The sequence below is a fragment of the Triticum urartu genome, chromosome 2A, assembly GCF_056163025.1.
Source record: "Triticum urartu cultivar PI428250 chromosome 2A, HENAU_Tu73, whole genome shotgun sequence".
NCBI lineage: Eukaryota > Viridiplantae > Streptophyta > Magnoliopsida > Poales > Poaceae > Triticum > Triticum urartu.
In genome coordinates, this window is record NC_141874.1 from 68,277,332 (window position 1) to 68,349,420 (window position 72,089).

A 72,089-nucleotide genomic window follows, 5' to 3' on the forward strand; every position below is an offset into this window, starting at 1 on the left:
GCCACGCTCCTCCATCACCACCACGCCGTTGTGCTGCTGCTGGATGGAGTCTTCCTCAACCTCTCCCTCTCTCCTTGCTGGATCAAGGCGTGGGAGACGTCACCGGGCTGCACGTGTGTTGAACGCGGAGGTGCCGTGCGTTCGGCACTTGGTCATCGGTGATTTGAATCACGACGAGTACGACTCCATCAACCCCGTTCACTTGAACACTTCCGCTTAGCGATCTACAAGGGTATGTAGATGCACTCTCCTTCCCCTCGTTGCTGGTCTCTCCATAGATAGATCTTGGTGACACGTAGGAAAATTTTGAATTTCTGCTACGTTCCCCAACAGTGGCATCATGAGCTTGGTCTATGCGTAGTTTCTATGCACGAGTAGAACACAAAGTAGTTGTGGGCGTTGATTTTGTTCAATATGCTTGCCGTTACTAGTCTTATCTTGATTCGGCGGCATCATGGGATGAAGCGGCCCGGACCGACCTTACACGTACTCTTACGTGAGACAGGTTCCACCGACTGACATGCACTAGTTGCATAAGGTGGCTAGCGGGTGTCTGTCTCTCCTACTTTAGTCGGATCGGATTCGATGAAAAGGGTCCTTATGAAGGGTAAATAGCAATTGGCATATCACGTTGTGGTCTTTGCGTAGGTAAGAAATGTTCTTGCTAGAAACCCATAGCAGCCACGTAAAACATGCAAACAACAATTACAGGACGTCTAACTTGTTTTTGCAGGGTATGCTATGTGATGTGATATGGCCAAAGGATGTGATGAATGATATATGTGATGTATGAGATTGATCATGTTCTTGTAATAGGAATCACGACTTGCATGTCGATGAATATGACAACCGGCAGGAGCCATAGGAGTTGTCTTAATTTATTTATGACCTGCGTGTCAACATAAACGTCATGTAATTACTTTACTTTATTGCTAACCGTTAGCTGTAGTAGTAGAAGTAATAGTTGACGTGACAACTTCAAGAAGACACGATGATGGAGATCATGATGATGGAGATCATGGTGTCATGCCGGTGACGATGATGATCATGGAGCCCTGAAGATGGAGATCAAAAGGAGCAGTATGATATTGGCCATATCATGTCACTATTTGATTGCATGTGATGTTTATCATGTTTATACATATTATTTGCTTAGAACGACGGTAGTAAATAAGATGATCCCTCATTAAAATTTCAAGAAAGTGTTCCCCCTAACTGTGCACCGTTGCGACAGTTCGTGTTTCGAAGCACCACGTGATGATCGGGTGTTAGATTCATACGTTCATATACAACGGGTGTTGACGAGCCTAGCATGTACAGACATGGCCTCGGAACACATGCAAAACACTTAGGTTAACTTGACGAGCCTAGCATGTACAGACATGGCCTCGGAACACAGAAGACCGAAAGGTCGAGCATGAGTCGTATGGCAGATACGATCAACATGAAGATGTTCACCGATGTTGACTAGTCCGTCTCACGTGATGATCGGACACGGCCTAGTTGACTCGGATCATGTAATCACTTAGATGACTAGAGGGATGTCTATCTGAGTGGGAGTTCATAAGATGAACTTAATTATCCTGAACATAGTCAAAAGGATTTTGCAAATTATGTCGTAGCTCGCGCTTTAGTTCTACTGTTTAGATATGTTCCTAGAGAAAAATTAGTTGAAAGTTGATAGTAGCAATTGTGCGGACTAGGTTCGTAAACTGAGGATTGTCCTCATTGCTTCATAGAAGGCTTATGTCCTTAATGCACCGCTTAGTGTGCTGAACCTCGAACGTCGTCTATGGATGTTGCGAACATCTGACATACACATTTTGATAACTACGTGATAGTTCAGTTAAACGGTTTAGAATTGAGGCACCGAAGACGTTTTTGAAACGTCGCGAAACATATGAGATGTTTTGAGGGCTGAAATTGGGATTTCAGGCTCGTGCCCACGTCAAGAGGTATAAGACCTCCGACGATTTTCTTAGCCTGCAAACTAAGGGAGAAAAGCTCAATTGTTGAGCTTGTGCTCAGATTGTCTGAGTACAACAATCATTTGAATCAAGTGGGAGTTGATCTTCCAGATAAGATAGTGATGTTTCTCCGAAGTCATTACCACCAAGCTGCTAGAGCTTCGTGATGAACTATAATGTATCAGGGACATATATGATGATCCTTGAGATATTCGCGATGTTTGACACCGCGAAAGTAGAAATCAAGAAGGAGCATCAATTGTTGATGGTTAGTGAAACCACTAGTTTCAAGAAGGGCAAGGGCGAGAAGGGATACTTCATGACACGGCAATTCAGCTGCTGCTCTAGTGAAGAAACCCAAGGTTGAACCCAAACCCGAGACTAAGTGCTTCTGTAATAAGGGGAACAACCACTGGAGCAGAATTACCCTAGATACTTGGTAGATTAGAAGGCTGGCAAGGTCGATAGAAGTATATTGGATATACATTGTGTTGATGTGTACTTTACTAGTACTCCTAGTAGCACCAGGGTATTAGATACCGGTTCGGTTGCCAAGTGTTAGTAACTCGAAATAAAAGCTACGGAATAAACGGAGACTAGCTAAAGGTGAGCTGATGATATGTGTTGGAAGTGTTTCCAATGTTGATATAATCAAATATCGTATGCTCCTTCTACCATCGAGATTGGTGTTTGTGTTGAGCATAGACATGATTGGATTATGTCTATCGCAATACGGTTATTCATTTAAGGAGAATAATGGTTACTCTGTTTATTTGAATAATACCTTCAATGGTCTTACACGTAAAATGAATGGTTTATTGAATCTCGATCGTAGTGATACACATGTTCATGCCAAAAGATAGTAATGATAGTACCACCTACTTGTGGCACAGCCACGTAAGTCATATCGGTATAAAACGCATGAAGAAGCTCCATGTTGATGGATCTTTGGACTCACTCATTTTTGAAAAGTTTGAGACATGCGAACCATGTCTGTTGGTGTGTATGCATGAAGAAACTCCATGCAAATGGACCATTTGGACTCACTTGATTTTGAATCACTTGAGGCATGCAAATCATACCACATGGGCAAGATGACTGAAAGCCTCGGTTTCAGTAAAATGGAACTAGAAAGCAAATTGTTGGAAGTAATACATTTTGATGTGTGCAGTCCAATGAGTGCTGAGGCATGTAGTGGATATCGTTATGTTCTTTCTTCACAGATGATTTGAGTAGATGTTGAGTACATTTACTTGATGAATCACGAGTCTGAATTATTGAAAGGTTCAAGTAATTTCAGCGTGAAGTTGAAAGATCGTCGTGACAAGAGGATAAAAGATCTATGATATGATCATAGAGATGAATATCTGAATTACGAGTTTGGCACAAAATTAAGACATTGTGGAAATCGTTTCACAACTAATACAGCCTGGAACACCATAGTGTGATGGTGTGTCCGAACATCATAACTGCACCCTATTGGATATGATGCATACCATGATGTCTCTTATCGAATTACCACAATAGTTTATGGGTTAAGCATTAGAGACAACCACATTCACTTTAAATAGGGCACCACATAATTCTGATGAGATGACACCGTATGAACTATGGTTTAGAGAAACCTAAGCTGTCATTTCTTAAAAGTTTGGGGCTGCGATGCTTATGTGGAAAAGTTTCAGGCCGATAAGCTCGAACCCAAAGCGGATAAATACATCTTCATAGGACAACCCAAAAACAATTGGGTATACCTCCTATCTCAGATCCGAAAGCAATAAAGGATTGTTTCTAGAATCGGGTCCTTTCTCGAGGAAAAGTTTCTCTCGAAAGAATTGAGTGAGAGGATGGTGGAGACTTGATGAGGTTATTGAACCATCACTTCAACTAGTGTATAGCAGGGCACAAAGAGTTGTTCCTGTGGCACCTACACCAATTGAAGTGGAAGCTTATGATATTGATCATGAGACTTCGGATCAAGTCACTCCCAAACCTCGTGGGATGACAAGGATGTGTACTACTTCAGAGTGGTACGTAATCCTGTCTTGGAAGTCATGTTGCTAGACAACAATGAACCTACGAGCTATGGAGAAGCGATGGTGGGCCTGGATTCCGATAAATGGCTTGAGGCCATATAATCCGAGAAAGGATCCATGTATGAAAACAAAGTGTAGACTTTGGAAGAACTACTTGATGGTCGTAAGGCTGTTGAGTGTAGATGGATTTTAAAAGGAAGACGGACAATGATGGTAAATGTCACCATTAAAAAGCTCGACTTGTCGTTAAGATGTTTCCCGACAAGTTCAAGGAGTTGACTACGGTGAGACTTTCTCACTCGTAGCGATGCTAAGGGTCTGTTGGAATTATATTAGCAATTACTGCATTATTTATGAAATCTTGCAGATAGGATGTCAAAACATTGTTTCCTCGATGATTTTTGAGGAAAGGTTGTATGTGATACAACCGGATGGTTTTGTCAATCCTGAAAAGATGCTAATAAGGATGCAAAGCTCCAGCAATCCTTCTGAGGACTGGAGTGAGCATCTCGGAGTTGGAATGTACACTTTGATGAGATGATCAAAGATTTTGGGTTTATACAAAGTTTATGAGAAACTTGTATTTCCAAAGAAGTGAGTGGGAGCACTATAGAATTTCTGATGAGTATATGTTTTAACATATTGTTGATCGGAAATGACGTAGAATTTCTGGAAAGCATATAGGGTTATTTGGAAAGTGTTTTCAATGGAAAACCTGGATTAAGCTACTTGAGCATTGAGCATCAAGATCTATAAGGATAGATCAAAACGCTTAATGGTACTTTCAAATGAGCACATACCTTGACATGATCTTGAAGTTGTTCAAGATGGATCAGTCAAAGAAGGAGTTCTTGCCTGAGTTGTAAGGTATGAAGTTAAGACTTAAAGCTCGACCATGGCAGAATAGAGAGAAAGGACGAAGGTCGTCCCCTATGCTTAAGACATAGGCTCTACAGTATGCTATGCTGTGTGCCGCACCTGAAGTGTGCCTTGCCATGAGTCAGTCAAGGGGTACAAGAGTGATCCAAGAACGGATCATAGGACAGTGGTCAAAGTTATCCTTAGTAACTAGTGGACTAAGGAATTTTCTCGATTATGGAGGTGGTAAAAGAGTTCGTCGTAAAGGGTTACGCCGATGCAAACTTTGACACTAATCCAGATTATTCTGAGTAGTAAACTGGATTCGTATAGTAGAACAGTTATTTGGAATAGCTCCAAATAGAACGTGGTAGCTGCATCTAGGAGAAGACATAGAGATTTGTGAAGCACACGCGGATCTGAAAGGTTCAGACCCGTTGACTAAAACCTCTCTCACAAGCAACATGATCAAACCCAGAACTCTTTGGGTGTTAGTCACATGGCGATGTGACCTGTGAGTGTTAATCACATGGCGATGTGAACTAGATTATTGACTCTAGTGCAAGTGGGAGACTGTTGGAAATATTCCCTAGAGGCAATAATAAATTGATTATTATTATATTTCCTTGTTCATGATAATCGTTTATTATCCATGCTATAATTGTATTGATAGGAAACTCAGATACATGTGTGGATACATAGACAACACCATGTCCCTAGTGAGCCTCTAGTTGACTAGCTCGTTGATCAATAGATGGTTATGGTTTCCTAACCATGGACATTGGATGTCGTTGATAACGGGATCACATCATTAGGAGAATGATGTGATGGACAAGACCCAATCCTAAGCATAGCACTAGATCATGTAGTTCGTATGCTAAAGCTTTTCTAATGTCAAGTATCATTTCCTTAGACCATGAGATTGTGCAACTCCCGGATACCGTAGGAGTGCTTTGGGTGTATCAAACGTCACAACGTAACTGGGTGACTATAAAGGTGCACTACAGGTATCTCCGAAAGTGTCTGTTGGGTTGGCACGAATCGAGACTGGGATTTGTCACTCCGTGTAAACGGAGAGGTATCTCTGGGCCCACTCGGTAGGACATCATCATAATGTGCACAATGTGATCAAGGAGTTGATCACGGGATGATGTGTTACGGAACGAGTAAAGAGACTTGCCGGTAACGAGATTGAACAAGGTATCAGGATACCGACGATCGAATCTCGGGCAAGTATCGTACCGCTAGACAAAGGGAATTGAATACGGGATTGATTAAGTCCTTGACATCGTGGTTCATCCATTGAGATCATCGTGGAACATGTGGGAGCCAACGTGGGTATCCAGATCCCGCTGTTGGTTATTGACCGGAGAACGTCTCGGTCATGTATGCATGTCTCCCGAACCCGTAGGGTCTACACACTTAAGGTTCGATGACGCTAGGGTTGTAAAGGAAGTTTGTATGTGGTTACCGAATGTTGTTCGGAGTCCCGGATGAGATCCCGGACGTCACGAGGAGTTCCGGAATGGTCCGGAGGTAAAGATTTATATATGGGAAGTCCTGTTTTGGTCACCGGAAGAGTTTCGGGGTTTATCGGTAACGTACCGGGACCACCGGGAGGGTCCCGGGGGTCCACCAAGTGGGGCCACCAGCCCCGGGGGGGCCACATGGGCTGTAGGGAGTGTTCCTTGGCCTACATGGTCCAAGGGCACCAGCCCCACTAAGGCCCATGCGCCTAAGAGATGGAGAGGGGGCAAACCCTAATGGGATATGGGCCTTAGGGCCCATATTGGTGCGCCTCCCTCTCCCATCCCCTCTTGGCCGCCCCTTGCTCCCCATCTAGGGCTGCCGCCCCCTAGGGGTGGGGACCCTAGAGGGGGCGCACCCTCCTCCCTCTCCCCTATATATAGTGAGGCATAGGGGCTGCTCATAACACGCGATTCGATCTCTCGTTGGTGCAGCCCTGCATCTCTCTCTCCCTCCTCTTCTGTGGTGCTTGGCGAAGCCCTGCAGGATTGCCACGCTCCTCCATCACCACCACGCCGTTGTGCTGCTGCTGGATGGAGTCTTCCTCAACCTCTCCCTCTCTCCTTGCTGGATCAAGGCGTGGGAGACGTCACCGGGCTGCACGTGTGTTGAACGCGGAGGTGCCGTGCGTTCGGCACTTGGTCATCGGTGATTTGAATCACGACGAGTACGACTCCATCAACCCCGTTCACTTGAACGCTTCCGCTTAGCGATCTACAAGGGTATGTAGATGCACTCTCCTTCCCCTCGTTGCTGGTCTCTCATAGATAGATCTTGGTGACACGTAGGAAAATTTTGAATTTCTGCTACGTTCCCCAACAAGGAGCGCTCAAGAATGATGGGGGAATTGATGAAGGAGGAGGCCACATCTTGGAAGACACAACAGCTTCAGCGGAAGGGGCCCTGGAGCAGAGACATCGGGATGAGAAGACCACACGCAAGAAGCCACGGCAATAAGATACTTACGTGGCAATGGCGATGTACTTCCGTCGCTTCAACGGCCCGAAGATATTGCTGCCGCTGGGGGATCCCTTCCTCTTGCGGAGCTCCTTGAAGTCCACGCAAAGACGACCAAAGCGCTGGACATGACGGCCGGTGCGCGGCGGAACCGAAGAAGAACCAAGAGGGATGGCTTCAGGGGAGCCCGATCGTGGCGCATAGCCCAGCGCCCTCTCACTGCAACCTCCCGAGGCTCCTGGAGCCTCAGCCTCGGGAGCCGCATGCCGTGTCTCCTTAGCAACCAACGCCTCAGGAGGAGGGTCGCAGGCCCCCGAGGACGACGCCCCTGGATCACCGCTCATCATGTGCTCCTCGACACTTGAGCCGCCGGCCCCCGTCGGAGCTCACCCCCCCCCCCCCCCCCCGCGCACCATCACCTGGGGCGAGCTCGGCACCAACGGCAAGGAGGGGGACCACGATGTCGAGGTTCTCGCGGGGCCTCGTCAAGCCGATTGGGCGCAGCCCCCACTCATCAAAGGAAGGCATGCTCGCGGCAAATGTGACTTTGTTCTCGCAGCGGTACAACAGGTAGTTGTTCTTGGGCATCTCATTCGGCAGAGGGACACCTGATAGGACCGTGAGCACTGTTTGCCCCGCCGCAAGAGGAAGCCCCTCCTCCTGAAACCTCATGTTGTCCTGGCTGCGGAGCAAGTCCTACATCGGGTGGGAGTGGCGCTGAAGTGGAGCGACTCGACGCCTGACGAACTCCCTCACCACCATGGGTGCAGTCACGCCGAGGTCCTTCAACCACCTCAGCCTGGCCCAGACGGGGACAGGGCAGGGGCTTGTGAGCTTCTGATGATCCCAGCCAGAGTTTGGAATAGCAGGCCCCACCGGAGCTTGGAGCATAGGGTTGAGCACGCCGGCGTCAACAAATACCCATCGTGTACGGAACTCGCTCGTGGATGAAGGAAGCTTGAAGTCGATCCCCGCGCCTGCCGTCGCAGCCATGGTTTGGAAGCCCACGCACCCCGAGCTCTGCCGGGGACCAGTGAGATGCAACGAGAAGAAGTGGCGGAGGAGTGCCACGGAAGGAGCGATGCCCACCATGGCCTCGCACAAGAAGGCGAAGACGGCAAGAAGGGTCACAGATTGAGGGTCGAGCTGGAGCATGTGAATCTGATAGTGCTCGAGCACCGCGTTGAAAAGGCGGAGAAGGAAGGAATCAGGCCAGCCCAGAGGGCCTCAATGAAGATCGGAACCTCGGTGACTTCCCGAGCCATGCGAGTGCAAGACGCGGGCCAAGCTGTCGTCGCTCCCCACTCATTGAAACTAGAGGCAAGCATGGGGTGCACCTTGTCCATGGCCTCGTCATTGAGCACCCGGGGCCGGCCGAGCGCCAGCTCGAAGGATGGAGGCGCAGTTGGCGAGGACAGAGGTTTCTTCCCCTTCTCAGCTTGTTTCAGCGTCATGGTGGTGAAGCAGGCGGAACGCAAGTTAGATTGGGAGGACGGAGCAGGGCTCGAGGAAGCAGGGAGATTGGAAGAGCCAGGCGCGGCAAAGGAAGAATAACTGAGTAAGAGGCGGGGGGGCGCATAGCCAGGCGGATTCAAGGGCGGCGTGGGGAAGCGGAGACGCCCACGTCGAATCAACCGCCACGCGTCAACCGAGGCCGCAGGCTTTTGGGGCCCGCGGTGCTCCGTACTTGGCCCTTGGCTTCGCCGCGAAGCCAAGCCCGAGCGCACCTTAGGCCTGGGCGCTACTGTCGGCGTCCTGGGAATGGGGGTCCCCAGGCTTGCCTGCCTGCGGCCCACGGCGTGGCTAAGCCAGCAGGCCGTACGGCCCATCTTCATCAACAAGGCAACCAAGACCCTCGCGAGGGGCCAAGCCTCGCGAGGCGAACGACACAAGACCTCCTCTGGAGTGGCCAAGTCGGGAAGGCTCACGAGGAGCGGAGATGTCAAGGCGAGGCAAACCTCACGAGGCTCTCGTGACGTGAGCCATGACGATCGACACCAGGCGGGCACCAGGCGGGCGCCAGCGCGCGCAGCGTCCTTATTTCCTCTTTGGTGATAAGGAAACCAGCCAGGCGAGGAGTACTGAGGCATCAGGCATAGGTTGCCATTTTGGTGCAACAAGATCAAGACCAGAAGGGCGGCAAGATGGAGGTCATCTTGGAGCCCAAGACGGCGTCACCACCATAGCCTTTCGCAGGCGAAGACCACCTTTTGTTAGGATGGCTTGTACTAGCTGGCCCCCTTCAAATTTTCCCGCCATTGTTCGCTCCCTTCCCACTCAGTATTTGGGAAGATGACCAGGGCCTCTATAAGTAGGACTAGCCACCACCATAGGCAGGGACGAACCATTTTTAGATCACCCCCAGCCACAAAAGTTAGCCAAGCACAAGAACACCTCAACCTCAGGAGGCTGTTCTTCCCCTTGTATTGTTCATCATCAGCCCAAGAGGCAATCCACCACCACCACACTGGAGTAGGGTATTGCACCACAACGGTGGCCCGAACCAGTATAAATCTTGTGTTTTTCTGTGTTACGAGTTCGTCGAGTTCGTCCGCGAGATCTTAGCAAGCTAGGGCGTAGATCGGTGGGAGGAAAAGACTTCACGCGCACCCCAGTGTTTGAACCTCAAGGGTTTGCCGGAACCCCACATCTGACAGTGGCTTTAGCCATGAGGCACTTGGCGGTGATGTTCTCATTGGTTGAGTCAAAGAGAGACACTCGCGGAGTTGTTGCAATGGCAACGAAGGCCATGGCAACCGACTCACCATCATCATCATCATCATCATCATCATCCTCATGGTACTCTTCTTGAACCACCAACGCCTTGTGAGGGGTCTTCTTGGTAAAGTTAAACTTGTTTAGGAAAGACTTGGCTTTGTCCTTTCGGATGAGCTTGCCACCATTGTCTTCCCTCTTCTCATACGGGCACTCCGCAACAAAATGGCTCACATTGCCACAATTATAGCAAGTCCTTGCACGTTGCTTGCTCTTCGTGCCAGTTGAGTTGTTCTTGTTGAAGTTTTGCCTTGAGTTTTGCTTGCTCCAAAATTGCCTTGAAGCAAGTGACATGTGTTCATGATAGGCATACTTTGTATCTTCGGGGTAGCTTTCCTCTTCTTCCTCTTCTTCTTCTTCTTCAACACAAACCTTGGCCTTCAATGAAAGCTTGGGTTTCTTTGCCCTTTGAGAGCGAAGCACCGCATTGTTGGTGGTCTTTTCCAAGATGCTCATACCCACAAACTCATCCAACACTTCACTTGAGGACAAGGTGTGGAAGTCCGGCCTTTGATGAATGATGGAGGACATGCCCTTGTGGTAAGGCATCATTGCCTTGAGGAATTTGCGCTTGATCCAATTGTCATCCGTGTCCTTGCTCCCATGATCTCGGAGTGAAACCGCGAGTTTGGTTACTCTTCGATAAAGCTCATGAGGTTCTTCATCTTCCTTCATAACAAACTCATCGGCTTCATCTTGCACCACTTCATAGTTGGAGCGTTGAATGCTTGCGCTTCCCCGGTAGAGAGAAACAACTTGGTGCCATGCATCTTTGGCTATGGCGTAGGGCCGGAGGTGAGGAAGATCTTCGGGTGGAATTGCATCTTGGATGATGAAGAGAGCATTCTCATTGAATTGATTATCCGCGGCTTTTCTTGGAGTGAAGTTGCTTCGGTCATGTGGGTAGAAACCTTCTTCAATGATTCTCCAAAGATTAGTATTCACACGATTTAAATGACGCTTAAACCGATAGACCCAAGAATCAAAGTCCTCATTTTTCACAATCTTAGGGGGAGGACCGGCATGATTCAAATGAGTGGAAGGAATCGGCCCACCATAAACAAGTGGAGGTTCCACAAGGGCAAAGATGCCGGTACCATTTTTACCACTAGAAGAAGGAGCCTTTTCACTAGTAGCTTCCCCCTTGTCGGAGTTAGCATCTGTCACCTTGTTAGTGGGATCACCCACTTTCAACGGTGCGGTGAATAGTTTAAGCCCTTCAATGAATTTGGTAAACATGCTTTCAACCTCGGTCGTCATGGAGGTTTTCAATGTCTCCAAGGCCACATTGAATTCCTCACGAGAGACCGAGGTTTCCCCATTGCCCATAGACAAGATCAGATTCACACCGGAGTGCTCCTCCACACCGTCTATGGTGTCAACCATACTCTTCGGACGGCAAAGTCCTTAGTAAAGAGATGAGGCTCTGAAACCAATTGAAAGGATCGATATGGTTGACTAGAGGGGGTGAATAGGAAACTAATAATTTTTAGCTTTTCTTTACCAAATTAAACTTTGCACAAAGTAGGTTGTCTAGATGTGCAACTAGGTGAGCAACCTATATGAAGCAACAACAACAAGCACACAAGCAAGCAAGGGAAGTAACACAAATAAGCTTGCACAAATAAAGGTACGAGATAACCAAGAGTGGAGCCGGTGAAGACGAGGATGTGTTACCGAAGTTCCTTCCTTTTGAGGGGAAGTACGTCTCCGTTGGAGCGGTGTGGAGGCACAATGCTCCCCAAGAAGCCACTAGGGCCACCGTATTCTCCTCACGCCCTCACACAATGCGAAATGTCGTGATTCCACTATTGGTGCCCTTGGAGGCGGCGACCGGACCTTTACAAACAAGGTTGGGGCAATATCCACAACTTAATCGGAGGCTCCCAACAACACCATGAAGCTTCACCACAATGGACTATGGCTCTGTGGTGACCTCAACCGTCTAGGGTGCTCAAACACCCAAGAGTTACAAGATTCGCTGGGGATTAGTGGGGGAATCAAATTTCTCTTGGTGGAAGTGTAGATCGGTGCCTTCTCAACCAATCCCGAGCAAATCAACAAGTTTGATTGGCTAGGGAGAGAGATCAGGCGAAAATGGAGCTTGGAGCATTAACGGAGCTTTTGGGGGAAGAGATAAGTCAACTTTGGGGGAGAAGACCCCCTTATATAGTGGGGGAAACAATCCAACCGTTACCCCCCTAAACAGCCCCCCAGAGGGCGGTACTACCGCTGGGACTGCGGTACTACCGCTCCCCCACTTGGTACTACCGTTCAGACCCTTGCGCGGTACTACCGCGGTGGTAGGGCGGTACTACCGCTCTCGAGCGGCACTACTGCAACTACTGCCGCTGCTTAGTGCCGCACAATCCGACACGAGAGGCGACCCCCTCGAATCGATGCTTTAGGAGCCCGGTGCCGCAGCGGTACTACGGTGAGGACCCACAGGCGGTACTACCGCTGCCGAGCGGTACTACCGCCTGTGGCTCTTGAGCGGTACTACCGCTGGGACCCAAACAAGCACAAAGGAAGGGGAATGAGCTCTCCATTGGAGCGGAAAGGCTCAGAGTGTGTGAAGAGGATGTGTACGTGTTGATTCCACACTAGCCTTACCAAAGCGGACCCCCTCTTGATAGTACGGTGCCTCCTACGAAACTAGTCCACCAAAATAGAAACGAAAGAGCTGCACCGTCTTGAATAACACTCCAAGGGGAAAGAAATCATCTCGTGCCAAAGGATAAACTATGAAATGCACAAAGCACACGATTAGTCCGCAAGCATGTTGTCATCAATCACCAAAACTACATCGAGAGAGATATGCTTTGACAATCTCCCCCTTTTTGGTGGATTGATGACAACAAGGCATTTGCACAAAGATAAGACATGAAAGTAAAGATACTTAGAACTACAAAATATAGACGGGCTCCCCCTGAACGTGTGCACCTAGTTAGTAGTGCCTTTGGAATGCAAGACACACACATTAGGATCAACACTCCCCCTATATTTTATAGTCCAACATCCTAAGCAAATGATACATGAGAGCAGGGTATATAACAGGATAAGCATGCAACTCATAAGATACCAAAGTACCAGATAGCCATAGATAATGATAAGATAAAGATAAGGTAGCATATGTCTCACACCATATGTCTGGAACTAAGGTCTCACTGGCACAAAACCAAACAAAGCAAATGGCGAGAAAACACAACGACACCACAAACCACAAAGACACACTCGCAACTAGGCAACGACACAAATCCCTAAACTCTCTCCCCCTTTGGCATCGAGACACCAAAAGGGCAAAGAGCGTTGCTACGGCTCCAGGTGATAGCAAGCGGAGGATCTCGAACATCACATCTCAGCGGGATCGTCTGCACCACCATCATCGGTCGGAAACTGCTCGGCGTCTGAATCGGTCCACGGGCAATGCTGCTGAACCCACCCCTCCTCATCAGTGATCCTCTCCTCAGATCCGCTGTTAACAGTGGCACCCAACTGTTGCATGAGCTCCTTGTGACATCTGTGGGCCTTCTTCTCAAAGACATGAGACATGTACTGGCCATGAGACTCATTGAAGAAAAGTTTCTTCATCTTGCGCTTAATTCTCTTAGCCCATTGATACGTCTCCAACGTATCTATAATTTTTTATTGCTCCATGATATGTTATCTACTGTTTTGGGCAATATTGGGCTTTATTATCCACTTTTATATTATTTTTGGGACTAACCTATTAACCGGAGGCCCAGGCCAGAATTGCCGTTTTTTTGCCTATTTCAGTGTTTCGAAGAAAAGGAATATCAAACGGAGTCGAAACGGAATGAAATCAACTGGAGAAGTTATTTTTTGAAGGACAGCTACCGGATGGACTTGGACCCCACGTCATGAGCCAAGGGAGGTGCTCACGAGGGTGCCCCCCTCTAGGAGGGGGCAATCCTTCTCCGGTGGCCATCTTCATCATCCCGGTACTCTCCATGATGAGGAGGGAGTAGTTCTCCCTCGGGGCTGAGGGTATGTACCAGTAGCTATCTGTTTGATCTCTCTCTCGTGTTCTTGAGGTGATACGATCTTGATGTATCGCGAGCTTTGCTATTATATTTGGATCCTATGATGTTTCTTCCCCCCTCTACTCTCTTGTAATGGATTGAGTTTCCCCTTCGAAGTTATCTTATCGGATTGAGTCTTTAAAGATTTGTGAACACTTGATGTATGTCTTGCCGTGCGTATCTGTGGTGACAATGGGATGTCACGTGATTCACTTGATGTATGTTTTGGTGATCAACTTGCGGGTTCCGCCCATGAACCTATGCATAGGGGTTGGCACACGTTTTCGTCGTGATTCTCCGGTAGGAACTTTGGGGCACTCTTTGAGGTCCTATGTGTTGGTTGAATAGATGAATCTGAGATTGTGTGATGCATATCGTATAATCATACCCACGGATACTTGAGGTGACATCGGAGTATCTAGGTGACATTAGGGTTTTGGTTGATTTGTGTCTTAAGGTGTTATTCTAGTACGAACTCTAGGGTTGTTTGTGACACTTATAGGAATAGCCCAACGGATTGATTGGAAAGAATTACTTTGAGGTGGTTTCGTACCCTACCATAATCTCTTCGTTCGTTCTCCGCTATTAGTGACTTTGGAGTGACTCTTTGTTGCATGTTGAGGGATCGTTATGTGATCCAATTATGTTAGTAATGTTGAGGGAACTTACACTAGCGAAAGTATGAACCCTAGGCCTTATTTCCTATCATTGCAATACCGTTTATGCTCACTTTTACCATTAGTTACCTTGCTGTTTTTATATTTTCAGATTACAAAAACTATTATCTACTATCCATATTTCACTTGTATCACCATCTCTTCACCGAACTAGTGCACCTATACAATTTACCATTGTATTGGGTGTGTTGGGGACACAAGAGACTCTTTGTTATTTGGTTGCAGGGTTGCTTGAGAGAGACCATCTTCATCCTACGCCTCCTACGGATTGATAAACCTTAGGTCATCCACTTGAGGGAAATTTGCTACTGTCCTACAAACTTCTGCACTTGGAGGCCCAACAACGTCTACAAGAAGAAGGTTGTGTAGTAGACATCAAGCTCTTTTCTGGCGCCGTTGCCGGGGAGGTTAGCGCTTGAAGGTATATCTTTAGATCTTGCAATCGAGTCTTTTAGTTTCTTGTTTTATCACTAGTTTAGTTTATAAAAGAAAACTATAAAAAAATGGAATTGAGTTTGTCTCATACGCTTCACCTTTTTAATATCTTTCGTGAGTATGATGGAAAGGAAAATTGTGCTCAAGTGCTAGAAGAAATCTATAAAATGTTTGCCACTAAATATTTGAATGATGGGCATGATTGCAATGTTGTTAGTATGAATTCCTTGAATATCCATGATGCTAATGATATGCAAAGCCACAAGCTTGGGGAAGCTATGTTTGATGAAGATGATATTTTTTTGTCCCCCAAGTTTTGATGAGCAAATTTATTATGATGAAAGCACGCCTCCTATCTATGATGATTATTGTGATGACACGTATGCTTTAAAGAACAATGATATCCATGAAACTTGTCATCTTGATCTTAATTTTCAATCACATGATAGTTATTTTGTTGAGTTTGCTCCCACTATTATTCATGAGAAGAAATTTGCTTATGTGGAGAGGAGTAAATTTTCTATGCTTGTAGATCATGAAAATAATGCTTTATGTGCTGTTTATATTGTTGAATTCATTCATGATGTTACTGAAAATTATTATGAGGGAGTAATATATGCTTGTAGGAATTGCAATAATATCAAGTTTCCTCTCTATGTGCTTAAAGTTTTGAAGTTATGCTTGTTTTACCTTCCTATGCAAGTTGATTCTTGTTCCCACAAGTTGTTTGCTCACAAAATCCCTATGCATAGGAAGTGGGTTAGACTTAAATGTGCTAGTCATATTCTTCATGATGCTCTCTTTATGTTACAATTTTTATCTTTTATGTGAGCATCGTTGAAATCATCATGCCTAGCTAGGGGCGTTAAACGATAGCGCTTGTTGGGAGGCAACCCAATTTTATTTTAGTTCCTTGCTTTTTGTTCCTGTTTAGTAATAAATAATTCATATATCCTATGTTTATATGTGGTTGTATGCTTTTAAATTATTGTTTGTGCCAAGTAGAACTGTTGGGAAGACTTGGGGAAAGTCTTGTTGATCTTGTTGTAAAAATATCAGAAACTTTAGCGCTCACGAGAATTGCTGCCATTTTTATTTGGAGAGTGATATTTAGTTAATTCTTTTTTCATATGATTAATAGATAAATTACAAAGGTCCAGCAATTTATTTGAGAATTTTATGAGTTCCATAAGTATACGTTTGATTCAGATTACTACAGACTGTTCTGTTTTTGACAGATTCTGTTTTTCATGTGTTGTTTACTTATTTTGATGAATCTATGGCTAGTAAAATAGTTTATAAACCATAGAGAAGTTGGAATACAGTATTTTTAACACCAATATAAATAAATAATGAGTTCATTACAGTACCTTGAAGTGGTGATTTACTTTCTTATACTAACGGAGCTTACGAGTTTTCTGTTAAGTTTTGTGTTGTGAAGTTTCCAAGTTTTGGGTAAAGATTCGATGGACTATGGAATAAGGAGTGGAAAGAGCCTAAGATTGGGGATGCCCAAGGCACCCCAAGGTAATATTCAAGTACAACCAAAAGCCTAAGCTTGGGGATGCCCCGGAAGGCATCCCCTCTTTCGTCTACTTTCATCGGTAACTTTACTTGGAGCTATATTTTTATTCGCCACATGATATGTGTTTTGCTTGGAGCATCAATTTATTTTGTTAGGATTTGCTTTATGTTATTTAGAACAATGTTTTGCATCTTTTATTTCAATAGAAGTGGCATTGATAGCCTTTACTATGCCTATGTTACAAGTATACATGTTGCTGTTTGAAAACAGAAAGTTTACCGCTGTTGCAATAATTCTCTAGAAAAGTAAGAATGTGATAAAATGTTGAAACCTTTTGCATATTAATATCTGATAAATTTACTACAGTGGGAATTTTCTTTCATAAATTTTGGAGCTAGGGAAGTATGAATGTTGCAGCATTCTTTACAGACTATCCTGTTTAGGCAGATTGCTGTTATGTTTGCATTGTTTGCATATGTTTGCTTCTTTAATGATTCTATTTGAGGATAGTACTATTAAATATGCAGAGGCATTTAGTATGCAATGTTGAATAATAATTTTAGTGATTTGCTACAGTAGAGTATGATAAGGTTTTTGCAATGGTTTATACTAACTTATCTCACGAGCCCTTGTTGAGTTTTGTGTGGATGAAGCTTTTGAGATTTAGGGAGACCGTGATATGAGAGGAATTAAGGAGACACAAAATCTCAAGCTTGGGGATTCCCAAGGCATCCCAAGATAATATTTCAAGAATTCTCAAGCATCTAAGCTTGGGGATGCCCCGGTTGGCATCCCACCTTTCTTCTTCAACAACTATCGGTTAGTTTCGGTTGATCCTAAGTTTTTGCTTCTTCACATGATGTTTTCTATTTGTAGAATGTCATTTTATTTTGTTTTGCTTGCTGCTTGAATAAAATACCAAGATCTGAAATTATTAAATGTTAGAGAGTCTTCACATAGTTGCATAATTATTCGACTACTCATTGATCTTCACTTACATCTTTCGGAGTAGTGTGTTATTGCTCTAGTGCTTCACTTATATCTTTTAGGGCATGGTGGTAGTTTTATTTTGAAGAAATAGATGAACTCTCATGCTTCACTTAGATTATTTTGAGAGTCTTAAATATCACGGTAATTTTTCTTAAAATCCTAATATGCTAGGTATACAAGATTAGTAAAAACTTTCTTATGAGTGTGTTGAATACTAAGAGAAGTTTGATACTTGATGATTGTTTTGAGATATGGAGGTAATAATATCAAAGTCGTGCTAGTTGAGTAGTTGTGAAATTGAGAAATGCTTGTGCTGAAGTTTGCAAGTCCCATAGCATGCACGTATGGTAAACATTATGTAACAAATTTGAAACATGAGGTGTTATTTGATTGTCCTCCTTATGAGTGGCGGTCGGGGACGAGCGATGGTCTTTTCCTACCAATCTATCCCCCTAGGAGCATGCGCGTAGTGCCGAGGTTTTTGATGACTTGTAGATTTTTGCAATAAGTATGTGAGTTCTTTATGACTAATATTGTGTCCATGGATTATACGCACTCTCACCCTTCCATCATTGCTAGCCTCTTCGGTACCGTGCATTGCCCTTTCTCACATTGAGAGTTGGCGCAAACTTCGCCGGTGCATCCAAACCCCGTGATATGATACGCTCTTTCACACATAAACCTCCTTATATCTTCCTCAAAACAGCCACCATACCTACCTATTATGGCATTTCCATAGCCATTCCGAGATATATTGCCATGCAACTTTCCACCATTCCGTTTATCATGACACATTCATCATTGTCATATTGCTTAGCATGATCATGTAGTTGACATAGTATTTGTGGCAAAGCCACCATTCATAATTCTTTCATACATGTCACTCTTGGTTCATTTGCATATCCCGGTACACCGCCGGAGGCATTCATATAGAGTCATCTTTGTTCTAGTATCGAGTTGTAATCATTGAGTTGTAAATAAATAGAAGTGTGATGATCATCATTATTAGAGCATTGTCCCAAGTGAGGAATAAATAAATAAAGAGAAAGTCCATAAAAAAGAGAAGGCCCAAAAAAAGATAAAGTCCATAAAAAAAGAGAAGGCCCAAAAAATGAGAGAAAAAGAGAGAACGGACAATGTTACTATCCTTTTACCACACTTGTGCTTCAAAGTAGCACCATGATCTGCATAGTAGAGAGTCTCTCATATACTAGTGGGAATTTTTCATTATAGAACTTGGCTTGTATATTCCAACAATGGGCCTCCTCAAGTGCCCAAGGTCTTCGTGAGCAAGCAAGTTGGATGCACACCCACTAGTTTCTTTTGTTGAGCTTTCATACATTTATAGCTCTAGTGCATCCGTTGCATGGCAATCCCTACTCCTTGCATTAACATCAATCGGTGGGCATCTCCATAGCCCATTGATTAGCCTCGTTGATGTGAGACTTTCTCCTTTTTGTCTTCTCCACATAACCCCCTCATTATTCTATTCCACCCATAGTGCTATATCCATGGCTCGCGCTCATGTATTGCGTGAAAGTTTATAGGTTTGAAATTACTAAAGTATGAAACAATTGCTTGGCTTGTCATCGGGGTTGTGCATGATGAGAGCATTCTTGTGTGACGAAAATGGAGCATGACTAGACTATATGATTTTGTAGGGATGAACTTTCTTTGGCCATGTTATTTTGAGAAGACATAATTGCTTAGTTAGTATGCTTGAAGTATTATCATTTTTATGTCAATATGAACTTTTGTCTTTAATCTTTCGGATCTAAATATTCATACCACAATTAATAAGAATTACATTGAAAGTATGCCAAGTAGCACTCCGCATAAAAAATTCCGTTTTTATCATTTACCTACTCGAGGACGAGCAGGAATTAAGCTTGGGGATGCTTGATACGTCTCCAACGTATCTATAATTTTTGATTGCTCCATGCTATGTTATCTACTGTTTTGGGCAATATTGGGCTTTATTATCCACTTTTATATTATTTTTGGGACTAACCTATTAACCGGAGGCCCAGCCGACAATTGCTGTTTTTTTGCCTATTTTGGTGTTTCGAAGAAAAGGAATATCAAACGGAGTCGAAACGGAACGAAATCAACTCGAGAAGTTATTTTTGGAAGGAAAGCTACCGGATGGACTTGGACCCCACGTCAGGAGCCAAGGGAGGTGCTCACAAGGGTGGGGGCGCCCCCCCCCCCCCAGGGCGTGCCCCCCTGCCTCATGGGGCCCCCAAGCTCCACCGACGTACTTCCTGCACCCATATATACTAACGTACCCTAAAACTTCCAGAACAGACAATAGATCGGGAGTTCCGCCGCCAGAAGCCTCCGTAGCCACCGAAAGCCAATCTAGACCCGTTCTGGCACCCTGCCGGAGGGGCCAATCCCTCTCCGGTGGCCATCTTCATCATCCCGGTGCTCTCCATGACGAGGAGGGAGTAGTTCTCCCTCGGGGCTGAGGGTATGTACCAGTAGCTATCTGTTTGATCTCTCTCTCTCGTGTTCTTGAGGTGATACGATCTTGATGTATCGCGAGCTTTGCTATTATATTTGGATCCTATGATGTTTCTTCCCCCCTCTACTCTCTTGTAATGGATTGAGTTTCCCCTTCGAAGTTACCTTATCGGATTGAGTCTTTAAAGATTTGAGAACACTTGATGTATGTCTTGCCGTGCGTATCTGTGGTGACAATGGGATATCACGTGATTCACTTGATGTGTGTTTTGGTGATCAACTTGCAGGTTCCGCCCATGAACCTATGCATAGGGGTTGGCACACGTTTTCGTCGTGATTCTCCGGTAGGAACTTTGGGGCACTCTTTGAGGTCCTATGTGTTGGTTGAATAGATGAATCTGAGATTGTGTGATGCATATCGTATAATCATACCCACGGATACTTGAGGTGACATCGGAGTATCTAGGTGACATTAGGGTTTTGGTTGATTTGTGTCTTAAGGTGTTATTCTAGTACGAACTCTAGGGTTGTTTGTGACACTTATAGGAATAGCCCAACGGATTGATTGGAAAGAATTACTTTGAGGTGGTTTCGTACCCTACCATAATCTCTTCGTTCGTTCTCCGCTATTAGTGACTTTGGAGTGACTCTTTGTTGCATGTTGAGGGATAGTTATGTGATCCAATTATGTTAGTATTGTTGAGGGAACTTACACTAGCGAAAGTATGAACCCTAGGCCTTATTTCCTATCATTGCAATACCGTTTATGCTCACTTTTACCATTAGTTACCTTGCTGTTTTTATATTTTCAGATTACAAAAACTATTATCTACTATCCATATTGCACTTGTATCACCATCTCTTCGCCGAACTAGTGCACCTATACAATTTACCATTGTATTAGGTGTGTTGGGGACACAAGAGACTCTTTTTTATTGGATTGCAGGGTTGCTTGAGAGAGACCATCTTCATCCTATGCCTCCTACGGATTGATAAACCTTAGGTCATCCACTTGAGGGAAATTTGCTACTGTCCTACAAACCTCTGCACTTGGAGGCCCAACAACGTCTACAAGAAGGTTGTGTAGTAGACATCACCCATGAGGGCTCCACACCGAAGGTCTCATAGTCCTCATCCTTGTCGTCCTCAGCCTCGTCCTCGGTCTCCATGCCAGCCTCAGAAGGTGTACCACCAGATTGAGGGGCCTGGGTGCCCCAATTGTCCTTCTTCCTCAGACGCTTGATCTCATGAGAAATCAACTCTCCAGTTTCCAGCGCAGCCCCAGGATAGTGATGCCCAGCCCTTCTCAGTGAGCAGCATGATGAAAGGACCATAGATCGGGCACTTGCACTCATAAATGGCAGAAAGAAGTTCAGACCACATAACATGAGAAATGTCCAGGGACTCTCCAGTGTTTGCTTCCTTCCCATGCTGGCAGAAGAGAAGCATGTCCACGAGATAGGAGTGGACCATATCCAGATTCCCAATGTGAGGGAAAAGAGTCTCTCGGAAGACGCGGTGAAGGATGTCCAGAAAGGCAGGCAGCTCATAGGTTACCTTCTTAGTCTTGGGGTTAACCTTCTCAGAATAGTAGGGCCAGAGGGCTTGGTTGTGAGTGCAGGTGACATTGCGGTGAGGATGGAAGCCGACTGGATTCTCAAGCCCGAGATCTTCCACCCCAAGTAACTCCATGAAGGCCTTCCACTTGACAGTGAGCACCCTGCCATTCGTCATCCAAGTCAGAGTCCTTTCTTCATTAGTTCCAAGATGGACAGTGGCATAGAATTGACATATCAAATCTGCATCAAAGTCCTTGTTGAACTGCATGATTCTGAGAATGTTCAACTGAGAGCACATCTGAAGGGCTTCGCCAAAGTACTCAGGGTCCTTTTCCATAGGATCGGTGTCGATGGAACGAACATCAACGTAGTGATTCTTCTTAGCCTTGATCACATCAAATAAGATGGGGAACTGAAAGCGGTTCCAGAACGGGCGGTTGACCAAAGTGGGATCTTGGTCTTCCTCATAGGGGTTGCGGCGACGCCTTGCCCAAAATTCCTTGGAAGACATCTCAGACACAGTCTTTCCCTTTGGCTTGTTGGCCTATCTCTTCATGAGCTGAGGCGGTGGTGGAGCACTTGAGGAAGCACCCGCTGACGGCGATGGAGCACTTGAGGAACCACCTGTTGACTCAGATGTGCGGTAGCGCTTTGACGTTGCACGACCGGGGTTGACACGGCAGACCTGCTGCTCAGGATGATCATCACCTGGAACCAAACACACGTCCAGAAGAAACAACACGAAACAAAGAGCATAAGCCACCAAACAAAACAACATGGATCAAAATGTGGTAGGAAATGATGGAACTGGGCATCCAGCGGTAGTACCGCGGCAGTACCGCTCACGCGATAGTACCGCTCAAGACGGGGAACGGCGGTTCCCTACTGCCATGGACAGATTCGGCACTACCGGAGATGCCAAATTCAAAAATAAGCCTACCCAACATCAATCCAAAGGGCCTAGAAGCCATCTCCATCCTACTCAAGCCTCGACTTAGCCAAAAGATGAGAAAAACAATGCCTATTGCCCCTAAAAACTAGATGCAAGATCTAGGCAAGGAGAGAACGGGTGAGGGGGCAATACCAGCATCCATGGCTAGAGGACGTGGTGGGGATCGACTCCACCGGAGGAAATGGAGAGGGACGGCACGAAAACGGCGGCCGGTGATACATCTCCAACGTATCTATAATTTTTTATTGTTCCATGCTGTTATATTATCAACCTTGGATGTTTTATATGCATTTATATGCTATTTTATATGATTTTTGGGACTAACCTATTACCCTAGAGCCCAGTGCCAGTTTCTGTTTTTTCCTTGTTTTTAGAGTATCGCGGAAAAGGAAAATCAAACAGAGTCCAATTGACCTGAAACTTCACGGAACTTATTTTTGGACCAGAAGAAGCCCACGGAGTATCGGAGTTGGACCAGGAGAGTCCCGGGCTGCCCACGAGGGTGGGGGGCGCGCCCCCTGCCTCGTGGACAGCTCGGAGGTCCACCGACGTACTTCTTCCTCCCATATATACCCATATACCCTAAAAACTTCGCAGAGCACAATAGATAAGGAGTTCCGCCGCCAGAAGCCTCCGTAGCCACTGAAAACCAATCTAGACCCATTTCGGCACCCTGCCGGAGGGGGAATCCCTCACCGGTGGCCATCTTCATCATCCTGACGCTCTCCATGACGAGGAGGGAGTAGTTTTCCCTCGGGGCTGAGGGTATGTATCAGTAGCTATGTGTTTGATCTCTCTCTCTCTCTCGTGTTCTTGAGGTGGTACGATCTTGATGTATCGCGAGCTTTGCTATTATAGTTGGATCTTATGATGTTTCTCCCCCTCTACTCTCTTGTAATGGATTGAGTTTTCCCTTTGAAGTTATGTTATCGGATTGAGTCTTTAAGGATTTGAGATCACTTGATGTATGTCTAGCGTGGGATAACCGTGGTGACAATGGGTTATTCTATTGATTCACTTGATGTATGTTTTGGTGATCAACTTGCGGGTTCCGCCCATGAACCTATGCATAGGGGTTGGCACATGTTTTCATCTTGACTCTCCGGTAGAAACTTTGGGGCACTCTTTGAAGTACTTTGTGTTGGTTTGAATAGATGAATCTGAGATTGTGTGATGCATATCGTATAATCATACCCGCGGATACTTGAGGTGACATTGGAGTATCTAGGTGAAATTAGGGTTTTGATTGATTTGTGTCTTAAGGTGTTATTCTAGTACGAACTCTAGGATAGATTGAACGGAAAGTATAGCTTCATGTTATTTTACTACGGACTCTTGAATAGGTCGATCGGAAATAATAACTTTGAGGTGGTTTCGTACCCTACCATAATCTCTTCGTTTGTTCTCCGCTATTAGTGACTTTGGAGTGACTCTTTGTTGCATGTTGAGGGATAGTTATGTGATCCAATTATGTTATTATTGTTGAGAGAACTTGCACTAGTGAAAGTATGAACCCTAGGCCTTGTTTCAACGCATTGAAATACCGTTTGTGCTCACTTTTATCATTAGTTACCTTGCTGTTTTTATATTTTCGGATTACAAAAACCTTTATCTACCATCCATATACCACTTGTATCACCATATCTTTGCCGAACTAGTGCACCTATACAATTTACCATTGTATTGGGTGTGTTGGGGACACAAGAGACTCTTTGTTATTTGGTTGCAGGGTTGATTGAGAGAGACCATCTTCATCCTACGCCTCCTACGGATTGATAAACCTTAGGTCATCCACTTGAGCGAAATTTGCTACTGTCCTACAAATCTCTGCACTTGGATGCCCAACAACGTCTACAAGAAGAAGGTTGTGTAGTAGACATCAGCCGGCCGAGGCCCTCCTGCGGGGAGACATCGCTGGAGCGACGAGGAAGACGAGCGAGTGGGGGCGAATGGGTATGGGGGGGAAACCAATTCCCCCTGCCCCAACATAACCCCCCATCGCCTGCCCCGCAGCGGTAGTACCGCTGGGGTGGGTGGTAGTACCGCTTGACGCTAATCAGCGGTAGTACCGTTCACACAGTGGTAGTACCGCTCAGCCGCAAAAAGGACAGGCCAAAAGGCTTAGCTCAAGAAAAGAAACAGAGACGAAAGCGAGAACAAACACACACACACACACAAAACCAACCAAAAGAACAAAAAAACACCTTCCAAAGAGGAGCGGTGGCCGAGGCCACCTATGTTTGAGTTCAGAGGTATGGTGCCGCGAAGATTTTAACCTTGGGCCCATGACCAACACTCATCTTTGAAGCACAAGTACCATCAAAAATGGCTAGTGTGAAAGAGTTTGATTAGTTTATGCATTATGGGGGGAGGGAAAGTTCATTGAGAGAACAACACTCCCCCTATGTCCATGCCTACACCTAAACTAGAAAACAAGTTGAGTGTGGAGGGATGTGCAAGGGTTCAAGTCACATTGCTCGAATCAATGATATTTAGCTCATGCCTTAACTCGCGAAATCTTGCTTCATCCAGGGGCTTCGTGAAGATATCCGCAAGGTTATCAAGAGTGTTGACATAGTTGAGCTCGATCTCCCCTCGCCTAATATGAACCCCGATGAATTGATACCGGATCTCAATATGCTTCGTCTTGAAGTGTTGCACCGGGTTGAGAGAAATCGTGATTGCACTTCCATTGTCACACCAAAGAGGCACTTTGTCACAAATGACACTTTAATCCTTTAAAGTTTGCCTCACCCATAAAAGTTGTGCACAACAACTACCGGCAGACACATACTCCGCTTTCGTGGATGAGAGAGACACGCAACTTTGCTTCTTGGAAGACCAACTCACCAAAGAGCAACCAAGAAATTGGCACCCTCCGGAAGTGGACTTCCTATCCACTTTGTCTCCCGCCCAATCCGAGTCCGAATAACCTACAAGCTTGAAGTTTGCTCCTCTTGGGTACCATAAGCCAAAGTTTGGGGTATGAGCCAAATATCGAAAGATTCACTTGACCGCCACAAAGTGACTTTCCTTATGTGCGGCTTGAAACCGTGCACAAATTCCCACACTCAACGTGATATCCGGTCTAGATGCACAAAGGTAAAGCAAGGAGCCAATCATGGAGCGATATACCTTTTGATCCACCGCTTTACCATTGGGATCAATGTCAAGTTGGCACTTAGTGGGCATGGGAGTGGAAGCCGGCTTGACATCACTTAGCTTGAATCTCTTGAGCATGTCTTGAGTGTATTTGGCTTGGTTGATGAAGGTTCCTTCTCTCCTTTGCTTCACTTCGAACCCGAGAAAGAACTTCAACTCTCCCATGGAAGACATCTCGAACTCTGAGGTCATGAGAGCGGCAAATTCCTCATTGAAAGCTTTGTTAGGGGAACCAAAGATAATATCATCAACATAAATAATCTTCTGTACTCCGAATGGTTTCTGATGCGGTCGAGTGATTATATCCTGGTCGACTAGAATTGGATTAACCTAGTGGAACCATGGTCGAGTGAGTTCTATCTTGAGGTTACTTCAGTCGATAGAATTTGTTGTCCTTTGAATGTCTTTGACTATAGGGCAGTGTCCTTGGGAGGGGTGCTTAGATCAGGTCTATTGCCCTACCCTACGTACATGTCATCGTCACCCCTAGAACACACATCAATTGTTCCTAGCCGTGTGCGGCGCCCCCCTCCACAGTTAACACCTCGGTCATATCGTCGTAGTGTTAGGCGAAGCCCTGTGCCGGTAACTTCATCATCACCATCGCCACGCCATCGTGCTGATGGAACTCTCCCTCGTCCTCAACTGGATCAAGAGCTCGAGGGACGTCATCATGCTGAATGTGTGCTGAACACGGAGGTGCCGTACGTTCGATACTTGGATCGGTTGGATCGTGAAGACGTTCGACTACATCAACCGCGTTACTAAACGCTTCCGCTTTCGATCTACGAGGGTACGTGGACACACTCTCCCCGCTTGTTGTTATGCTTCTCCTAGATAGATCTTGCATGGTCATAGGATTTTTTTTGAAATACTACGTTCCCCAACAGTGGCATCCGAGCCAAGTCTATGCATAGATGTTATATGCACGAGTAGAGCACAAAGAGTTGTGGGCAATAATAGTCGTACTACTTACCAGCAACGTCTTACTTTGATTCGACGGTATTGTTGGATGAAGCGGCTCGGACCGACATTACATGACCACGTTCATGAGACTGGTTCTACCGACGTGCTTTGCACACAGGTGGCTGGCGGGTGTCTGTTTGTCCAACTTTAGTTGAATCGAGTTTGACTACGGCCGGTCCTTGTTGAAGGTTAAAATAGCGCACTTGATGAAAAATCGTTGTGGTTTTGATGCGTATGTAAGAACGGTTCTTGCTAGAAGCATGTAGCAGCCACGTAAAACTTGCAACAACAAAGTAGAGGATGTCTAACTTGTTTTTGCAGGGCATGCTGTGATGTGATATGATCAAGACATGATGAGATATAAATTTTTGTATGAGATGATCATGTTTTGTTGAAGTTATCGGCAACTGGCAGGAGCCTTATGGTTGTCTATTTATTGCATAAGATGCAAGCGCCATATAATTGCTTTACTTTATCGCTATGCGATAGCAATAGTTGCAAAAGCAATAGTTGGCGAGACGACCATGTGACGACACGTTGATAAAGATCAAGATGATGGAGATCATGGTGTCATCCCTATGATGGTACTTTGGAGATGGAGATCAAAGGCACAAGATAATGATGGCCATATCATGTCAATATTTTGATTGCATGTGATGTTTATCTTTGATGCATCTTATTTTGCTTAGTATGACGGTAGCATTATGAGATGATCCCTTACTAAAATTTCAAGGTATAAGTGTTCTCCTTGAGTATGCACCATTACGACAGTTCTTCGTGTTGAGACACCACATGATGACCGGGTGTGATAAGCTCTACGTTCACATACAACGAGTGCAAGCCAGTTTTGCACATGCAGAATACTCGGGTTAAACTTGACGAGCCTAGCATATGCAGATATGGCCTTGGAACACTGAGACCGAAAGGTCGAACATGAATCATATAGTAGATATGATCAACATAGTGATGTTCACCATTGAAAGCTACTCCATCTCACGTGATGATCGGACATGGTTTAGTTGATATGGATCACGTTGATCATTTAGATGACTAGAGGGATGTCTATCTAAGTGGGAGTTCTTAAGTAATATGATTAATTGAACTTAAATTTATCATGAACTTAGTCCTGATAGTATTTGCATATCTATGTTGTAGATCAATTGCTCGCGTATAGCTTCCCCGTTTTATTTATGATATGTTCCTAGAGAAAACTAAGTTGAAATTTGATATTAGCAATGATACGGACTAGGTCCGTGATCTGAGGATCATCCTCATTGCTGCACAGAAGAATTATGTCCTTGATGCATAGATGACAGAACTATTGCAGGAGCAAACGCAGACATTATGAACGTTTGACAAGCTCGGTATGATGACTACTTGATAGTTTAGTGCACCATGCTTTACGGCTTAGAAACGAGTCTTCAAAAATGTTTTGAAACGCCATGGAGCATATGAGATGTTCCAAGAGTTGAAATTGGTATTTCAGACTCATGCCCGAGTCGAGAGGTATGAGACCTCTGACAAGTATTTTTGCCTACAAGATGGAGGAGAATAGCTCAACCAGCGAGCATGTGCTCAGAATGTCTTAGTACTACAATCGCTTGAATCAAGTGGGAGTTAATCTTCCAGATAAGATAGTGATTGACAAAGTTCTCTATTCACTATCACCAAGTTACTTGAACTTCGTGATGAACTATAATATGCAAGGGATGACGAAAACGATTCCCCGAGCTCTTCGCGATGCTGAAACCAGCGAAGGTAGAATTCAAGAAAAGCATCAAGTGTTGATGGTTGACAAGACCACTAGTTTCAAGTAAAAGGGCAAGGGAAAGAAAGGGAACTTCAAGAAGAATGACAAGCAAGTTGCCACTCCCATGAAGAAGCCCAAAGCTAGACCCAAGCCTGAAACTGAGTGCTTCTACTGCAAAGGAAATGGTCACTGGAAGCGGAACTGCCCCAAATACTTGGCGGATAAGAAGGATGGCAAAGTGAACAAAAGTATATATGATATACATGTTATTGATGTGTACTTTACTAGTATTCATGGTAGCCCTTGGGTATTTGATACTGGTTCAGTTGCTATGACTAGTAACTTGAAACAGGAGTTATAAAATTAATAGAGACTAGTTGAGGGAAAGGTGACGATGTGTGTTGGAAGTGATTCCAAGGTTGACAAGATCACCATCACACACTCCCTTTACCTTCGGGATTAGTGTAGAACCTAAAATAAATGTTATTTGGGGTTTGCGTTGAGCATAATATGATTGGATCGTGTTTATTGCAACACGGTTATTCATTTAAGTCAAAGAATAATTGTTATTCTGTTTACATGAATAAAACCTTCTGTGGTCATCCACCCAAGGTGAATGGTTTATTGAATCTCGATTGTAGTGATAGACATATTCATAATAGTGAAGCCAAAAGATGCAAGGTTAATAATGATAGTGCAACTTATTTGTGGCACTGCCGTTTAGGTCATATTGGTGTAAAGCGCATGAAGAAAGTCCATGCTGGTGGGCTTTTGGAATCACTTGATTATGAATCACTTGATGCTTGCGAACCATGCCTCATGGGCAATATGACTAAGACTTCGCTCTCCGGAACAATGGAGTGAGCCACTGACTTATTGGAAATAATACATACCGATGTATGCAGTCCGATGAGTGTTGAGGCTCGCGGTGGGTATCGTTATTTTCTGACCTTCACAGATGATTTGAGCAGATATGGGTATATCTACTTAATGAAACACAAGATTGAAATATTTTAAAAGTTGAAAGAATTTCAGAGTGAAGTGGAGAATCATCGTAACAAGAAAATAAAGTATCTACGATTTGATCGCGGAGACGAATATTTGAGTTACGAGTTTGGCCTTCATTTGAAACAATGTGGAATAGTTTCGCAACTCGCGCCACCTGGAACACCACAGAGTAATGGTGTGTCCGAACGTCGTAACCGTACTTTATTAGATATGGTGCGATCTATGATGTCTCTTACCGATTTACCACTATCGTTTTGGGGTTATGCATTAGAGACAGCTACATTCATTTTAAATAGGGCACCGTCTAAAAATCCGTTGAGACGACACCGTATGAACTGTGGTTTAGCAAGAAACCTAAGCTATCGTTTCTTAAAGTTTGGGGTTGCGATGCTTATGTGAAAAAGTTTCAGCCTGATAGGCTCAAACCCAAATCGGAGAAGTGCGTGTTCATAGGATACCCAAAAGAAACTGTTGGGTACACCTTCTATCACAGATCCGAAGGCAAGATCTTTGTTGCTAAGAGTGGATCCTTTCTAGAGAAGGAGTTTCTCTCGAAAGAAGTGAGTGGGAGGAAAGTAGAACTTGATGAGGTAATTGTACCTTCTCTCGAATTGAAAAGTAGCTCATCACTGAAATCAGTTCCAGTGATGCCTACACCAATTAGTGAGGAAGTTAATGACGATGATCGTGTAACCTCAGATCAAGTTACTACCGAACCTCGTAGGTCATCCAGAGTACGATCCGCACCAGAGTGGTATGGTAATCCTGTTCTAGAAGTCATGTTGCTAGACCATGATGAACCTACGAACTATGAGGAAGCGATGATGAGCCCAGATTCCGACAGATGGCTCGAGGCCATGAAATCTGAGATAGAATCCATGTATGAGAACAAAGTGTGGACTTTGGTGGACTTGCTCGATGATCGGCAAGCCATTGAGAATAAATGGATCTTCAAGAGGAAGACGGACGCGGATAGTAGAGTTACTATCTACAAAGCTGGACTTGTCGAAAAGAGTTTTTGACAAATTTAAGATGTTGACTACGATGAGATTTTCTCACTCGTATCGATGCTTAAAGTCTGTCCGAATCATGTTAGCAATTGCCACATTTTATGAAATTTGACAAATGGATATCAAAACACATTCCTTAATGGATTTATTAAAGAAGAGTTGTATATGGTACAACCAGAAGGTTTTGTCAATCCTAAAGGTGCTAACAAAATGTGCAAGCTCCAGCGATCCATCTATGGATTGGTGCAAGCATCTCGGAGTTGGAATATACGCTTTGATAAGTTGATCAAAGCATATAGTTTTATACAGACTTGTGGTGAAGCCTGTATTTACAAGAAAGTGAGAGGGAGCACTACAACCTTTTTGATAAGTATATGTGAATGACATATTGTTGATCGGAAATGATGTAGAATTTTCTGGAAAGCATAAAGGAGTGTTTGAAAGGAGTTTTTCAAAGAAAGACCTTGGTGAAGTTGCTTACATATTGGGCATCAAGATCTATAAAGATAGATCAAGATGGTTGATAAGATTTTTCAATGAGTACATACCTTGACAAGATTTTTGAAGTAGTTCAAAATGGAACAGTCAAAGAAGGATTTCTTGCCTGTATTGAAAGGTGTAAAGTTGAGTAAGATTCAAAACACGATCACGACAGAAAATAGAAAGAGAATGAAAATCATTCCCTATGCCTCAGCCATAGGTTCTATAAAGTATGCTATGCTATGTACCAAACCTATTGCGTACCTTGCCATGAGTTTGGCAAGGGGGTATGATATTGATCCAGGAGTGGATCACTTGATAGCGGTCAAAATTATCCTTAGAAGACTAAGGAGATATTTCTCGGTTATGGGGTGATAAAGAGTTTGTCATAAAGAGTTACGCCGATGCAAGCTTTTACACCGATCTGGATGACTCTGAGTCTCAATCTGGATACATATTGAAAGTGGGAGCAATTAGCTAGAGTAGCTCCATGCAGAGCATTGTAGACATAGAAAATTTGCAAAATACATACGACTCTGAATGTGACAGACCCATTGACTAAGCTTCTCTCACAAGCAAAACATGATCACACCTTAGTACTCTTTGGGTGTTAATCACATAGCGACGTGAACTAGATTATTGACTCTAGTAAAACCCTTTGGGTATTAGTCACATGGCGATGTGAACTAATCACATGGTGATGTGAACTATTGGTGTTAAATCACATGGCGATGTGAACTAGATTATTGATTCTAGTGCAAGTGGGAGACTGAAGGAAATATGCCCTAGAGGCAATAATGAAGTTGTTATTTATATTTCCTTGTATCATGATAAATGTTTATTATTCATGCTAGAATTGTATTAACCGAAAACTTAGTACATGTGTGAATACATAGACAAAACAGAGTGTCCCTAGTATGCCTCTACTTGACTAGCTTGTTAATCAAAGATGGTTATGTTTCCTGACCATAGACATGTGTTGCCATTTGATGAATGGGATCACATCAATTGAGAATGATGTGATGGACAAGACCCATCCGTTAGCTTAGCATAACGATCGTTTAGTTTTATTGCTACTTCTTTCATCATGACTTATACATGTTCCTCTGACTATGAGATTATGCAACTCTCTAATACCGGAGGAACACCTTGTGTGCTATCAAACGTCACAACATAACTGGGTGATTATAAAGATGCTCTACAGATGTCTACGAAGGTATTTGTTGGGTTGGCATAGATCGAGATTAGGATTTGTCACTCCGTGTATCAGAGAGGTATCTCTGGGCCCTCTCGGTAATGCACATCACTATAAGCCTTGCAAGCAATGTGACTAATGAGTTAGTCACGGGATGATGCATCACGGAACGAGTAAAGAGACTTGCCGGTAATGAGATTGAACTAGGTATGATGATACCGATGATCGAATCTCGGGCAAGTAACATACTGATGACAAAGGGAACAACGTATGTTGTTATGCGGTTTGACCGATAAAGATCTTCGTAGAATATGTAGGAGCCAATATGAGCATCCAGGTTTCGCTATTGGTTATTGACCGAAGATGTGTCTCGGTCATGTCTACATAGTTCTCGAACCCGTAGGGTCCGCACGCTTAACGTTCGATGATGATTTGTATTATGAGTTATGTGATTTGATGACCGAAGTTTTTTTGGAGTCCCGGATGAGATCGCGGACATGACGAGGAGTCTCGAAATGGTCGATAGGTAAAGATTCATATATATGACGATGGTATTTGGACACCGGAAGTGTTCCAGGTGATACCGGGTCACCGGAAGGGAATACGGGCAACCCCCGGCAACGATATGGGCTTAATGGGCCAAGTAAGGGAACACATCAGCCCACAAGGGGATGGTGAGCCTCCTGTAGGGCCAGCCATGTGGGGAGAAAGGGAAACGAGAGGAGGAAAAGGAAAGTATGAAGTAGGACTCCTACTTCCTTCCCCTCCCCCCTCCTTCCTTTCCCCCTTGTCCAAATATGGTAAGGGGGCCGAATTGGACTAGGGCCCAAGTAGGATTCCTCCTACTTGGGCGCGCCCTAGGCTGCCTCCCTCCCTCTCCCTCCTTTATATACGTGGGGAGGGCACCCCTAGAACACACATCAATTGTTCCTAGCCATGTGTGGCGCCCCCCTCCACAGTTAACACCTCGGTCATATCGTCGTAGTGCTTAGGCGAAGCCCTGCGCTGGTAACTTCATCATCACCGTCACCATGCCGTCGTGCTAACGGAACTCTCCCTCGTCCTCAACTAGATCAAGAGCTCAAGGGACGTCATCGTGTTGAACGTGTGCTGAACACGGAGGTGCCGTACGTTCGGTACTTGGATCGGTTGGATCACGAAGATGTTCGACTACATCAACCGCGTTACTAAACGCTTCCGCTTTCAGTCTACGAGGGTACGTGGACACACTCTCCCCACTCGTTGCTATGCTTCTCCTAGATAGATCTTGCGTGATCGTAGGATTTTTTTGAAATACTATGTTCCCCAACACTAGGAAGCTTTTGAAAGGTTCTATAAGGTGCTGGAGGGTTTCGGAGGAGTCCGGAAGGGTCCCTCCAGCACCTAGGGCATGCATGGGCTGTAGGGGGGCATCCTAGCCTTATTGGGCCAGGGGCACCAGCCCAAAAGAGGCCCATGCGCCTAGGGGAAGGGAAACCCTAAGGGGGAGGGCCCTCCACTTGACTTGGAGGGCACTCCTCCCCCTTGGACGCCTCCCCTCCTTGGAGGAGGGGCGTGGGGGGCTGGGCACACCAATTCCCATGCCTTGGAGGCAGCCCTACCTCTCCCATTACTTCGTTTTCTCCTCAGATCGCATCTACGGTAGCGCTTGGCGAAGCCCTGCTGGGATTGCTCCACCATCATGTCCACCACGCTGTCGTGCTGGTTGAGATCCCATCTACTTCTCCTCCCTCTCTTGCTGGATCAAGAAGGAGGAGACGTCATCGAGCCGCACGTGTGGTGAACGCGGAGGTGTCATCCATTTGACACTTGATCAGGAGTTCATGGGACGGATCATGATTGGATCGTGAAGACGTTCTACTACATCAACCGCGTTTCTTAACGCTTCCGCTTAGAGATCTACAAGGGTCCGTAGATCTAATCTCCCCTCTCGTAGATGTTCATCTCCTAGATTGATCTTGGTGAGCGTAGGAAATTTTTTGTTTCCCATGCAACATTCCCCAATAGTGGCATCATGAGCTGGGTCTATGCGTAGATGACATCACGAGTAGAACACAAAGGAGTTTGTGGGCATTGATATTTAGATTGCTTCCTTCCTTGGTCTTTTTTCTTGATTCAACGATATTGTGGGATGAAGCGGCCCAAACGAACTTTACGTGTCCACATACATGAGACCAGTTCCATCGAGTGACATGTGACTTTGTGATGACCCACAAGTATAGGGGATCGCAACAGCTTTCGAGGGTAGAGTATTCAACCCAAATTTATTGATTCGACACAAGGGGAGCCAAAGAATATTCTCAAGTATTAGCAGCTGAGTTGTCAATTCAACCACACCTAGAAACTTAGTATCTGTAGCAAAGTGTTTAGTAGCAAAGTAATATGATAGTGATGGTAACAGTAACAAAAGAGTAACGAAAGCAAAGTAATGTTTTTGGTATTTTGTAGTGATTGTAACAATAGCAACGGGAAAGTAAATAAGCGCGAACCAATATATGGAAAGCTCGTAGGCATTGGATCAATGATGGATAATTATGCCGGATGTGGTTCATCATGTAACAGTCATAAGATAGGGTGACACAGAACTAGCTCCAATTCGTCAATGTAATGTAGGCATGTATTCTGAATATAGTCATACGTGCTTATGGAAAAGAACTTGCATGACATATTTTGTCCTACCCTCCCGTCGCAGCGGGGTCCTAATGGAAACTAAGGGATATTAAGGCCTCCTTTTAATAGAGAACCGAAACAAAGCATTAACACATAGTGAATACATGAACTCCTCAAACTACGGTCATCACCGGTAAGTATCCCGATTATTGTCACTTCGGGGTTAATGGATCATAACACATAATAGGTGACTATAGACTTGCAAGATAGGATCAAGAACTCTCATATATTGATGGAAACATAATAGGTTCAGATCTGAAATCATGGCACTCGGGCCCTAGTGACAAGCATTAAGCATAGCAAAGTCATAGCAACATCAATCTCAGAACATAGTGGATACTAGGGATCAAACCCTAACAAAACTAACTCGATTACATGATAAATCTCATCCAACCCATCACCGTCCAGCAAGCCTACGATGGAATTACTCACGCACGGCGGTGAGCATCATGAAATTGGTGATGGAGGATGGTTGATGATGACGACGGCGACGAATCCCCCTCTCCGGAGCCCCGAACGGACTCGAGATCAGCCCTCCCAAGAGGTTTTAGGGCTTGGCGGCGGCTCCGTATCGTAAAACGCGATGAAATCTTCTCTCTTATTTTTTTCTCCCTGAAAGCAGATATATAGAGTTGGAGTTGGAGTCGGGAGGTCTCCAGGGGGCCCACGAGGTAGGGGGGCGCGCCCTAGGGGGGGCGCCCCCCACCCTCGTGGAAAGGGTGTGGGCCCCCTGGTCTTCATCTTTGGCGAGTGCTTTTTATTATTTATTGTAAGATATTCCGTGGAGTTTCAGGTCATTCCGAGAACTTTTGTTTTCTGCACATAAAACAACATCATGGCAATTCTGCTGAAAACAGCGTCAGTCCGGGTTAGTTCCATTCAAATCATACAATTTAGAGTCCAAAACAAGGGCAAAAGTGTTTGGAAAAGTAGATACGACGGAGACGTATCAATTCCCCCAAGCTTAAACCCTTGCTTGTCCTCAAGCAATTCAGTTGACAAACTAAAAGAAATAAAGAAAAACTTTTACAAACTCTGTTTGCTCTTGTTGTTATAAATATGTCAAGCTAGCATTCAAGTTTTCAACAAAGATTATAACTAACCACATTTGCAATAATTCTCAGGTCTCATGATTACCCATATCAATAGTATAATCAACTAGCAAGCTATAATAATAAATCTCGGATGACAACACTTTCTCAAAACAATCATAATATGATATAACAAGATGGTATCTCGCTAGCCCTTTCTGAGACCGCAAAACATAAATGCAGAGCACCTTTAAAGATCAAGGACTGACTAGACATTGTAATTCATGATAAAAGAGATCCAATCATAGTCACACCCAATATAAATTAACAGTGATGAATGCAAATGACAGCTACGCTCTCCAGCTAGTGCTTTTAATAAGAGGGTGATGACTCAACATAAAAGTAAATGGATAAGCCCTTCGCAGAGGGAAGCAGGGATTTGTAGAGGTGCCAGAGCTCGGTTTTGAAATAGAGGTGAATAATATTTTGAGCGGTATACTTTCATTGTCAACATAACAAGCAAGAGATGGCGATATCTTCCATGCTACACACATTATAGGCGGTTCCCAAACAGAATGGTAAAGTTTATACTCCCCCTCCACCAACAAACATCAATCCATGGCTTGCTCGAAACAACGAGTGGCTCCAACATACATCAGGTCCCAGGGGGAGTTTTGTTTTGCAATTATTTTTGATTTAGTTTGCATAAAGCATGGGACTGGGCATCCATGTGACCAGCCATTTTCTCGTGAGTGAGGAGCGGAGTCCACTCCTCTTGAGAATAACCCGCCTAGCATGGAAGATACAGGCAGCCCTAGTTGATACATGAGCTATTCGGGCATACAAAAAAGGATGATTATTTGAAGGTTTAGAGTTTGGCACATACAAATTTACTTGGAACGGCAGGTAGATACCGCATATAGGAAGGTATAGTGGACTCATGCGGAATAACTTTGGGGTTTAAGGAGTTTGGATGCACAAGCAGTATTCCCGCATAGTACAGGTGAAGGCTAGCAAAAGACTGGGAAGCGACCAACTAGAGAGCGACAACAACCATGTACATGCATTAAAATTAATAAACATTGGATGCAAGCATGAGTAGGATATAATCCACCATGAACATAAATATCGTGAAGGCTATGTTGATTTGTTTCAACTACATGCGTGAACATGTGCCAAGTCAAGTCACTTAGATCATTCAAAGGAGGATACCACCCCATCATACCACATCATAACCATCTCAATAGCATGTTGGCACGCAAGGTAAACCATTATAACTCATAGCTAATCAAGCATGGCACAAGCAACTATGATCTCTAATTGTCATTGCAAACATGTTTATTCATAACAAGCTGAATCAAGAACGATAAACTCATCATATTTACAAAAACAAAAGAGGTCGAGTTCATACCAGCTTTTCTCATCTCAGTCAGTCCATCATATATCATCATAATTGCCTTTCACTTACACGACCGAACAATGTGAATAATAATAGTGCACGTGCATTGGACTAAGCTGGAATCTGCGAGCAAATAAACAGGAGAAGACAAAGCAGTATGGGCTCTTGGTTAAATCAACAATAAAGCATATAAGAGCCACTTCAACAATTTAATCATGGTCTTCTCCTACTGACCCCTAAAGAAAGAAAAGAAATAAAACTATTTACACGGGAAAGCTCCCAACAAGCAAAAGAAGAACGGGAAATATTTTTGGGTTTTCTTTTTTTAATTACTACTACAAGCATGGAAAGTAAATTAATTAAAACCTACAACTATTTTTTTTGTTTTTTCTTAAGGTTTATTAAACACACAAGAAGAAAGCATAAAAGGAAATAAACTAGCATGGATGATACAATGAAAAAGTATGAGCACCGACATCTAGCAATGAGTGTGTGTGAACATAAATGTAATGTCGGTGAGAAATACGTACTCCCCCAAGCTTAGGCTTTTGGCCTAAGTTGGTTTATGGCCACGGCTGGCCTGGCTGATATCCATAATAATAGTTGTTGGGGTCGTACTGTGATGAAGAAGACTCTGACTGCCATTGGCTGACAGCCATCTCCGGATCCCAAGAATAAACAGACTGTCATGGAGGCTCCTCTTGTGGTTCCGGTTCTGGGGCTAGTGCAGGGTTCCGGTAGGCGTGAATAGCCGCCCACGGAACAAGGTATGTGCCTATAGTCAAATCAAACAAAGAAGGAGCAGGCAAGGTAATAGTCTTAGGATGATGTTTATTAAAGAACAACTGATATTTAAGCTCTCCTTCCCTATTCTTAACAATAAAATCATGTGCTATCATACTTTTATAATCTAAATAAACACGAGGCAGCACCTTTTCTTCCTTCTCATAATGCCTAATAGGTATGTTAAAATGCGCAGCGAGGCGTGAAGCATAAATACCTCCAAAGATGGGACCCTTAGTACGGTTCATACTTAACCGTCTAGCAATAATGCCGCCCATACTAAAAGAGTTATCACCGTATAAGCCGTGGTGCAAAATAATAATATCAGGGATACTCAGGTTTCCACAGTTTCCGCGACCAATTAAGCAACGACTAGCAAATAATGCAAAGTAGCGTAAAACAGGAAAATGTATGCTAGTGATTCGTGCATCGGAAACCTTCCTTGTTTCCCCTACAGTGATAGTGTCAATAAATCCCTCCACATCATCACGATGTGGTTCTTCTGTCTTGCCCCCAAAAGGGACTAAACAAATCCGACAGAAATCATAAAGTGACATCTCCTTATGCTCATCATATAAATGAAATTCCACCGTAGGTGGTGAGTTCTTAGAATGAAAATGAAAGTTTTGCACAAAGGTATTTGTGAGCAAGAGATACTAATCGCATTGATCGTGGAGAAAGCGGTAAGGCCTGCAGTCTGAGCCAACTTATGAAAATCTTCATAAATCCCGGCTGCTCTTAAGAAATCCTCGGAAGGCCATTCACACGCCCTAACCTCCGCGGTGCGCGGCAATTTATACTTAGGCTTCGGTGCCTTTTCCTTCGAGCTTTGGCTCGATGAGCCCCACAATAATATCCTCATCATTTTCTGAAAAATTCTGAAATTTTTAGTAACTTCAAAATAAAAGTAAACAAAACTCAATAATATTGATAGCAACCACTCCTACAAGTGCCTAGGACCTATATCATGCATCAAAACTACTTTTGACCATATAAATTTGACATGCAAGCTCAAGAACAGGGTCACCTAAGCAGCAAAAATTTGCAATGAATAAAGCACTAGAACAAAAACTAATTGGACCAATGGAGGAGTCACATACCAAGGAACAATCTCCCCAAGCAGTTTTGTGAGAGGTGCTTTGAGCAAGGAGATCGAAAATTACAGCAAAGAGGGCTGGAACTCGTGCTTGAGTTGGTTTTTAGTATTTGAGGGAGGAAGAAGAAGAGGATGGGTGCAGGAATAAGTGGAGGAGGGCCACCGTGGGCCCACGAGGCAGGGGGCGCGCCCTCCACCCTCGTGGCAAGGTGGTTGGCCCCCCTGGTGTGTTCTTTGTTCCATAAATCCTCAAATATTCTAGAAAAAATCATATTTAATTTTCAAGGCATTTGGAGAACTTTTATTTTCGAGTATTTTTATATTGCACGGATAATCAGATAACAGACAGAAAAATATTTATTTTAATTTTATTTCAACTAAATAACAGAAAGTATAAAGAGGGTACAGAAGGTTGTGCTTCTAGTTTCATCCATCTCATGCTCATCAAAAGGAATCCACTAACAAGGTTGATCAAGTCTTCTTAACAAACTCATTCTGATTAACATGAAACCGGAGAGATTTTGAATAACACTAGGTTACCTCAACGGGGATATGCACATCCCCAATAATAAGTATATCATATTTCTTCTTGACAGTAGGAAGAGGAAATTCAAAACCTCCAAATATAATCGATGGAATTTTTCCGATAGAATTGATACTATGAACTTGAGGTTGTTTCCTCGAAAAGTGTACCGTATGCTCATTACCATTAACAGGAAAAGTGACATTGCCTTTGTTGCAATCAATAACAGCCCCTGCAGTATTAAGAAAAGGTCTTCCAAGAATAATAGACATACTATCGTCCTCGGGAATATCAAGAATAACAAAGTCTGTTAAAATAGTAGTGTTTGCAACTACAACAGGCACATCCTCACAAATACCGACAGGTATAGCAGTTGATTTATCAGCCATTTGCAAAGATATTTCAGTAGGTGTCAACTTATTCAAATCAAGTCTATGATATAAAGAGAGAGGCATAACACTAACACCGGCTCCAAGATCACATAAAGCAGTTTTAACATAGTTTCTTTTAATGGAGCATGGTATAGTGGGTACTCCTGGATCTCCAAGTTTCTTTGGCATTCCACCCTTAAAAGTATAATTAGCAAGCATGGTGGAAATTTCAGCTTCTGGTATCTTTCTTTTATTTGTAATAATATCTTTCATGTACTTAGCATAAGGATTGGTTTTGAGCATATTAGTTAATCGCATACGCAAAAAGATAGGTCTAATCATTTCAGCAAAGCGCTCAAAATCCTCATCATCCTTTTTCTTGGATGGTTTGGGAGGAAAAGGCATGGGTTTCTAAACCCAAGGCTCTCTTTCTTTACCATGTTTCCTAGCAACAAAGTCTTTCTTATCATAACGTTGATTCTTTGATTGTGGGTTATGAAGATCAACAGCAGGTTCAATTTCTACATCATTATCATTACTAGGTTGAGCATTATTATGAACATCATCATTAACATTTTCATTAGGTTCATGTTCATTGCCAGATTGTGTTTCAGCATCAGACATAGAGATATCATTTGGATTATCAGGTGGTTCAGCAATAGGTTCACTAGAAGTTTGCAAAGTTCTATCATTTTTCTTTTTCTTCATTTTAGAAGAACTAGGTGCATCAATATTATTTCTCTGAGAATCTTGCTCAATTCTCTTAGGGTGGCCTTCAGGATACAAAGGTTCCTGAGTCATTCTACCAGTTCTAGTAGCCACTTTAACAACATAATTATTTTTCTTACTATTCATCTCATTGAGCAATTCCTTTTGAGCTTTAAGTACTTGTTCTACTTGAGTGGTAACCATAGAAGCATGTTTGCTAACAAGTTTAAGTTCACCTCTAATATTAGCCATATAATCACCCAAGTATTTAATCATATCAGCATCTTGTTTTAATTGTCTACCAAGATAAGCATTGAAGTGTTCTTGATTAAACATAAAATTATCAAACTCATTAAAGCATTGACTAGCAATTTTAGTAGGAGGGATTTCAGCTTTATCATATCTATAGAGAGAATTTACCTTTACTACCTCTGTCGGGTTATCGAGGTCTGGAGGTTCTTCAATAAATAAAGGATTAAGATAATATGTTTCTTCAATAGGCGGTAAATTAAGACCATGTATTTCTTCAATAGGAGGTAAATTCTTAACATCTTCAGCTTTAATGCCTTTTTTCTTTCATAGATTTCTTTGCCTCTTGCATATCTTCGGGACTGAGAAAGAGAACACCTCTCTTCTTCGGAGTTGGTTTAGGAATAGGATCATTAATTGGAGCAGGATCTGGCTCAGGAGTTGGCTCAGGAGGTGCCCAATTATTTTCATTTGTCAACATATTATTCAATAAGATTTCAGCTTCATTCGGTGTTCTTTACCAGAAAAGAGAACCAGCACAACTATCCAGGTAATCTCTGGAAGCATCGGTTAGTCCATTATAAAAGATATCAAGTATTTCATTTTTCTTAAGAGGATGATCAGGCAAAGCATTAAGTAATTTGAGAAGCCTCCCCCAAGCTTGTGGGAGACTCTCTTCTTTAATTTGCACAAAGTTGTATATTTCCTTTAAAGCAGCTTGTTTCTTATGAGCAGGGAAATATTTAGCAGAGAAGTAGTAAATCATATCCTGGGGACTACGCACACAACCAGGATCAAGAGAATTAAACCATATCTTAGCATCACCCTTTAATGAGAACGGAAATATTTTAAGGATATAAAAGTAGCGAGATCTCTCATCATTAGTGAACAGGGTGGCTATATCATTTAATTTAGTAAGATGTGCCACAACAGTTTCAGATTCATAGCCTGAAAAGGATCAGATTCAACCAAAGTAATTATATCAGGATCAACAGAGAATTCATAATCCTTATCAGTAACACAGATAAGTGAAGTAGCAAAAGCAGGTTCAGGTTTCATCCTAGCATTTAGAGATTGCTTATTCCATTTAGCTAATAATCTTTTGAGTTCATATCTATCTTTGCAAGCTAAAATAGCTAAAGAAGCTTCTTGATCAAATAAATAACCCTCAGGAATAACAAGTGATTCTTCATCATCACTTTCATCATCATAATCAGATTCAATATTTTCAATCTCTCTAGCCCTAGCAAGTCGTTCCTCGGGAAAATCACCAAGTGGCACAGTAGTATCAAGCATAGAAGTAGTTTCATCATAAGTATCATGTATAGCAGAAGTAGCATCATCAATAACATGCGACATATCAGAACGAATAGCAGAAGCAGGTTTAGGTGTCGCAAGCTTACTCATAATAGAAGGTGAATCAAGTGCAGAGCTAGATGGCAGTTCCTTACCTCCCCTCGTAGTTGAGGGATAAATTGTTGTCTTAGCGTCTTTCAAGTTCTTCATAGTGTCCAGCAGATACAAATCCCAAGTGACTCAAAGAATAGAGCTATGCTCCCCGGCAACGGCGCCAGAAAATAGTCTTGATGACCCATAAGTATAGGGGATCGCAACAGCTTTTGAGGGTAGAGTATTCAACCCAAATTTATTGATTCGACACAAGGGGAGCCAAAGAATATTCTCAAGTATTAGCAGTTGAGTTGTCAATTCAACCACACCTGGAAACTTAGTATCTGCAGCAAAGTGTTTAGTAGCAAAGTAATATGATAGTTATGGTAACGGTAACAAAAGAGTAACGAAAGCAAAGTAATGTTTTTGGTATTTTGTAGTGATTGTAACAATAGCAACGGGAAAGTAAATAAGCGTAAACCAATATATGGAAAGCTCGTAGGCATTGGATCAATGATGGATAATTATGCCGGATGTGGTTCATCATGTAACAGTCATAACATAGGGTGACACAGAAATAGCTCCAATTCGTCAATGTAATGTAGGCATGTATTCCGAATATAGTCATACGTGCTTATGGAAAAGAACTTGCATGACATATTTTGTCCTACCCTCCCGTCGCAGCGGGGTCCTAATGGAAAATAAGGGATATTAAGGCCTCCTTTTAATAGAGAACCGGAACAAAGCATTAACACATAGTGAATACATGAACTCCTCAAACTACGGTCATCACCGGTAAGTATCCCGATTATTGTCACTTCGGGGTTAACGGATCATAACACATAATAGGTGACTATAGACTTGCAAGGTAGGATCAAGAACTCTCATATATTGATGAAAACATAATAGGTTCAGATCTGAAATCATGGCACTCGGGCCCTAGTGACAAGCATTAAGCATAGCAAAGTCATAACAACATCAATCTCAGAACATAGTGGATACTAGGGATCAAACCCTAACAAAACTAACTCGATTACATGATAAATCTCATCCAACCCATCACCGTCCAGCAAGCCTACGATGGAATTACTCACGCACGGCGGTGAGCATCATGAAATTGGTGATGGAGGATGGTTGATGATGACGACGGCGACGAATCCCCCTCTCCGGAGCCCCGAACGGACTCCAGATCAACCCTCCCGAGAGGTTTTAGGGCTTGGCGGAGGCTCCGTATCGTAAAACGCGATGAAATCTTCTCTCTTATTTTTTTCTCCCCGAAAGCAGATATATAGAGTTGGAGTTGGAGTCTGGAGGTCTCCAGGGGGCCCACGAGGTAGGGGGCGCGCCCTAGGGAGGGGGCGCGCCCCCCACCCTCATGGAAAGGGTGTGGGCCCCCTGGTCTTCATCTTTGGCGAGGATTTTTTATTATTTATTGTAAGATATTCCGTAGAGTTTCAGGTCATTTCGAGAACTTTTGTTTTCTGCACATAAAACAACATCATGGCAATTCTGCTGAAAACAGCGTCAGTCCGGGTTAGTTTCATTCAAAGCATACAAGTTAGAGTCCAAAACAAGGGCAAAAGTGTTTGGAAAAGTAGATACAATGGAGACGTATCACTTTGTTGCATAAAGATGGTTGGCGGTTTTCTGTCTCTCCCACCTTAGTTGAATCGGATTTGACGAAGGCGTCCTTGCAGAAGGTTAAATAGCAACTTGCATATCACCTCTGTGGCTTTGCGTAGGTAAGAATCATTCTTGCTAGATACCCATAGCAGCCACGTAAAACATGCAACAACAATTAGAGGATGTCTAACATGTTTTTGCAGGGTATGTGTGATATGATATGGCCAAAGACATGATGAAATGTATTTGATGTATGAGATGATCACGTTTGTAATAGTTTATATCGACTTGCATGTCGATGCGTACGGCAACCGGCATGAGCCATAGGGTTGTCTTTAATTATTGTATGACCTGCGTGTCAATCATTAAGCACTATGTAATGCTTTACTTTATCGCTAAGCAGTAGCAATAGTAGTAGACGCATGGTTAGCATGACAACCCCGATGGTGGCACGATGATGGAGATCATGGTGTCATGCCGGTGACGATGGAGATCATGTCGGTGCTTTGGGGATGGAGATCAAAAGCACAAGTTGATGGCCATATCATGTCACTTATGATTTGCATGTGATGTTAATCCTTTTATGCATCTTATTTTGCTTAGGACGATGGTAGCATTATAAGGAGATCCCTCACTAAAATTTCAAGATAAAATTGTGTTCTCCCCAAGTGTGCACCGTTGCGAAAGTTCGTCATTTCGAAGCACCACATGATGATCGGGTGTGATAGACTCTACGTTTGCATACAACTGGTGCAAGCCAGTTTCGCACATATGGAACACTTGGATTAAACTTGACGAGCCTAGCATGTATAGACATGGCCTCGGAACACAAGAGACCGAAAGGTCGAACACGGGTCATATAGTAGATATGATCATCATAGAGGTGTTCATTATTGAAACCACCTCATCTCACGTGATGATCGGACTTGGGTTGGTGAATTTGGATCGTGTTACACTCGGACAACCGGAGGGATGTTGATTTGAGTGTGAGTTCTTAGGAAATATGATTAACTGAACTCATTTATCATGAACAATATCTAAAGTTGCCTTTGCAAATTTATGTTGTAGATCAATGGCACGCGTAGTAGCTCCCCTGAATTTCAATGCGTTCCTAGAGAAAGTTAAGCTGAAAGATGATGGAAGTAACTTTGTGGGCTAGGCCCGAATGTGAGGATTATCCTCACGGCTGCCCAAAAGGCTTATGTCCTTGATGCACTGCTTGGTGCGCCAGCCCCTCCAGCGACTGTGGATGTTGTGAACGCCTGGCAGTCGCGAGTTGATGACTACTCAATAGTTCAGTGTGCCATGTTGTATAGCTTAGAGCTGGGACTTCAAAGGCGTTTTGAACGTCATGGAGCATATAAGATGTTCCAGGAGTTGAAGTTTATCTTTGAGAAGAATGCCTGGATCGAGAGGTATGAGACCTCCGATAAGTTCTATGCCTGCAAGATGGAGGAGAACGGGTTTGTCAGTGAGCACATACTCAGAATGTATGTGTATTACAACCGTCTAGCTGAGTTGGGAGTTGAGCTCCCGCCAGAGGCTGTCACTGACAGAGTTCTTCAATCGCTACCACCTAGCTACAAGAGCTTTGTGTTCAACTATAACATGCAAGGGATGAACAAGTCAGTCTCCGAGCTGTTCGCGATGTTGAAAGTCGCTGAGTCAAACATCCAGAAGGATCATCAAGTGTTGATGGTGAATAAAACCACTAGTTTCAAGAAAGGCAAGGGAAAGAAGGGAAACCTCAAGAAAGGTGGCAAAGCAGTTGCTCCTCCTGTGAAGAAACCCAAGGCTGGACCCAAGCTAGAGACTGAGTGCTTCTATTGTAAGGGAACTGGCCATTGGAAGCGGAACTGCCCCAAGTATCTGGCCGACAAGAAGGGGGCCAACATCAACAAAGGTATATATGATATATATGTTATTGATGTGTACCTTACCAACTCTCGTTGTAGTGCTTGGGTATTTGATATCGGTTCGGTTGCTCACATTTGCAACTCAAAGCAGGAACTACGGAATAGATGGAGCCTGGCAAAGGACGAAGTGACGATGCACGTGGGAAATGGTTCCAAGGTTGATGTGATCGCCCTCGGCACGCTCGCTCTTCGATTACAGTCGGGATTAGTGATGAACCTGAATAATTGTTATTTAGTGCCTGCGTTGAGCATGAACATTATATCTGGATCTTGTTTAATGTTCGGTGACGCTAGAGTAGTATTGGGATATTCACGTTGGTGACCGAATGTTGTTCGGAGTCCCAGATGAGATCCCGAACGTCACGAGGAGCTCCAAAATGGTTCGGAGGTAAAGATTTATACAATGGAAGTCATATTTTGGCTACCGGGAAAGTTTCGGGTTTTACTGGTATTGTACCGGGAAGCTTCCGGAAGGTTCTAGAAGGTTTCAGAGGGTTCCTGAGGGGTCCGGAAGGGTCCCTCCAAAACCTGGTTAGGGGCGCGTCCTAGCCTTATCGGGCTAGGGCTGTAGGGGCGCGTCCTAGCCTTATCGGGCTAGGGGCACCAGCCCCGAAGAGGCTCATGCGCCTAGGGGAAGGGAAACCCTAAGGGGGAGGGCCCTCCACTTGACTTGGAGGGCACTCCTCCCCCTTGGACGCCTCCCCTCCATGGAGGAGGGGCTAGGGCTGCGCCCCCAGGCCTCCCACACACCTATATATATTGGGGAGGGGCGTGGGGGCTGGGCAGACCAATTCCCACGCCCTGGAGGCAGCCCTACCTCTCCCATTACTCTGTTTTCTCCTCAGATCGCATCTACGGTAGCGCTTGGCGAAGCCCTGCTTGGATTGCTCCACCATCATCTCCACCACACCGTCATGCTGGTTGAGATCCCATCTACTTCTCCTCCCTCTCTTGCTGGATCAAGAAGGAGGAGACGTCATCGAGCCGCAAGTGTGGTGAACGCGGAGGCGCCGTCCGTTTGGCACTTGATCGGGAGTTCGTAGGACAGCTTGTGATTAGATCGCGAAGACGTTCGACTACATCAACCGCGTTTCTTAACGCTTCCGCTTAGCGATCTACAAGGGTACGTAGATCTAATCTCTCTCATAGATGTTTATCTCCTAGATTGATCTTGGTGCGCGTAGAATTTTTTTTGTTTCCCATACAACGTTCCCCAACACGGTGTGATGCATGTTCGCTTTATTCCATTTCTTCCCTTTTTATCGATGTTTCTAAATATTTATATTAAAATTTTAATTTAATTATTTTTTAAAATGTTAGGTGCACATTCAAAGATTTTCATGAATATGTAAATTTAGATTCTGCAATTTTGAAAGTTTTTCATACAATTAAAGAAACAAATCTTTGTGACATTCAGAAAAATGTTCACATATTTAAAAATATGTTCGTGCCATTATAAAATCTGGTTACCATTGGTAAATGTTTGGTCGGGTAATTGTTAAAAAATGTTCATTGCATAAAAAATATCTTCACACACTTTAAATTATATTCATGACATTTTTTTGAAGTTCATTAAATGTAAAACTTTATTCACATAATTTTATAAAAACCTTTATACCATTACAAAGTGTTTATGACACTTAGAATATGTTAATAATTTTTTTTAAATTGAACGTGTGTTTAAAAATGTTGAGTATGTATTTTAAAAACTCCAATGTTCTTTTGACAAATGTTCATTATGTATTCCAAAAAATATTCGATGTGCATTGTAAAAATGTTTGACATGTCACATGTATATGAGAAATGTTACTAACATGTATTTAAAAAATGTTGGACGTCTATTTGGAAAAATAGAAACGTGTATTAAAGAATGGAAAAAGGCGAAAAATGAATGAAGAAAATGGGCAAAATGAACCGTAAAGGAAAAAAAGACTGTGTATATGAGAAAGGTTACTAACATGTATTTGAAACAAATTGAACATGTATTTGAAAAATAGAAGCGTGTATTTAAAAAATGAAAAAAAAGAGGAAAACATGAAAGAAGAAAATGAAAAAATAAACAGTAAAGAAAAAAATCAAAAATACGGAAAAGAAAACCGATAAACTAGTAAAAAAGAAAAAGAAAATTAAAAACAGAAAAATAAAAGTTGTATGGCAAAAAGAGCCAATGTGAATTTAGGTTCAAAAGGATCAATAGCACATGACGAAGTTCAAGTGTCTTCCTTTTCTAAAACCGCATGGATTGTCCTAATACCGCTTGCTCCAGTGCACCACTCTCAGCTACTGGGCCACGGCTTATGAAATTGCCAGAGTTAAGCGAGACATAGGCCTTTGCACATTATGAGGCGGTTTGTGGCCGTCAAGAATGGTCTTAGTGGCATGAGTTGCTGATGATCCTACTATGGCCCGGTTACAGCGACCGAGATATACGCTCTCGCGCAGAATGATACATAGCCCACACAATTTATGTTGCCTCGGCAAACCCTAAACATCGCCCGTAGCGTCCTTTACAGAGTTAATGCTACAGGGCGCACACCCCTCCCCTGCAATGGGCAAGCCCATGTTCATTTTTTTTCCTTTTGTAAATTGATACAAAAGCCAGGCACTGAGATGGATTCCATCGCGCGCCGCGGGGTTTCAGCGAAACACTCGCTAACCACCCGAGCCAGTTGAGTTATGTGATCACATAGAGGTTCTTCCCACTTTTATTCTTTCTTTCTTTTCCTTTTCCTTCTCTTATTTTTTATTTTTCTTTCTTCTTTTTCTTTCTTAGCCCTCTTTCTTCCTTTTCTTTTTCTAATTCGATATAAAAAGTTTTCTAGATTTTATGAACGTTTTTTCAAATTCGATGAACTTTTTTCAAAAATTGTTAAAAAATTCACATTCAATGAACTTTTTCCTAATTCGATGAACTTTTTTTTCAAATTTGATGAATATTTATCAAAATTGATGATTTTCTAGAAAAGTTGGTGAATTGTTTTTCAAATTCGATGATTTTTTTAAAAATTTTGGCAAAAAAAATTGAAGTCGATGAGCTCCTTTTCAAAACCGATGAACATTTCTTGAAAGTCGATGAACTTTTTTTTCAAATTCGATGAACTATTTTTAAGTTTATGAAGTTCTGCAATTTCAATTTTACTTTTTTAAAAATTCGTGAATTTTTAAAAAAATATGAATTTTTTCCAAAAATATTTGTGGTTTTTCCTGGATTCCAAGGATTTTTCTTAATTGCGATTTTTGAAAAAGTTTCATGTTTCGTGTGAACCTTTTCTGAAAAGTCAACGGTTAATGTTGAACTGATGTGCGGTCAACGACGACCAGTGAACTCAAAACTAAGTAAAATGATTGAACCCGAAAAAAAACGAAAAGAACCAACGCCTTCTTTTTAACAAGCGATCAGGGAACGAACCAGAGGAGCTCCTGTATGGCGCCTTCAGCGCCAGAAAACATAGTTGGCGCACACTAATACGGCTGGATTAACGAGCTGCTCGGCTCGTTAAACTCGTACTTGTTAAGTTTGTACTCGTTAAGGTTCGGCTCGTTAAGCTCGTTAAATTTAATGAGCAGAAAACCCTGCTTAGTTCGGCTCGGTTGAAGCTCGTTAAACTCGTGAGCGCTCATGAACGCTCGTTAACAGATTATAATGTGTTACGTTCTACATGATGAGTGTGTAGGTGTTACTTTTAAGATGAAACATGGTGACCACACAAATAAATGCACTAGTTTGTTGCCTTATATGTCGATTAGATTGAATAGATGGGATGACGTGCTAAAAGTTTTTGTCACCTAAAATGAAAATATGCATTATGTTGTTACTAACGAGCTTAATGATACTCGTGAAACTCGTTAGCTCATTCGTTAAGTTTGTTAAGCTTAACGAGCTGAAATCAATGGTTGGCTCTATTTATTAAGAAGGGAGCTACGAGCTTAACGAGCCGAACTATCGAGCGCTCGTTAAGCTCACGAGCTACGAGCTTTTGGTCGAGCCCTACACACTAGGGATCCCAACTGGGCCTCGGCCCACTACTCGTTTGCTCGTTCTCCCGTTCGGCACTACTCCTTCGCTCGTTCTCACATTCGCTATAGTTTTTCTTCCGTTCGATTTTTTCCGCTCCCTGCTTTCTCCTACAGCACTTAAAAAAATAAAAAATGAAAATGGATACAAATTAGAAAAAAAAAGTTCATCGATTTTAAAAAAAATGTTCATGAATTTGTAAAAAGTTCATCGATTCTGAAAAAAGTTCACCGTAACTCAAAAAAGTTCATCGAATTTTGGAAAAAAAGTTCATCAATTTTGAAAAAGGTTCATGAAATTTGAAAAAGTTCATAGTTTCTAAAAATGATTCATCAAAATTGAATAAAGTTCATCGAATTTAGAAAAAAGTTCATTGAATTTGAATAAAGTTCATAGAAAAAGAAAAAAAAGAAAAAAAATGAAACAAGAAAAAAGGATAAGAACTGGATGGAAAACTGCCCAACAAACCGGGAAAAACTAGGTTAGAAGCTTCAAGAAGCTTCCCAAAACCAGAGGCTACCCGCGAATTGGAGAAACTATAAAAATGGAAAAAGATATAATATTTCACATAGGTTTTGTCTTTGCAAATACATGTTTCATTTACATCATAAGAATCATAATACAATCCATGTACAAACCGAGCTGGCAAAACTGAAAAAACAGCAAGACACTAGTCTTTGCACAAAGTAACAACAGCCGAGAAGTAAAAGTACAATCAAGACCGAAGAAACCTTTGAACTTGACACCAAAGCCCGTCATAAGCCTCTGAAACCACCGTAGCAGCCACCAAAGAAAACAATGACGGATCACCTTCACACTCAAGCTTGAAGCGGATCCATCGCTGATATGCAACTTTGCGAACCTCCAAAGTGGTTTACCAAAAACGAAATCATTACCGTTGAACGAATCAGACCGGGGCAACACCCTGAACACGCCATCGAACTACAGATCTGGCACCCCACACGACTAAGACGCCGGAGGAGAAAACCATACTTGCCATCCACGAACCACGAACCAGCACACGATTCACCATCTTCCAGATGCCGCCGATACAGACCACAATCTGCATCCGTTCTTGGACTACCTCCCAAGCTCCGCGCCGTCGCAACGGCGGAGCCCGAGGACATAGGTTCGCCACGAGGATGTCGCCGCCGCCACGCCATCCTTACTTGAACAGACTGATTTCCAAATCCATCCCTAACCACAGGACCGATCGCCTCGTTGGAGTAGGATCTGAATAAACTTTATTCAACACCGCCATCGCTGCCGTCGAAGCAAAAACGATGAACAACCTAAAAACCTAAACTACGATAGCCTAAAAAACGATCCACATGTGAATCCGACGACCCCCCTCACCATCGACAATCGAAGTGATCATTGCGTTTGTACGTAAAACTACAGATGGTGAGTTCGAATCCCAGTTGCTTCATCCATCGCTAACGAGGCCTAAAAGAACACTTAATTTTTGGCCGGCCCATGACGGGAGGTACGTGAGCGCCCATTTTCCTAACCGGCGGAGCTCCCAGTTGCTTCATCGGTTCATCCATGGCTAATGAGCCCTAAAAAAGAACATCGCTAATGAAGCTGCTGCTGCTGCTCTGGTCCATGTCTAACTTGACAACTACCTTTCGCACACAATGGCCACCGTAGCTTGCAACACCAAGACTCTCCCGTCCCCTCACGGTGGGCGCCTCGCAACCAAGCCAATAAACCACCCAGCGTCCTCCTCCTCACCTCCCACCATCCAGACTCCCGAGGCTCGCATTGCACCGCCACCACCCAGGCACGGCACCCACGGCCATGGGCGACCCCTCCATCTGCATCTGCCTGGGCCGAAACCTGAAAGCAACTGAAACATGCGAGTGAAGTCTGAAATAAACCTTAAGATTATGAAGGCCGACGCAAATGAACCATCACCTTTAAATCCCTGAAGTCCATACCCTGACCTCTCTGATCCTGGTCTATCCTAACCATCGATATGTTTGGCGCACGTGAAAAAGCATAATCCTGACCAGGAACTCACTTCTCTGATAGCTATAGAGAACTAGTTTTGTGTGCTAGCTATCTCCACCTGGGCGCGCTACTAGATGCGTCCATGCAAGATGGATCTCTACGGCCGTCATGTCTACACGCCGGACAACCTCCGGCCTTGCGGGCTGCCGCAGCTGTAGGGGTCTAGCGTCCAGCCCCATGCATGTGCGTCACCTCCTTTGCTTGTGATTTTCCTAAACCAATCCTTGAAGAAACTAGGAGGCCTGGTTTTGCTTATGTGTTATATGCTTCTACCATGGACAGATGCAAATTTTCCTAATGATTGATGTGCTTCAGCAAGAAGGTCGTTCTCTGCTTGCCACTCTCCTCTACACTGCTTCAGGCGCTCCTCTTCCTCCTCGGCTCGCATTCGTGTCGTGTGTGTTATGGCCACTAGAAGAAATCGATAGCTTTGTATTGGTGGCTGTAGGTAGCTATACATCACAAGTTTTGTACGTGCGTGTTGCCCCTCATGGCATGGCATCGGAAGAAAAACTGAGCCAACTCGCGCATGTTGCTCGCACCCAAAAGTAATCGACGAGTTGATGCATTACATTGGCGGCAGCAGTGATCAAGATCAGAGGCCAACAGGCATGGCGGCGGGACTACTCCGCCATGAAGTTTGACTTGTTGACGTTCCTTGTCGAGTACAAGAGCAGTGTTGTGAACCGTGGAGCGGCTCATGGTCACCGCCCTGTGGCGAACACGCTCATCAGCATAACCTCCAGGGACGTGCCCAACAATGCGGCGACCAGCGTCGGGACTAATTTAGTACTCACATATCCCGTTGAATCTCGCAGAGGAAGCAACATGCGAACAACGCCCACCTTCAAGGCTTCAGCGGAACCGCCCGTTTTTTAAGTGTGAACCGCCAGTTTTGGATCACAGCCGCCGTCTTCTCGCCCTTCCCGGCTTGTTCCGGACTGCTTAGGTGCAGCATGCTGCTAAGGAGCTCGTCCGGACTGCCATCGATCGCCGCTGCACCGCATCGATCAGCTGGTGCTTGGCATCGTGCGGATGGATCGGCTGGGGAGTAAATCTGTGACGAACAGAATGAGGAAGGAGATGCACATGAGAAGTAGGCCCATGTAGTAAGTGACACTTGAAATCAATCCCGTCTGGGATCGGGCCTTTCCTATCACACCAAACAGATTTTATTCATGCAGGGGTTTGGATTGATTGGGATGTGTAAATATGGGGTACGAACTTCATGGATTTGAAGGTGAGGGTTTATTTGCGTCGGCCTCTATAATCTCAGGGTTTATTTCAGACTTCACCCAAAACATGCAACAATTATTGCTGCCCTGCCCTGCCCCAGCGCCAGAACCCGCAAGCGCCTTCCTGAACCGCTGGCGACGCAACTGATAGCGCCATTATCGCCTCATCTCCACAGCGGAGCCCTTGTCTGCATCTCCAACTTGTGCTAATCAGCCGGCCCTCTCTGTATTGCATCGCACCGGTCGGTTCGTTCAGTGGAGAATGTTCTGGAGGGATAGATACTGTCGTTGGTTGGGTTTTGGAGGTGGTGCACTGCTCACCCATGGCGAAAACAACAGGCGAACCATGCTGGATTGATTGTTGGCAAGAGATGGAAGAGTCAGGCCAAGCAGGGGAGCTTTTGATGCTAGCTGCACAAATTGTCCATCCATGTGTCAGAATAGAGCTTCCCACATGTTACCTGAACTCCCTGGAGATTAAACCTGACGAGTTTATCTCAACCAAAGTGCTAGAGGATATGAACAGGCAAAAGAAAATGAATCCAAAACTTGAGGTTCATCACTCACATCACACCTACCGGTCAATTCAATCATTCAGTTAGGTGGACTGAACTTTGGACTACAGATGGAGGAAGCCACTACTACAGTCTACAGTAATTCCCGAATCTTTGCCTCAGGTGCTTCTGCGCAGCAAGCAATCTGTACCAGCCTTTAGTCTGTAATCTTATTCAGCATCTTGCTGATTTCACAAAAAAAATCAGCATCTTGCTGGCTTTTGTAACTGTAAAATAATGCCACCTGCAACAATTCTCAAATTGCAAAATGCTGCACTTGGCAGAGTATGAAAACTACTGCTTTAAGCTTTCCTCTTTGCAACTGTGAAGCAAGAGGGTATCTGGAACTCTATTTCTCCTTGATAAAGATTGTACAGTAACTGTGAAGCAAGAGGGGTTTCGGCTTTTCCTTTTCTTTTCCTTTCCTCCTACCCCACGAGGGAGGAAACAACCAGAGGAATATGCCCGAATCTCGCCTAAGGTGCTTCTGCGCAGCGATCTGCACAGTGCTGTTCTTAATCAGTAGCAGTATCTTCATAGCTGTGAAATGATGCTACTGCTCCCTCCCTACTTCCCACCCCTCCCTTTTGCAGGTGGCTACATAGAACAAAGCTTTCAATTTGTCTATGGGCCAACGGCCATAGCATGCTGTCTAACAAACCATATCTCTTCGGCCTTTAGGTAAAGTCTGTTAGCTACCCACCAAAGAAGATTTTAATATGTCACCCTCTAGAGTTTTCAGATCACAAGAATAGTGGATCTAATCATGATGCATGTTAGAGTTAAATAGTAACAAGGTGAATATTAATTCTTGAGCAAAAGATGATGTGAACAACATTTCCCATACACAAACGCACTGCCCTTGGAGAGCCTTTTGGACAAAGACTTGGCATCTGTTCTGAAGACACCATGCTTTCAAATAAATCTTCATCAAAAGATGATAACTGAAGTTTACACAGACATCACTAGGGGAATGGAAACGAATAACAAACTTACGATAATAAAAATTACAGAAACACACGGACGCCTGGTAATTGCCTCAAGTTGTAAAATGAATGTAGCACTTGGCACAGTTCTTCTCAACATGGTTGCTGCTGCGGCTGCGGCTGCTGCTCGCCTTGCCACGCCCAGACTATGTCCTTCAGCGCCGGCCTCATCTCCTGGTTCAAGACCTTCTGGTACTCCAGAGTATCACCGTTTGTCTTCTTCAACTCCACGAGATGGAAGTCAGGGGTGACCTCGAATATCTCAGCATCAATGGACATCACACCTTTCCTTCCAGCCTTGAAGCTTTCCATCCTCAACATGCCACCATCTTTCTTGACGAGCTTCAGTCGCATGCACTTTGCGATGTCCTCGATCTTTGACACGATCGTCGAAGCCGAGTTGGTGGATGTGAACTTGGACTCCCTCTTCTTGTCATTGTCCTCAAACATACCAGAGAGGTCGAGTCCGGTTGAGAGGGAGATTATATCGAAAGCATTCAAGTTGGCGAGCTTTTTTGCTTCTTGTTCCTTGCCCTCTGTTGCTGAGTTGCTGCAGCTCAAGGAATCAGAAGTCGCAGTCATGTCAGCAGCAGGAACGGCATCTTTTGCTTGTAAATTGTATCTGAGCAGTTTTGCATCTAGACCCTTCCTGAACCAAGGATGTTCCATGATTCTCTCAATCGAGATCCTTGTGCTGGGGTTTGGATCAAGAATCCTTAGCAGAAGCCTTCGAATATCTGAAGAGAACCAACTCGGGCATTTGAACTCTGCTTTCCCAATCTTCTTATACATATTCATCAGATTTTTATCTTGGAATGGGAGATACCCAGCCAAAAGCACAAAGAGGATCACCCCACAAGACCAGATGTCAGCCTTAGCGCCGTCATAGCCTTTCCTATTGATCACTTCAGGGGCAACATAAGCAGGCGTGCCGCAGGATGTGTGGAGCAACCCGTCAAGTCTTCTGCACTCAGAAATGGTACTCAGACCGAAGTCTGAAACTTTCAGGTTACTGTTCTCATCAAGAAGAAGGTTCTCCGGCTTCAAATCACGGTGATAGACACCCCTGCTGTGACAAAAGTCAACCGCGCAGATCAGCTGCTGGAAGTACTTCCTTGCAGCATCTTCCTTGAGCCTTCCCCTCTGAACCTTGTTGAACAGCTCTCCACCCTTCACATGCTCCAACACAAAATAAATCTTTGTTTTGGTTGCCATGACCTCATACATCTGAACAATGTTTGGGTGCTTCACCAGCTTCATCACAGATATCTCGCGCTTGATCTGATCCGTGAGCCCGCCCTTCAGAACCTTCTCCTTGTCGGTCACCTTGATGGCAACACTCTGCGAGGTCTCGATGTTACGGGCATGGTAGACCTTGGCAAAGGTCCCTTGCCCGAGCATCTTCCCCATCTCGTACTTCCCCATCAGAATATTCCCCTTCTGCTCTCCCATGATGGCAGGCAGATGTATGCTATGCACACAGAACAGCAGCAGCGATCCCGGACCTTCAAAGGGAGCCTGCGGGTGGTATATGACCTCAACCGTCCCCTCCGAGGTGGTAATCTAAGATGATGGTTGAGATGCCACGTCGAACCCCATTGTGCAGAAGCACATGGAAGAAGAGGTGTGTTGTGTGCTGCTGTGAAGCGGTGTCATCAAGGTCAATCAAAGCAGAAACAGGGGCGGCTACCCTGCCGATTCCCTCGCAAGGTAGCTCTCTAGCATGCAAACACATCTTTCTGCATTCCCTAAGATGTTTCCTCCTTGCTGAAATCCAGGTACTGTCAATCAAGAAAGTAAAGGCGTAACGTTAGCCATAGAGCAATCGGTAGTGAGGACAAATCATTCCGAAACTAGAAGATTCTTCTACATGCAGAAGGCGGCAAAAATTCCGAAATTAGAAGATTGCTCTGTTTGCAAAAGATGGGAAAATAAATCTCTTCCACATACAGGACCACAAGCATATATAGTACTCCCAACGAAAGCTAACTTGCATCCCTTAGCCGGATTAAGAGGGATCTAAACTGCAACCAGATGCATCACTTAGCCGGATTATTAAGAGGGGTCTAAACTGCACCGAGATGCATCACTTAGCCGGATTAAGAGGGGTCTAAACTGCAACCAGATGCATCACTTAGCCGGATTAAGAGGGGTCTAAGCCGCAATCAGATTCGGTTGTCCATAGCCGGATTAAGAGGGGTCTAGACTGCAATCAGATGCGGTTGTCCAACTTTCTATGGCACCTAGCTGATGGATCTGTTTATCTCCGCGCATAACCAACCTATCACGCCTAAACTTTCTCGCTGCCAAAACAGAAGAGACAGCACCCGGAAACGCGCATCTAACCACCAACCAAGGAGCTGAACGAGTCATCCGGCACGAACGAACAACAGGAGAAGGAGAACGACTATCCCTACCATGTATGTAGAGAGAAATCTAGTGCGAACTCCTGAGGAGAAATTGTTTCGGAGACCGCACACGCACCAAATCGGCGAGGCCCTAGACGACATGTTTCGGCCCGCTAGACACATGTTTCGCGCACACGCAGTCGCAGATGAACTGCACTGGAACCAAAGACAGAAGAAGAGAGGCGTGGGCGAGCCCGTACCAGATCCCGGCGGCTCGCGACGCGAACGGGACCGCGGCGGCAGCCCCGGCGGTGGAGTAGATCCCTTCCCTTCCTCCGCGAAGAACCGGCGGCGCTCGCGAGACGAGGAGGCCGGCGGGGGAGGGAGGAGGCGGATGCGTGGGCGGCGGGGCTGGGAGACGGCGGAGTCGTGGCAGATTTGCGGCTCTTCTCCTTGGGTTGGGAGGTAGTCTGGTGGGAGAGTGTATTGCAGCGAAAGGTTCAGCTTGAGAGGCGGCTCCGCTTTATACGCGCCGCGGCGGCCAACCCCCCGCCCCGCCCCGCTAGGGATGGATGGATCCGTTCTCGCGGAGAGAAGGAGAGGAGAGATATTCCTCCACCCACCCACCGCCCGCCGCTGTGGGCCGGTAAAATTACGCGCGGCGGGGCCCGCCAATAATGCGCTGGCCTGTCCGCTGCTGCGACGGACGGACCAAATTAGATCGGCCCGTTGCGCCCTCCCACGGCCGCCCTCCGCCGTCCATTCTGCATCGGCGGCCAACCTACTAGTAACAGGGTTTCTTATGGTTCCCGTGCCTGGCCCTTGTTTTACGTGCGTGCATGATGCTACTCCATAATTGTAGGGTCGCGACGAAGGAAACTTTTGATTCGCGGCCGTAAATTTCGGTAGAATTTAGAGCTCTAGCTGGAGCGTGACCGCGCAGATCGCCTATGGTATAATCTGCCAGCTTTCAAAATTACTACTAGCACGTAGTGATATCGAAGGTAGTTACAAGTCCAAGATTTTGCCCGCAAAAAAAAGGGTAAAAGATGGGCAATGTATACCGCGAACGTTCGTTGCGGCGTGCTACGGCCCGACCCTACTCTGCTTGCCTGAGGTCACGATGATGCCATGGCCCGTCGCGCCGTAGTGATCTCCAAACGAAGTGTCACCACTCCAAATTAGCGCAAGTTTATTACTTTATTTATTTACGTAGCACGTGCGAGAGATCGAAACACGTACGAAATGGTCCACCTGCGTGGCCAGCCATGTGCAGACCGCCCAGCGCTTGGCCGGCGATTCGCATCAGCGGTGCGCGCAGGAGGGAGGAAGAGGCCAAAGCAAAGCACGGCGCCTCCTCGTGCCCGGCTGTAAAAGGCCCACCTCCCATCGTCCCGGCTAAGTTAGGCACGCAAAAGCGTCACGGTCAGGGCCAACAAACGTACAAAACCAGCGGAAAACCGAACGTCCAATCTCCTCCCACGCCCGTAAAGTTCTTGCTTAGAATAGTGGCATTATTATTCCGGTGGCTCGCTTGGAGCCTTGCAGCCCATGCATGGCATCGAGAGACCGGAGGCATATATGCATGCGACGATATGCATGCATGTGTTCGTTGTTGCTATGCTCGATCCGTCTCAGGGAGACCCCTTCCAACAGACGGGCATGGCGGCAATGATAGTATATGCACTATCTAGGCGGCTAGAGCGGAGCTGGTTGCTTTTTGGAGAGCCAATGAGACATATGCGTGCACTCCCGCGGCCCGGCCAAGCAATGTGGTGATGATGATGTTGTACGTCCTTCATCGCCTCCCACACCTGTCCTCCGGTCCAGTCGGTGCTACCCCCAACCACAAGCCTCATTATTGGAAAGCTATATTTTCGGTGAAGTGGACTTTCAAAGAAGCATTCTCTTTTCCACTAGAATAGCTTTTCTTTTTTCGGTTTGTCATCGACTATGGGAAAGAAAGAGGTTTCCGTACCATGTATTTTTTTTTGTGGCCAAGTTTGCCCTGCCAAATTTTTGAGGTGTTGCCTTTCCATGTTTTGGCTAGCAAAATGAACTAGAGGTGCTAAAGAAGCATTGATGGCATCTTCAACGTCGATGTCTAAAACGGACATGGTATCTGTCCCCGGATTGTTCCGGACTCGTCCGAAACACGGATATGGAGTCATCCAATGCTATGCTTCAAAGATCTACCTTTTATTATTATTATTGTTATTATTATTTTAAAAATAGCAACGGCAGCGGCAAGTGTAGTGATTTTGAGTGGAGTGATGGTCATTTTACAGTACATGCTAGCCTTTCACCAAATGCTAAACACCGTGCCAAATGCTAATCAAGTACACCTTTCGCCAAAATGTGTAGTGCCATTTTCATAGCTTCCGTCAAATGCTAATCATCTCCTAGTACACCTTGCACCAAAGGGTCCAAGTGCTAATCACCTTCCAATACACCTTTTGCCAAATGCCTTTGGTCATTTTCAAAGCTTCCCCTAGATGCACAAATGCTAATCACCTTTAAGATGCTAGCCTTCCGCCAAATTAATTATCTTTAACAGTGGGTTCCGTCATCCGAATGGGGAGAGGAAGAAGGGTACATGGTGGCTTTTTGTTCGTCATGTGGATGCACCGACTCCCACAAAGTTTCCCTGATTTGCCTCCAGTTTGCAGGATGCCCTGACATGCGGGAACAAGTTAGTAGTAATCCGGAGAAGAACAACATTTTGGTCATGGCCTAAAAATTGACGGGGTAGATTTGGTTGGCAGTCCGAGCATGGAATAGACATCTTCACTCCCATCCGCGTCGGAAAACAAAGCTCATCACCCGGTGAAGAACTTGCGTGCCAACCGGTACGGCGGTACGGAGTTTGAGGTGGCATGTAGGTACGTATACCGGCACTAGCACGCGAGGGTGTTGGCGTAGGCGTACTAACCAAAGTATGGAGTAGCTTAACTATCACCGATGACATGGTCTAATCGTGGGGCTCTCGATCGTTCCATTAATTTCTTGGACACTTCGCTCGTCCAGATCGGTTGCCAAAGCCGTGACGACTGAGGACTACTAAGGACGAGCTGGCTGGCTGTTGTCTGTGATCATCGATTATTAGAGGCTACGGACGATGCAGACGCAGATGCGAGGCATCTTCGAGGAAGGAAGAACAGAGGCAGGTGCGTTTTTTTTTTTTGTTCTTTGAAACTAGAGATGCAGAGGCGTTGAGGCGTGATGAGCTCGGTGTCACTTGCGAAACACCGAGTGTGCAACTCTTTGTATTATTATTATTATTATTATTATTATTATTATTATTATTATTATACGTCGAGTGATTTTTTTTAAGAAAACACGGAAGTGTTGTTTTGCTCGTAGGTGAACTGTAAAATTTGAAAATATAGCAACAAAATTCAAGAAATTCTGATTTTGCATGACGGACATTACTGAATATTTTACCAACATGCAAGAGTTTCGTGATGGAAAAACATTCACATCATGATTTTTGCATGCTGGTCGAACACTCGACAAAGTTTGTCTAACAATTTTTATAATTTTTTTCCTGATTTTACGGTTCACCCGGTGCATACTCAACGGAGTGCGGAAACTCCATGTCCCGACGTCCTTTTTTCCAAGAGAATAGCGAGGTTTTTTTTCGGTCTGTGATCGACTATCGAGATGATTTTTGTTCGTATATATATTTTGTGACACTATCTTTTGAACTTGTACAGAAATATTTAGTTGGGGTATATCATGCCTTGAAAGCATTGGATTCGCGGGAGTGATGAGCACATTCTCTGCCTCGTGAAGAATTTACGTGCCAGCCACAGTACAGGGCTCGAGGTGGCCTGTCGGTACGTGTAGCGGCACTAGCACGCGAGAGGGTGTTGACGTAATAGCCAAAGTAGATTAGCAATCACTGATGACCTCTTCTAGTCGCGGGGCTCCATCGATTCATTTCTCGGACGCTCCGTTCGTCCGGGCTTGGTTGCCAAAGCCCTCACGACTTAGAGCTGTTTTTTTTTTTTGAGGGTACGACTTAGAGCTGTTGATCATCTATTATTAGAGGCTGCGTCTCTTCAAAGAAGGAAGAAAAAGATGCGGATGCGGGGGCTGAGACGTCCCGGGCTTGGTGTCTCTTGCGAAACACAGTGTGCAACCCCTGTATCATTGTACTACTACTAATCTAGACGTACGTACGTGGTGGTGGTGGTGTCACCGTAATCATAGAGGAATTAATTGTACGTGCATGAGTGCCATGCATTATTGCAAAAGCACCGGCCCCATGCATGAAGGGTCGCGTGGGCATGCTACGTGGCATGCATGCGAGCTGGGCCTGGTGACGAGGCTGTGTTTCCAAGCTTGCTTGGTGGATGCTTGCTTGTGTGCGCAGAACTTGGCTTGCACGGTGACCACGGAGACTTGCTATCTCATTATAGTGAGAGTAACTTACGTAGTAACATAACATACTTTAAAATAATTTTGCTTATATAGTATGTAGTTAATGAGAAAAGAGGTGTTTCGAGTAACATAATATGTTACTATAACATAGCGCTTTTCGAGGAAGGATGAGTCTACAAGCTAATAAATGAAACCATATATGAAGATAGTAACTTAGACTAGTGTACTAGTATAAGTTACTCCCCACTATGACCAGCCTTAGACGACGGTGTCGTGATTACTCGAAACACCATGGGCGGGGTGGTTCACTGTTGAATCGTCCGGCACGCCACATTTACCACGAAGAATAGCCAACCCCGGTGAGAAACACAAACACGTGTCATAACTCATAACACTTGGAGTTTGACCTCTACTGGACTAGCTAGAAATATACACACGCAACGAACACACATTCTTAATTGGTTTTCTTTTGAAATGAAAAAGAAAGGGCTCGCGAGGACAATACGGTTTAACTACATTCGTACGCGACAGTCCATGCGTGGCCGCACATCTGACTCTTTCCTTTACGGGACGATGTAAACCACGAAAGATATATGGATGCCCCAGTGAATATCGACACGTATCTAGCCATGTCGCAGTCGGGTTAGCTAGGTTCCATCGATCAGCAACGCACGGCTGGATTCGTGTCTCGGCGGAACGGGACGCGCCAAGTGTCGACGCCCACAGAGAGACGAAGTCTGCAGTGTTCGTTAAGCCGCGGAGGAATCAGCCGGTCAATCATCGAAGGATATGCGTGCATTATTGGAGTTAGATTCCAAAGGCTGTAGACTGGCAATGAACATGCATGGTTGTCTCCCTCCAGCGCTTGCCCACGGTTGGTTTAACTTTAACTCTCTGCCATTGCCGGCACACGGCACGCACGTCTCCCTCGCGCGCTCGTTCGCCGGCGAAGGCCGCGTCCTGCTTCCTCCTCCGTCGTCCGCGCCTCGATTTGTGCCCCCAATGATCGATGCAGCAGTCGCGGTCTTCGAACTTTTTCTTTTTCGACAGTGTCGCTGTCTCCGGCCGGAGTAGTTCCAAGGCGCCGGTGGGCGTGCGTGGGGCTCGCGGCTGCTTGTTCATGGTGGACGGACGGACGGGGTTTAACCGGGTGGTTGGGTGCGAGCCGGCCGCCGTAACATGTCTGATGCTACGCAGAACATCTGTATATGCGCGAAATTATTGATTGCTAGAGTACTATCATAGATTTGCTACGCAGACAATGGTGGACGGACGGGGTCAACGGAAGCATCTGGGTCTCCGTGACATTTGATTCCCGTTGGTTGGATCTTGGCTCAAGCATGTGCAAGCATGCATGCATGCATGTTGCTGTCGTAAATTATGTATCTGGATCGGGTTCAAGGATGCATAGGTCAACGAAAGCATCTGGATCCGAATAAACGGTTCGTATGGACGGGGTCACGGCGATGCATGTTTCTTTCTCGTGGATGGGCGGTGTGATTCTCTTTCTCCCCTGATTACAAGTGATCTACTCTTTCTCAAAGAAAAAGGTGACCTTCCCCGCACAAAAAAAAGTGACCTTCTGTCTAGTACTTTCTTTGTTTTAAAATAAGTGTCTCAACTTTTGTAATTGGGTGTGTCTAGGGCACATCTAGATGTGCTCTAGTTATTGCACATCTAAGTGAGTGAATCAAGCATAAAAAAAAGAAAGAAAATATTCACACGAATCTTAATGTAAGATCAATGACATATGACTTAGATGTGCAATACTTATGGCACATCTAGATGTGTTTTAGCAAAACTGTTTGTAATTACCAATTTGGAGGATTCACATGCCAAGTTTTATGCCTAAATTCTCCTGGAAAAGAGAAGATCTATGCCCTAATTTTCTGCAGGGAGTGCTTATTTTCAACAGTTTTGCTAAAGCACATCTAGATGTGCCATAAGTATTGCACATGTAAGTCCTATGTCATTGATCTTGCATTGAGATTTGTGTGGATATTTTTCTTTTTCTTTTTTCTTTTCCTCTTTATACTTGATTCACTCACTTAGATGTGCAATAACTAGAGCACATCTAGATGTGCCCTAGACACACCCTATTTTCAAACATTTCTTTTGTCTTTTTTGTGCGAATGAGAGGTCCACATCCGATTTCTATTGAAGAAACAATTTTATCTTTTACAGAGAAGCTCCGAACATTTTATCAAATTTTTTTAGGAGCCGACCATTTTATCAGTAAATGTTTATGGGCCAGAGAGATCAAGTCATGGGAATCAAACGTGTTGAGGCCACTAGGTGTAAAAAGCCCTCCAACTGAGTGGAAAGATGTCGTGGCGGCGGCACTCGTGCTCGATCGGGGCTAACAAGAAAAATCAAACGTGCAAGCTGCCACACTAGTAAAGGCACACTTTATTGAATTCATTCTTCAGTCAGTTACTTCAAAAGTCTGAACTGATAAAGGAAAGTGGGCAATATTTTCAACACTTCCCCTTAAGTCTAGACTATTTTAATCCTTAGACGTGGGAGGCTTAATGCTCCCGAGCCGCCGCTTCTCCTTTCCCCTTCACCCTCGAGTCGCCCCCGCGCGGTGACCGGGGGGAACCCTAGCCAGTCGCCACCGGTCCCCCACCCCCCGTTCCCCCTCTCCCGCCATCCCACGGGGGTCGGTCCGGCAAAGCCCGGCCGGATCCGGCAGCGGCGAGGTCTTTTTCGTTCCCTCGCGCTGGTGTCGTTCTTTTCTTGAAGACGTCGTTGTGGTTCTTCTCATCGTGCCCGGGCTTCGGGTGACCTTCGCCCGTTTGGACTAGGCAGCGGCAACACTCCTCGCCGTCTTCCCTCTTGGGGGCGTTGTCGTGGAGTTTAGCTTGGTGTGCTAGCTTGTAGCGTGTGGGTGTTTAGTGATTCCGGTGCTTGTAGTTGGTAGCATAGTTGTGTGCGTCTGTGTCTGCAGGATATCTTAGGATCAGCGTTCTTTCGGGCGTTCGGCCGTGTACTTCTGTGGTTGGTGCTTTATATATAAAGCGGGACAAAAGCCTATTTTGAAAGTCCTTAAACGTGCGATCGATATAGGCCACGGAATCATTTTTATTTAATATCGCGTTGGCAGGGTTTTGAACTCAAGACTTCTTGACTCGGATATCATATTGAATTCACGCACAACCAACTCATTCAAAATTCCGAACTGATGGAAGAAAATAGACAATATATTTCAACACACTTTACTTAAATTATTATTATTATTATTATTATTATTATTATTATTATTATTATTATTATTATTATCATCACCATCGGTGGTTTACTGAGTGTAGCAATGCCGCCCCTACCTGCATGTCATCCTCCATGGGATGGTGAGCTGACGCCCAAACAACAGGTCTCGTGAAACTCCCGCATCAGAAGTAGATTTATTTAGCTTAGCTAGTGGCGAATGGTTGTGAAACAACTTTACAAAGTAGTATCATTTGAATACTCTACTTCATAATATCTTCACAAACAAGGAGTACAAGTTTAACAATTCAATATTACCATGAATTATGAAGCTTAGAAAAATGTCGAATCATGAGTGCAGGCCCAGACTAGCTAGAAGAGGAGGTTGCTTTTGGTGAACCAACACACTCCCGTGGATGCAACGTGACGATGTTCCTGACATGGTATCCTAAACTACACCTGTCGTCCAGCTGGTGACTTCCTCGAGCCTAGAAGAGTAAAGTGCCAAAGGTATCACTCACTCACTGGTCATGAATTCATGATGCCTAATCCGCCGTGTTGATCGACCCGGTTGCGAAAGCCGTCACGCCTAATGCCCATGATGGTCTGTACGTAGCTGTTGATGCCGATCATTAGACTGCGATGGAGATACCCATGTGAGACGTCTGGTTGCATGGCTTGCCGCTTGTTGAACGAACACCCACTGTTCATCTGGTGTATCATTGTACACGATACGTACCTCCTGTCTCTTTGTAATAATAATAGGGAAAATAATTGCACGTATCATGTACGCGCGTGCGCGCGATGCATGATTGAGAACGTCGGGCCCGCGAGGTTTGCGTGGCATGCTACATGGCTTGCATGCACGAATCCATGAGAGCTGGAATTGATGATACGACACTGCATATTTTGCATGCAAAAACAAATATAGTCAAACAAGCCTTTGGCTGTAAATATTCCTCAAAAATTCCTACTAACACAACAAATAAATCATGCTTGCAGATTGTTTGTTTGTGTGTGTGTGTGTGAAATGATTGGGGTGTTCTTTACCATCGCAAAAAGTCTATTTAAAAATTAATACTGAGAACTGCAGGTACAGAAATAGCAAGCAGCAGGGTTAGAAAAACCTAATTCAAATATATACAGACATGACCAAACCTTATTTTGGCAATGACCGCATTCATTAGGATTGTTTTATAAAAAGTACCAGTTCAACCTACATGTAGATTACTATAGGTGTGAATATTTTAGTGAATTTTCTGAATAACTAACGAATATATTTGCAAAAAAATAACCAACAAATAAGAAAATGTTTTAGGCACTAGGAGTAGCGGTGCCCTAGCAAAAATACTACACGTACGGGGTGTTTTTTTATGGAAGACCACAGTGAATTTTTGCACACATGGTAACCAATTTCCAGGCGTTATTTATTTTCTTTCGGAAACAGATAATGTGGGTTTTTTGCTTGCGAATGGATGGACGCGACGTACGTGCAAGATATACCGCGAATGTGATCTATTCTTTGCGGGAGATTCTACACCATGAAAGATATACTAGAGACCAAGGAGGCGAATGTGATCCATTCTTCGCGGGAGATTCTACACCACGATAGATATACTAGAGACCAAGGAGAGAGTGACGCGCGCATCGTCGTGCCCTCCTTCGAAAATGAAGCTAGAGAAGGACCATCTTACGTCGTGGTCACCGCGAGCTATTTTCACCGCGCCATCAGCCACAGCTGGATTCTCGCTCCCCGGGGTGAACGGGCCGCGTCCAGTGACGGGAAACCCACGCTAGCCGCTACCTACACAATAGTTTTGCCCGCTCAAGCCAATGAAAAGGATATGCGCGCATAATTGGAGTGAGATTCCAAAAATTGGAGCTCTCGTTGTTGGTTAAAGTCTCTCTGCCATTCTTGCCGCACATGGCACGGACGTCTCCCTCGAGCGCTCGCCGCCGAAGGGCGAAGGCCCTGTGTTGCTTCCTCCGTCGTCCGCGGCGCTTTCCCCGGTGACGCGGTGACGCCCAGAAAGTGCCGCTGCCGCAGTCGCGCCCACACTTAATTTGTCCCCTGCAGGACCGATGAAATCTGTGTCTTCAAGCCTTTTCTTTTCGACACTGTCGCTGTCTTCCAGCCGGAGTAGTTCCATACTTCCATGGCGCGGTAGCCCGAGCCGTGCAAGGTGCTCGCGGTTGATCGTTCATGGCGGACGAAACGGAGTTTAACTGGGTGGGTGCAAGCCGCCCTCGCATGCGTGCTGCTACGCATGACATGGCACAACATGTTCCGCTCGTAAATTATGCATTCTTAGTTCCCGTTGGATAGATCAATCGTCTGCATGCATGATGCATGCATGCACCTGCATGTTGCCCTCGTAAATTATGTCTCTGGGTCGGGCTGACCAGATGCATAGCAGCATATACCAGTCAACAGGCAAGCATGTGGATCTGAATAAATATGGAATGCATTTTTTTTCAACCGGACGCACATCCCTTTCCATTAATTGCTTAATGAAAATACAACAATAGCAGTCTGAGTATACTGGACTAAAATCACACACAAATGGCTACTAGAGTTAACGCAACAGGAGGCAGAAAGGGGGTAGCGAGTTGGAGCACCAGCAGGAAACCCACTGTGAGCACTTCTAAAACGAAGTACCCACCATGGGGCGAAAATAGTATCCAAGAGACGGACCAAAATAAGGCAGCTACTGACACCACCCACCAGCAGACAATTTAACCTTAGTGGGCATCAAACCCCAGTGAGTATCTAACAGACCAAACAGCTAGCACACACTTTCAGCTCAAACTTTTTCAGCTCCCCTGCTCCAGCGCGAGTCTGCCACGTGAAGTAGATCGATCAGCAAGAGATGTCGCCACTCGAACTATCTTCTGCACCCCAGCCTGGAATTTCTCCTTGTCATCTCCTTTCATCAGACCTGACCAATACATCATGAAAGAGCACACGGTGAAAACAGTCTCTAGGGGTGTACGAACAACACGTTTCTCAAACGTGATCTTGTTGCGAGTACACCAGATCTCCCAACAAACAGCAGCAATGAATTCCATGTAATACTTCCTCCCACCAGGGAGGAATTTATACAGCCACACCCAACTTTGCCAAAAAGATTTGGGGCAACTTGATGCCCCCAAGGCCAAGCCAAAAGTTCCCCACACCGAACGAGCAAAAACACAACCAAAAAATAGGTGTCCAGCAGTTTCAACGTCATGACAAAACGAACAAGAAGGATTACCAGGCCAGTTTCTTTTACGCATATTTTCTCTAATAAGGACATCATTTTGAAACAATTGCCAGATGCAGATTTTAATCTTCAGGGGAATCTTTGCTTTCCAAACCCACTTATAGTTAGGTCCGGCCAGGTCTTTCTCCAGCCACTCATATACTGATTTGGTGGTAAAGATTTTCTTAGGAGTAAACTTCCAGCCTACAACATCCGGAAGGTTATTAAACGGGAAATTTCTAGCTCTCTCCACAATATCAGACAACTGCTCGGCCAAATCACTAAAGAGAGTGCGTCTGAAATGCATTATAAAGTTGTTAGTAGCAAAAGATGCAACAATACAATCTTGTTCAGAGCAGACATCAAATAGAACAGGAAACTGACATTTTAAAGGTGTTTCATATAGCCAGGGGTCATGCCAAACCCTAGTCAGGTCACCCCTATTCGTCTTAATTTCTCTCCCAGCCATATAAACATCTTTGACTTTCATAAGTGCTTTCCAACAGGGTGAATCAGAAAAACGAGCTTGCACATTGGCAACCATTTTCCTTTTGAAGTATCGAGCACGGACAATACGTTGCCATAGGCCATCCCCAAATTCAAGTTTCCACCACCACTTCACAAGGAGACTGATATTTTGCTTATGGAGATCCTTAATACCCAGACCTCCAATATTCCTAGAGCGACAGACCCTATCCCACCTGACCATATGATAAGCCCCTTTTTTCCTCCCCTTCCTCCGAAAGAACCGGCGACGATGAACATTCATTTTTTCAGTAACAGTTTTATTGAGGAGGAACATGGACATAAAGTAGGAGGGAATACCATCCAAGCTAGTATTTACCAAGATCGCTCTAGCCCCAGAGGAAGCAGCATAACCCATCCACGACGCTAGCCTTTTAATCAGCTTAGCACCCAAGAAATCCCAATCTATCGTTTTGAGCGAGGAATAGGTTATTGGGACCCCCAAATACCTCATAGGGAGCTTGCCAACTTGCCAACCAAACATCTCAGCATACAATTGATCAATGTTGTTGTCCCCTCCGATCGTAAACACCTCACTTTTATCAAAGTTGATTTTCAGGCCTGACATGAGTTCAAACAGGTAGAGGAGTAACTTAACATTTTTGGCTTTTTCCACATCATGAGAAATGCACAGGACCGTATCGTCGGCATACTGCAGAATGCCCACGCCCCCATCAATGAGATCGGAAGCCAAGCCTTGAAACAGATTATTTTTCTGAGCAGCCAACACCATCTTAGTGAGGCACTCAGCCGCCAAGTTGAATAAGAAAGGGGAGAAAGGATCCCCCTGTCGGACCCCTTTAGCACTCTGGATATACGGACCCGTCTCATCATTAATCTTGACACTAACCGTACCATTACGAAGAATTTGAGAAACCCAACCACACCATTTGTCATTAAACCCTCGTTTAACATGATAGTCGAGAAGGAAATCCCAGTTAACTTTGTCGTACGCTTTCTCAAAGTCAAGCTTAAGGATAACCCCGACATGTTTTTTGATGTGAGTATAATGCATAATTTCATGGAGGGAAAGGACACCATCCATAATATTTCTTCCTTTTATAAAGGCATTTTGCTGGATACTAAACAGCTTAGGAGCATAGACACTCACCCTCCTATCCATCACCTTAGTGATCAGTTTATAGGGACAGCGCAGCAAACAAATGGGTCTATATTGCTGGATTCTCTTGGCTTCAGAGGATTTAGGCAACAGGGTAATTATGCCATAATTCAGTCGGTGTACATCCAATTTACCTTCGTAAAACCATTCGAATAAACGATACAAGTCTGCGTTAACCACCTCCCAACAATGTTGATAAAATTCGGCCGGGATACTATCGGGGCCAGGGGCACGATTAGGTTCCATCGCAAAAAGAGCTGCTTTAATTTCCTCGAGGTAAAAAGGTCTCGTAAGGTCCTCATTATCACTAGCATTTAGAATTTCCTCCTCGGGCCACAAAGAGGCATCGATTTTGCAAATGTTACCAGGAGCAGGCCCAAATAATTCCTTATAGAAATCTGTAGCATGGGACAAAAGGTTCTTAGTCCCCTCAATGAATATGGAACCACACTCAAGGGAATAGTATTTTTCCTCCGTCTCCCGTTAGCCACTTTATGGAAGAAATCCGTATTACGATATCCTTTAAGCAACCACCTCTCACTAGATTGTTTATGCCAATAAAGCTCTTCCTATGTATACATATTATTTAGTTCCACTAAAATATCAAGTTTCCTAGCATAGGCTTCCCCACACATGTCACTCTTCTCCTCTAGCAACTCCAATTCCTGAAGTTCTAGTCTGAGAAGATTCTTATTAACTATGTTATTACCAAAAATGTTCGACCCCCACCCTTTAAAGATTTTTTTGACCCTCTTCAATTTAATATTAAGGGTGTCGATAGGATCCTCGGTATACACAGGTTTAGACCAAATATTAGCCACAAGAGGGAGGAAATCAGGGTTATTCAACCAGGTCACATCAAACCTAAAACATCTGCTGCCCTGAGCCCTTGAAGGAGCCACCCCCCCGACATTCTTGTTTATTGGACCAAGTAAAAGAACCGCCGGACATATAGATCTCTCTCAGCCCAAGTAAATGGATTATAGAATTAAAAACATCCGAGAAATGAGACATAGGAGTTTGTTTGTTTCTGTCTCCACAATGACTAAGAATATTAAAATTTCCCCCAACCAGATAAGGAATGTCAATTTTATTACAAAACGAGGACAGCTCAGCCAAAAACTCAGGTTTCCTATCATCATGTGCAGCTCCATAAACGACCAGTAGAGCCCACTTGCACTTCTTAATTTTGTCAAAAAGGTTAATTTGCAAAATGTACTTGCCACAAAGAGTGTCAATAACATCAAACTTCTCTACTCTCACACCACATAGGATTCCTCCAGATTTCCCAATTGAAGGGATCCATTCCTAGTGGAAATTAGCCATAGGGTCAAGCTTCCAAAAAAGGAGGTTTTATAATTTTTCTTCATGGTCTCTTGAAGACCAATGAAATCAACACCATTGGCACTAATGATATCTGTGAGACAGGAAGACATGCCTTTCTTTCCTGCCCCCCCTACAGTTTCAAAAGATACCTATCATTTATATCGACTAGGTTTATCCCTCACCCTGATAGGTCTGCCAGGTTCCAAGACAGACCTATCCTCAATTTTTTCCCTTTGTCTTCTAGTAAGAGGCCTAGAAGAGGAAATAGGGGATGAGAGAGCCACTTTGACCTTACTAGACTTTTCTTTTTTCTTTTTCCGAGACTGGACTTTGATGAAAATATCATCATCCCCACTCTCCTGATCACCCTAGGTCAATGAGAGAGGAGTAGAGTTACCACAACAGTCATTAATGGTAATTTTAGCAGGAACAGAATTTTTCACCTGAAGCATTTGCCTAGATGACTCTAATTCCCGAAGAACATCAATCGTAGCAAAATTATCATCAGGAATTTCAACCCCCATGAGAGAGGCACGCAACATAATAGCAGTATTGGACAGAATAGAGAACTGATTATCAGTAGGAGGGGTGCCATTACCTTCCAAGTTGCGCTTCCTCATTCTTCCAGAGGCTATCTCCTCCACCCTAGCAAGCTTCTGGTACTGATTGCGAGTAGAAGGCCCGGTTGGCTCAGGAGGCACGTTTTCATGCATAGGAGATCCATTGGGCGACTCCACAGTGTACACACTATGAACCCCACCACCCTCCACCGAGCCCTCCTCAAGTTCCACCACACGTGGCAGAGCCGGCCACACCACATAGTCTGATAGTTTAGTCAAGTTACCAAAGTGACCAAAATTATCCAAAAAAACAGGCGAAGGAGGAATAGGTGTAACAGCCCAGGCACCTGTTTTCATAGGCTCAACTGGGACCGGAGAGGCACACGAGGCGACAACAACTCCTTGATCTTGACTAAGCCCCTCAGAACTCATATTAACAGTTGGCGAACTCAGCTCAGGAGACTCCATAGCCGAGTCTC

At 44.4% G+C, this 72,089-nt stretch overlaps 1 protein-coding gene across 1 annotated transcript; it reads right to left on the reverse strand.

The window, feature by feature from the left end:
- Positions 1–54,686: 54,686 nt before the first annotated feature.
- LOC125535655 (CBL-interacting protein kinase 2) lies at positions 54,687–57,818 on the reverse strand. Its single transcript, XM_048698728.2, has 2 exons — positions 57,505–57,818; positions 54,687–56,677 (listed from the first exon to the last, which is right to left on the reverse strand). Exon 2 carries the CDS (start codon positions 56,346–56,348, stop codon positions 54,990–54,992), a length of 1,359 nt encoding a protein of 452 aa, XP_048554685.1. The 5' UTR covers positions 56,349–56,677; positions 57,505–57,818; the 3' UTR covers positions 54,687–54,989.
- Positions 57,819–72,089: the final 14,271 nt, after the last annotated feature.

Coding starts and splice junctions, on each gene's coding strand:
- LOC125535655 (XM_048698728.2), bottom strand. CDS start 56,348: ATGGGAGAGCAGAAGGGGAATATTCTGATGGGGAAGTACGAGATGGGG.